The following is a 72,089-nucleotide window of genomic DNA, read 5'->3' as shown; positions in this document are numbered from 1 at the left end:
AATGACCAGTCAGCAGGCTTACCCGCCCCCCCCCCCCCCCCCCAATTCTCTCCCAGCCCTCTCTGTACTAATGGCCGTGGCAATTAAGGTGAGGAAATTAATTTGAATTTGACTTTCAATTAACCCCCTCTCTCTCTCTCCATAAATACAGTCCAAAGTGGCAGAGTGAGTGGGGAACTGTATTGATATTTGTTTAGCGCTGTTATAAAGGGAACGGATATAGATTAGAGTTGCATCATCAGTGCAGTGTGGAGTGGTGGTGTCACATTTGAATAAGGTTGACGCACAGTAGCACACACATGCAAGGACACACAGTTATCACAGAATATGAATTCTTACGGCTCAATGAGGAAGTAATTGTCACAGAGGTAATGTATTAGTCAGGTTTGAGTGTGATGCTTTGTGGTCTCTGTGTGTGTGTGTGTGTGTGTGTGTGTGTGTGTCAGTGTCAGACACAATGCTGCTTTGTAAAACTGGAGTGATTAGTTTCTAGTGTTGAGGCCAGAAACCAAAATGGCTAATTGTTATTATTTGTCCTCGATGCAATGAAACGGCAGTAGTACTTAAGGAGACTTGTCACTTGACTTTTGCTTTACGGTCACTAGTTTATCGATGTCACAGTCTCTCAGGCTCATAGTGGTGACTCATTGTTTGTTAATGCGTATTGATTGCTTTTATGCCATAATTTTCAAAATTATGGGATTTCATTTTTTTTGCTCCTGATGGATGTCAGTATGCCATATTTCCATCCTCCAAAAAAACCAAACAGGAGACGACGCGACTCGTGGGCTGTGTAGTCGCACTCGCTCCTTTCTTCTTCTGTCCTTCTCTCCCACCCCCCTCAACTGCCCTCATGCTTTTGTAGAAGCATTAGGCCAAATCTACCAGTTTTACAGCTCTGCATTAAAACTGCCCAGATCAAACGTCCTGCCAACCTTCACCACACACGCACACACACACATACACACACCACACACACACACACACACCACATACACATACACAACCTCATTACGGACCTCCCCCACCCCAGTATATTTTACAGGTCTCCTTAACATCACACAAGTGCCCAGCATGCTTTCACTGAGCACCCCCCTCTTCCAATATCCCACTCTTTCCATTTATACCTGCCCATTGCGCTCTCTCTCTCTGTCTCTCTCTTTCTCCCTCTCATTCATTTCTCTCCTTCCAAACTTTCTAGAAAGTGAGGGGGGCATGTGACCAAGCGAGTGGGTGAGCGAGTGTTTCAGGGGCAGACGGAGAAAGAGTGAGAGAAGGTTACAACTCCTGATTGATAGTGATGCGTTTGGAGGCGCATTATATTTTTATTGATTCTTAATGTTGTAAATTAACAAATTAGCCTGGCAGCTAACAGAAGGCCCCGGAGCCGCTGTCGCAGTTTACCTCGCTCACCGCGCCCACATTTGCATTAATTGCGTTGCCACGGCACTCACTTATATTAAAAGGCCCAGGCCCATAATTAATCCTCCCTGCACCCTTTTTTACATTCCAAGTCATTTTGGCACAATTTCTAGCAATAAACAGGCATAAATAACACACACACAAGCGCCCGCGCACACACACACGTCCGGTGTGGAAATGCGTTCCCGCTTTTCCCTTGCGTCCCCTACGCTGCTGTTTCCCGGCAGCACAGGTTATTGATAGGTTTCAGGGGGGGGGAGCAATGAATATATGTTCTCAAAATGACTCGGGTGTGTGAAAAATGCTAAGTGGATTATTTTGCATAAAAAATGGCGCCTGTTGTTTTTCCCTCCCTCCCTCCCTCCTTCACTCTGTTTTGAAGTAGCACGATTAACCTGTGTTTAGAAAATACCGGGTGATTTACCGTGGGTGTGTGTGTGTGTGGTGTGTGTGTTTTAAGATGCATGCATTATGGAAAACTGCCTGAATTTATAATCCATTTAGCTGATGTGCCTGGGGAAGGGTGGGTCGTTTAGTGCAATCATTTATAAAAGGCCCCTGTATATTTTAATGTGATCCAATCTGCTCTTTTGAAGACTATTCCAGTACATTAGCTTTGGGCTTTATGACTCACCTGCTCCCAGTCACTGCTTGATGATGCCTCGGGTCAAGGTGAGGATTGACATTTATAAGGTTTGAGCCAGCAACTGGCATTATTTGGAGAGGTGTGTGGGGGTGGGGGGGGGGGGGGGCACTTTTGATGGATTGCCCTCCAAGTCTTAGTGTGTAAGCACAGGTCTGGTGTTAACGTCTGTCAAGAGTTTTTTGTGTGTGTGTTGGAGAGGGAGAGTGGTGACGGGCTGCTTGCTGCCTTTTACTGTAGACTAACAGCTTTTTTCCCCCTGCACACCACTGCCTAGATGGCTGCTGAAGTCTTTTGTCTGACATGTTGCATTGTTGTACTCCTGAAATATGTATTTAAGTGAATGACAGGATCAGTGGTCGAAAACTAGTGATTTGACAACTAGTGACTAACTACAGAAAAGGCATGCACAAACCCGATCAAAACCAATTCAGCACAATGCTAACACATGTATTTTGGTAATGACTTTTGGTGGTGATTTGCTGTAAAATTTCATTGGCTGGTTTGGTCCCTGACTACATAACGCATTGCCCAGGAGGCAGGTTGGAAAGTGAGATGTTTTTTATTCTTCACATGGCCATATACCATGAAGATGTATGTTATCAGAACTACTTGCTTATGAAAATGCTTTTAAAAAGTGGTTCATTGTCACAGCCTGTCTCTTTAAATAACATAAAATGTCCTCTTTTTTCTCTCTTGAAATATAGGCCCTGTATGAGAACATGCTGGTCGAGCTGCCGTTTGCCAGTTTCTTTCTGTCCAAGCTGCTGGGCACGAGTGCGGACGTGGACATTCATCACCTGGCCTCACTGGACCCAGAGATGTACCGGAACCTTCTGTTCCTCAAGAGCTACGAGGAAGATGTGGAGGACCTGGGCCTGAACTTCACCATCGTCAACAATGACCTCGGAGAGGCTCAGGTGGGAATGGACAGAGACACTGATGAAGAACAAAATTTTTTTTTTCTTTTTCACCCCTTTACAAAAACCCTTTACATAATTCCTCTGACTTCTGATTTTCTGATTGATTTCAGAGGGTTCTTTTCCCTCTCTCTCTCTCTCTCTCTCTCTCTCTCTTTTTTTTTTGTCAACATTGTTTGTCGGCCTCCTCTACCTCTTTGTTCACCTCTCTCTGTTCGCTCTTTTCTGTTGCTGTTAATGATTGATCCTGGCGCTGTGTGTCTGCATTCTGAGCAGCAGGAGATAAAGCACGTCCCCCCTCTGTCCCTCGCCCCCGCTGGCTGCTGGGTGCAGTGTGGCGGCCAGAAAGAACACCTCTGTTGACCATCACACACACTCAGCAGCTGGGAGAACACACAGGAGCACCAATTATCAAGAAGCTGCCACTGATAAACCAGTAGACACCACCTCTCAACTCTCTCTCACACACACACACACACAGTCATTCTATCACACACACATACAGTCACTCTACAACCCCCCACCACACACACACACACACACACCCCATCCCCCCATATACACACACTCCACACATTCACACACAAATATCTTGACAGACGTCCATTACTTCTTTCTCCACCCAAGTCATACCTGCATGCCTTATTCGCTGAGAGAAGTGTGATCGGTAGGTTTGGGGGGTATTCATCAGAGGGGTCTTTGCCCCCTCCGTGGCACCCTGAGCTGGGTTAGCCAACTGCCCGCAGGCCCCTGTTTGCACAGGGCCTTGCAGCCTATTGGCTTTTCTGTAAATAGGCCACAAAATGGCCTCCCCCCAGTCGATAGCATTTGTGAAAGGGCAGCGCAGAGGCGATATGGGAAGCCATTTATGGGAGATTAGGCACATTCAGAAGCCCTGCCCCGCCAGTGCCCTCTGAAAGACAGACGTAGCCATGATAAATTTTCCACAAAGCCATCAGAATCACCCGCAGTCGCCGAGGAGCACGCCTTGTGCTCTGCTATTCTGCTGAAGGACGGGTCAGCGCTGTGTTTGACTCCGAACGCGCTTGCAAGATCGTAGTCTTCAAGATATTTTCCGACAAAATGTCTCTCTCTCTCTCTTGTGTTTTCAAGTGTGCAGTGATTAATGCTGCAAACCTTTTCCAGCAATTTTCTGACTGGAATCTGTTCATATAATCAGGGTTAAAAAGTCATGATGGCTGCAGGCCATTCCATTATAACAGACCCCTCCTATATTTACACACACACACACACACACACACACACATACACGTATGCCATAAGTATTGAGATGGAGATTGAATGGGAGCTTTGAGCTTGCTTTCTGCAGGTTTGCTGAGGTGTCTGACCCCTCCAGATCTGCCACACTAAAGCTAATTGGATGTGGCTCCCCTGGTCATTGTGTGCCAAACACTGAAAGGCCCAGCTGTCTCTGGTAAAGAGTTGACCGCAAGGCCGCGATGCACCCACCTCACTCCCCCAACCCCCAAAAAGACCAATTGTAAAGTAACGCTGCCACAGTCCATATGCTTGTGCGCAAAAGTGTGCATTCGAATGCTTTTAGCCCGTATAACATCATTTGAGTGCATTTTGCCGGACTTGCTTTTGTTTTTGTTGTAGACGTATTGTGTCATCTAGGTTGCAGGATGAAGCATCTTCTTGTGTGGAATTAAAGGATACAAATGGTTGGCAATCAAGGAATTTCTGAAACTGAATTTAGGATGACACGCCTGCAAGTCTTCAATAGGAAATAAAGTGCCCATTTTCATCCATAATGTTGTCAAGCCAATGGGCATTGTGTGGAAACATGGGTGTATTTCCCTAAAATGGCTTTTGCTCAACCCTACCCTTGACTGATGGGCTCTCACGAAGTGGACGTTTGTATGCTTGTTGTTTCCAGGTGGTTGAGCTGAAGCCGGGCGGCAAGGACATCCCAGTGACCACGGCAAACCGGATAGCCTACATCCATTTAGTGGCTGATTACCGCCTGAACAAACAGATTCGACCGCACTGCCTGGCCTTCCGGCAGGGCCTGGCCAATGTGGTCAACCTGGAGTGGCTTCGCATGTTTGACCAGCAGGAAATACAGGTGTGTGTCTGTTTGGGGGGTGCTGTCATTCACAAACTTACACAGTCAAACACACACACACACACACACACACACACACATCCAAAACCTTATCTAAGTAGACGCACAGACCAGCTTGGATTGGTACCCAGAGAAAGCATCAAACACAGAAAGTAACTGACAAACAGCTGTACAGCATCACCACTATATAAAGAGTTTGACAGACATAGACAAACACCGTAAAGAAATCACAGTATTGTTCACTTCTGCATAATGACTTGTCTCTCTTTGCCCTCTTAGGTGCTGATTTCTGGTGCACGTGTACCCATTTGCCTTGATGACCTAAAGAAATTCACTAACTATTCAGGTACACCCTTTTGATTCTAATATTACCTGTGTTACAGCCAGTTAACCTACCATAAAGCTGCAGGCCTGATTGGCTAGTTTAGGTGATTTGACTTACTAAAGGAGCCTCTCATCTTCAGGTGGCTACTCGGCGACCCACCCGGTGATCAAGATCTTCTGGGAGGTGGTGGAGAGTTTCACAGACGATGAGAAGAGGAAACTGCTCAAGTTTGTCACCAGCTGTTCACGCCCACCACTGCTTGGCTTCAAGGTCAGAGTTCACCCCGAGTTCATCCAGAGTTCTGCGGTTTGCACGTTATTTTTCCTCCTGAGGCCTCCTCCATTGTTGCGTCTCCTGTTATCCCGTTATCGATGTTGATTTTTGCGTACTGTGGGGGCCAGCAATTCCACCACTGTGTGTGTGTGTGTGTGCGCGCTGTGGTGGTTGCGGTGTTAGGGAGGGCTGGCCCTTAATGGGCATGTAATGAAAGCAGCTCTCCAGATAAAGTCTCCGAGCGATCATTTCCCCATCATGCAGCGATAAGGTGCAGCAGGATTAGCGCTTATCTTCCCCAGCTACCGGTGCTCCTCGGGGCCACAACCTGCCGCGTTATTACATGATTTGAGGCTTTGCCCGTCTCTGACTCAAGTTTCAGCGGCCAGTCGGCAAACACCGAGTCACCATGTCGAGGCCAGTGTGAACTCAAATTGACACCTGTGGGGAAAGAGACGTGCCATGTTGCATACTTCTCAAAAATGTCCTCCCCCTCCAACCCCCATTGGCTAAATTGGTAAATACTAACCTGTCTGAGAAGACACCTTACAAGTTTGACTTTTTTGAAAAGCTTAGTACTGTATATAAACTAGTTGTGTTTTTTTCCTGAAGCTTGTCCCAAAACACTGTAGAGTGAATGTCACATAGAGAATGTCCAGTCGAACCAGAGGTTTCAATTTCAACTAGCTTTGCGATTTTTATGGGTAGAGTTGAAAATGTTGGTTAATATTGTCTATGGGACATTGTAGATTATGAACTTTAGCTTTGATTTTGTTCTTATCTGGCACTGACGGGGCTCCTAACAGACAGAGCATAGAGGTGGCTTTTATTGGGATTCCATTACTGTGCTATCAACTGTCAATTTCTGTGATAGAGCACTCTCTCCTTCTTAATCTCTTGATTGAATAGGACACTAAAACCATGAGGAAGATGACAGAAAAAAAAATCTCCAATGAAATCCATTAGCCGTTTAATGCCTTACTTAGACTAACCAGGCTCTATAATTGTCGTTTGATTGGTTTTATTAGGGCTGTTTATGGCCGTCATTAGGTTAAAAACACCAAAGAGCTCTTCTCCTCTTGGGGCGAAATGTTTCCGAGAGACTCTTAAAAAGATACAGGTACGTGCCGCTCCCCTAAGTCAGCAAGTGTACCTGTTTTTAATGAATTTGACTTTGGGAGGGACAGACGCTGAGAGATGGAAGGAGACAGGGAAAGAAGAGGAGTGAGAGCGAGCGCAACGATGGGACGGAAGAGATGCCCTCTCACCCCTTCCGTCTCTGCAGCCAGCTCAGCCTTAATTAGGTGCCGTTAAACGTCCCAGAATTCATTAGGGGAGAAATAGCCCTGTCAAGAGAAGCCATTTAAAAAAGATGATGGAAACCTTTTTCTCAAAATTATCGCCTGCACCGTGACACTTCCCCAATAACCAACGATAGTTTAATACGGTAATTGTCAGAAAAATGGCCTTGTTAAAGCGAAGCGGCCTCCCCTCAACCATTGGCCCACTCCGGAGGCGCTAAACGGGGTTCGTTTTGGGGACTGCCCATCCCGCCAGCACAGCCGTCTCACAAGGGCTGCGGGGATTTGTCTGTCCAGCAAAGGGTGTAGGGCAGTGCAGCTAACGGGGTCAGTCCATCTGCAATCACAGGAGAGGTGAGGGGGTCGCAGGCTCTCAAGCAGGAAGAGATTAGGTGAACGCGCGACCAAATGAACACAGATTGGGGTGCAATTAAGGAGGACGGCCCCAGTCAAACCAGCTCTTGTCACCGCTCGCCGTCAGGCGTCAACAGCCTCACCAATCATGTACAGGCTGTAGATGTAGACACGTTGATTCAGAACAACTATCAGGTCCATTCAATAAATCAAATGTGCTAGCTTCATCCAGTAGTCATCTTGTTTCCTGTAGTAATTCTATATGTAAAAAAACATGCACACATGCTACAGCGTTTGTACCATATACGGCTCCGAGTGCCCACGGGGACCCAGGTTCCAGTCCGACCTGCGGTCATGTCCCGATCCCACCCCATCTCTCTCCTGCGGTCATTTCCCGATCCCACCCCATCTCTCTCCTGCGGTCATGTCCCGATCCCACCCCATCTCTCTCCTGCGGTCATGTCCCGATCCCACCCCATCTCTCTCTCCCACTCACTTCCTGTCTGTCTTCACTGTCCTGTCCAAATAAAGGCCAAAAGCCCAGAAAATAAACGTTAAAAAAAAGAAACTGTCAGTGAGTCCTATGTTTATGTTTTTGTCTGTAGGAGCTGTACCCGGCCTTTTGTATTCACAATGGCGGAGCTGACCTGGAGAGGCTACCCACCGCCAGCACCTGCATGAACCTTCTGAAGCTCCCAGAGTTCTGTGACCAACACCTGATGAGGAACAAGCTGCTCTATGCCATCGAGTCCTCCGCAGGCTTCGAGCTCAGCTGAGGAAAGGCCTTGGGTGGGTTGCCACAGCAACTCTACAGACCTGGACAGGAAGTGAAGTTGGTGTTGGTTTCAGTGGTGGTGATTGTTGTGAAAGTGGAGTTTGGTGACCACCACGACAATCACAAGAGGAGAAACGTGATCAAGACAGGCTGTGCTTGTCTGTTGAAAGGCTGCAGTGATTGGCTGAGGACATAAAACAAAATCACCAATCACAGCACAGATATCTTTGGGTGTTTTTTGGAATTCCTGACTGTTGAAGCACTCTAAAAGGCTCTAGGCGGACATTGCGTAACAGGGGAAAGGACATTTAGACATTTTATTTTAAGATGATGTAACATGTATTTTAAAGAAAACCTACAATATGTATTGAAAAAAAAAATGGAATGGCTACTATAGATATTAGTTGCTTTTGTGCAAAACCTACATCCTACAGTCAAGATTACACTTTTGGGAGTTTGCACGCTAAAAATAAAATGTAAGAAATGTACCTATCCAATGGCAAATTCACCAAAGATTTAGCTGATCTACCACAATCAGATGCTTTTCAGCCTTGTTAACAGAAATCCTCAACTTTGTGATGGTAAAAGAAGAACTCAAGCTTTAGTTACACTAACACAAGCAGACAGATACGCTATAGTAGACATGCTAACACATCGGCCTCAATGATATTTGTGACGGCAGTAACATCTCTCAAAGACCACTGAAGGAAAAGCCTTGACCAATTTTGTCGTGTTAGCGTTGGTCTCCGCTGAATGACAAAGATAACACAGGGGGCTAAACATGTTAGCGATGCTAACAGAAGAGGCTGGTCAAGATTTACCGCTCACTCAACCAAGCAGTTGGAGCACATTTCAAACATTAAATGGTCGGAGGTCATGGAGCAGTAGGTCTTTGGGGACGGTTTCAGATGCTGATGCTGCAGAGAGCAGGCACCGTGCTGCCCAGCCACGCGCCCTTTCCTACCAGGGGCTACTCAAGGCTTCTCTTTGATTAAGCCTGCATGACTGAAGCATTAACCAATAATAGCAGATATTTTGTGTGATTTCCATATTGGTAATTAATATGACCAGTATTACTTGGCATCATGACGTTTTCTGTCTTTTAAGGCATTCTTTACCATGTCAAGTAAGGTTGATGACTTTGGATCTTGCCCAACATATATAAGCACGTTTTGTGGTGACAGTGTGGCCAATGGTATTTGCCCATATGTACATGTCAACACATTTTCTGCGTGCTACTACTTTGCACAGTGTGTTTGTATAGATTGTATTTTCCCTCGGCCATGATCCCGTTGTGTTTGGGATAAAGGCTGAATCCTGAAGTCAGCTGCTTACTCTTAAAAGTGAACACAGTCCCATGTGCCCTCAATAACAGTTTGTCTTGAAGTAACAGTCCCTTCCGTACAGAGTGTGGAGATCTGTGTACCCATGCCATGGGAGGAAGAGTGTAAATGGATATGGATTAAAAAGTTGTTTTTAGTTCTTTTTTTGCAATTATGGATCAAGTGGTCTTTTGTGCTTTTGTGTGACAAGGGTGTCGAGTTTGCAACGTTAAATTTGTTGTGAGCGAAATATTCACTGGGAGTGTAATGGCCTCTGACATATAATTAAAAAAAACATCCAGTTAAGAAGCACTAAGCTGGGCTAGTTCCCACCAGCCCTCCCCTTCATCAGACACATTACCACTCAGACGCAAATTAAGATTGTGTGCTTTCATCATAAATCTGATGCCACCCGGAGCACAGGAAGGAAGAGGAAGAGGAGAACTGGAAGAAATGTTTCTTCTGTCATCTCTGGCCCATTTCCACCTAGCATTCTATCCTGTAAAGGCTAAGCAATGATTTCTCCTGTCCTATGGTAGAAATGCCTGCATTGATAGGGGGAGGCCCAAAGAGAGATAATTGGGTCTTAAATGGCCAAGTTTATCTGAGTGATTGAACATAAACATAAATATATCTCACAGCAGCTGAGATCAATGTTCTTAACAGAAGCATGGCTCACAATAGTCAGCAGTTCACAATACTACTGGAGATGGGTGGTGGTGAGGGACATCTAAAGGGCATCACAAATGATATACTGGTATGAAATTATTATCAAAAGTAGTGTGAAGAGTTACAACAGAGAATACAGTATTAACATTGCAATGCCTATGACTCAAGATAAAACCTTACAGTTTGCACACAGCACATCAACTTCTCCCGTCATCAAACTATGCACTGCCTTGTGCACATTTGTCTGCACGTGGAGTAGTAAATAGAACAGGATTAAGAAGACTTGGAGACTTGAGAAGAAATGGAGTCTTACCTATATAGTTGCAAATATTGTATCGCAATGCTAAATACACCTATCACTCTTAAAACGAATGTGTTGTCCCAATCTGGACACAGAGATGTGTTAAAAAAACAACACAGTTGTGTAATTTTCAACACATATTGTGTAACAAATAAAAAAAAGGATACAACACAAACTGTGAGAGACAGTGTTGATGTGTTAAAAACAACGCAAGTTGTGTTGTTTTCTACACATTTGTTTTAAGAGGGTATCCGCTGACCATTATATGTAATGAATTCGAACATTATGGTTCATTGACCAAGACTGCCATCTTGTGGCAGCAGACCCGCTACAACGCAGTGGGAGTTTACTGCAACCTCCAGGGTAGAATATATAATTTACTATCTAGTCCAATTAAAATGCAAACAGACCAAGATTATATGTGTTATATGCTGAAGATACAACATTGATTTCAATAATTGTCACATTGATTTTAATTTAATGCATAAGTTAATGTAGACATTTGTCAACAATGGCTCACTGAAGAACATTTGCATTGTAGACTCACTTATCTACCCACTATCAAACACAGTTTGCGTTGTTTCCAACACATTGCTTTTGATATTCGTTACTCAGTATGTGTTACACAACTTGCATTGAAAACAACACAACTTGTGTTGTTTTTAACACATCTCTGTGTCCAGATAGGGACAACACAGTTTGTGTTGTTTCCAACACATTGCTTTTGATATTTGTTACTCAGTATGTGTTGAAGATAACACAACTTGCATTGAAAACAACACAACTTGCATTGTTTTTAACACATCTCTGTGTCCAGATAGGGACAACACAGTTTGTGTTGTTTCCAACACATTCATTTTAAGAGTGTGGTGATGAGCTGGACAGGAGTGGGGAGCATCAGGGCCAAAGTGGAGTCTAAACGCAAGTTAACACAGTTTACCCATCTCTGAAATTTCAGAAATAGAGTATATCCACCTCCTATTAGAGTTTATCCACCTCTCAAAAGAGTTTATTTCCCAATTGTAACTTTCACTCACATTCAAAAATCACAATGTATTTTCCACATTCACAATATTTACACTCATCAGCACTGTAGGATTTTATATCAGGACTGTGGTATTTATATATACATTGGACAATAACCTCCACCATCATCAGACATGTTCTGTATGCCTTTTTAAAAAAAAAAAAATCCGATACCACATGGCGCAGTCCACCTTGATCACATCATAGTTTACCCACCTCTTATTTTACCACTACAACCCTGGGGAGCATAGATGCTTACTTATGGGGCCTTGACCCCCTTTAGGTTAAAACCTGACCTTAGTGTAACACATCAGAGAAACAAAGAACAGAGCCAAACAAATAAAGAGGAAGAAGGATAAAAGAATATAACAGGTTTGGTAAGAGAAGCGCTCTCAGGCTTTCAGGTTTCTGTGTACTTAATATGAATAAAGGTGTGCTCATGGTTATTGTTATTGGTTATGGTATTTAGCAGATGCTTTTGTTATGCAAGTTATGGTTATGTAAGGTGTTGCATAATTCAACTTTAAGAGAAAACAAATACCATGTCTCTTTTGCTCTTTATGTTTAATTATCTTCATATAACATTTAAACAGGGCTCTGGTCTATGCAGTTTTATGGGTTTGTCTTTATGTGAGGTTTCTTTTCATTCCATTTGCATAGCTCCATAAGCTATGTTGCGCCACTGTTGGGGTGGGTCGGGTTTTGACATGAAGTATGGAAAGGTGCAGGCATTCTTGAGGCAAAGTACATTTCCATTCACTGAAATGTGCAAGTCAGTGATGCTGACTAAGAAGACCTGCATATGCTGGTTCTCTTCGTTTGGGCAGATTTATTGTTCTACAGTTGTGTGCAGAATAATAGCAGTGTGTTTTTAAAAAAATAAAGCTAAAAAAATAAAGCTCAAAATCCTTAGTATAGCTATTAATTCCATAATATCAATGCATGGGGGCTGCAGACAGTTTGTCCAACGACCCACATGCACTGAATTCAAGCCACAGTACACTGAGGACAGTAAAGAATGGTGGTGAGCAATTCATGTTATGGGGATGTTTTTTCATACTGTGGTGTTGGACCTGGTGTTGGACCAGAGATCATGGATCAGTTTCAATACTGTACATCAAAATATTTGAAGAGGTCATGTTGTCTTCTGCTGAAGAGGAAATGCTTTGAAATGGGTGTTTCAACGAGACAATGACCCAAAAAACACCAGTAAGCGAGCAAAGTCTTGGTTCCAGACTAACAAGATTGATGTTATGATGTTATGGAGTGGCCAGCCAGATCCCCATCCTATAGAAAACTTGTGGGGTGACATCAAAAATGCTGTTTCAGAGGCAAAACCCAGAAATGCAGAGGAATTGTGGAATGTAATTCAATCGTCCTGGGCTGAAATACCTGTTCACAGGTGTCAGTAGTTGGTCGACTCCATGCAACACAGATGTGAAGCAATTCTCAGAAAAAATGGTAATGCAATTAGATATTAGTTGAGTGATTCAACTAAAGCAAAATCTTGACATTTTACAGTTTATACAGTAAATGTTTGAGTTTGTAAAGAAAAATGCAAACACTGCTATTCTTTTGAACAGCCTAACATTCCGTTTTTTTCACTTTCTGTAAAGGTATAACACAAACATGATCAATGTTGGTCATGTTTTGATTTGAAATTGAATGTGCAGTGTTCCCAATGCATTGATATTATGGAATTAACAGCTATTCTAAGGATTTTTAGCTTTATTCAATTTTTTAATCACACTGCTAGTATTTTGCACATAATGTATATTCTCTGTAAAAGGGAATAATTAAGGGGTAAAGCTAATTTAAAAAACAAAGAACAAAAGGAAAGGACCATGATCTGCCTGACATGAGTCACACATGAGTCCAAAGCAAAACTGTACAGTGCAAGGAGTGATTGGAAGGTGTGTAATGGAGTAGCTATATATTTTTTTAATGATTGCGTTCCATAGCGGTTCACCTTGAGGAGCATCACTCCACCTCAAAAAGCCTCACAATGGAGAGCTATTGTGCAACCTTGGCCAGTCCCTTACCAATGATAACTGCAGTAGGCCTGCTTCAAATGTCAAAACTATAGTTTTCAAATAATTATTTGAAGTTCATATTTTGGACATGAACAAACTGCATTGCACAACTAGTAGCTATACAGCACTTTGCTGCAGAAATGCAATATTTTTGTACTGCACTGTAGGCTCGCCTATTTTTTTGTCCCATAACTGCAATTTCTGCTTTAGTGCTACAGCAAGCACGCACGTCAACAATAGCCTAATCTAGTAAAAGACAACCTGGGATTGGGAATATTGAAATAAATCAATTCAGTGATAGCTAGCCTACGGTTCACTGCGAAATTATTGTCGTTTTTCTGCCTATACTCTAGATGGCGAAAAAAACAAACACGCCAGAGCACATCTATCCATGTGTGTGGCAGTGATTGTAGGCTACTCTGCTCTGTAGGCTACCGTGCACTGCACAGCATATTGTATACGTCCGAGGTCAACTAAAGGTACAATGTTGACATAGGCCTACTTACATTACATGGCTGATACTTCTGTTAAAATAAGATACAAAACTCATCGTGAGGGGAAGTGACGTTGAGTTACTAGCGACATAGGCTCTTTCTTTTACTGTCTATGCATAGGCTGCATACCATTCGGGACAACCTCTGAGTTTGCGCAACAGAATGTACATCGATGCGCATGGATGCGATAGGATTCAAGATTAGTAGTCAAAAGGACAGTCCGCGTTGACAGTTAACCACGGATGAAACAGTGGGTCGCATGATTTTTCTACACCGTGGGCGGCAAGAGTTTATGATCTTCGGATAGAAAGAGATACTTAGCAGCCTTTTTAGAATTCAGTAAGCGGGGTTTCTGGTGAAAAACAGAGCTTTTCTTCCCATCACTGGAATTCATAGAAGATTCGAAGAGGACTCTGAACAAAGGACCTTTCTGGAGTCCTTCGTTGTTGTAAGGTAATTATATCTAATTGTGAACTGATCTCAACAAGTCTTCAACTACTAGTGTGTAAGTGGGTTAACATTGTTATGATACATATCTGCAATCAACCCTTGTCAGCTTTCTCCTATCATCACCGATTCAGATGCTGGGGGTTTGAAAGAAAGTGTTATGTTCTGCATGCATTCCACGATTCTACTCATTTTTTCAGTGTAGCATTTTTCCTCCTCATCACACTGAAGTCCGATCAAAACAGGGGAGAACAAAGCATGCAGTTGACACGTTAGCAATAGCTTAAGATTGACATTTTCTACGTTGCTTCCTCTGTGTGCTACTTTTCAAGGTGATGAGACCGTATAGGCTACGCAGCCTAGGCTACGCTTACAAGAGGAAAACTTTGAGTCGTCTCATTTACGTCTTCTGTTTTCGTAATTATCACCGGTTGTTAAAACCCGGTTGACCAACAGAAAACCAGCCCCCATGGTGCGCGCACCTTTCTAGAAACTGCTGCAGGTAACCTTGGTCGCTTTCGATTTCAAATGTCAGTCTACTCCGGCTATCTTGACAGCTTTGTGACACAAAAACTCTATCAATCAGTGATGGAGCAGTTTAAGGCTCTGTGATAAGAGTTTGGTAAAGGTTAGCCTATCTGTCTTCTGTGTCTTGAACGTTAAAGTTTATTACAGGCCAGGGAAACAATGACTACTCTGTTAATCTAACTTAGGCTACCTGTCAACATTTTGGCCCGCCCTCTGGACCTGTCACTTTCTCGAACGTTCTTATCCACTCAACAGTGGAACATTTAGGCTACTTTAGTTTATCGATTTCTCCTCAAATAGCCTAATGACTAGCATCAGGCTGTAAAAGGGGGAATGTAGACTTAAGCTGGTGAAACATGGGGCAATTTTTTGATCAATGTTGCTGTGTAATGTTCCTCATTATTGTGGTTCTGGCATGTTCCCATTGATATGGGAAACAATTTCTTTTCTGGACAGCTTTAATCATCATTAGGCAAATCGTCATGATCATCCAATCAGAATAAATGGAACTGGCTATGTGGTTGCCCAGCAACATTGCTCAAAAAGTTGCCCCATGTATCATCACCTTTAGAGATCTGTAGTCTGTTGGCCTAGATGTTTAGACTACTATGGACAATAAGGCGACAACAGAGAACAGAACCTTAACTTATTCGAAACATACAGATTCGGAGGTAGTGTTTTCAATACATTCTCTGTATCTTCAATACAGTCTTTTGTGCCTAATGCCTTTTGTGGGCACAGTGCTCTAAAACTCCAAAAACGCATGTTGATGTGAAATTGGTAGCCTACATTATGCACATTTCAGGCAGAAACATTAAATGTTAAGTCTGATTTAGACCTTGCTTCACCAGTGTTCAGACTTCATAGTACTTTTTAAGCAAGCCACCTGCAGTGACGTTGGCCACATTCAGGAGACATCATGGATGTACAGTACGTGACAAAAAGAGGAGGTGCTGGAGGTGCTGATGACTGCCAGAGTGCCAAAGGTCAACCCTCTTTGGGCAAGGGCAGAAGCTTCCTTTGTGCCACTGTAGGTGTACAAATTCCAAGTGCCATAGACTTTTTTCAGATGTCAACCCGTTTTAATGAAAGTAAAAGTGGTTACATGGGGATTTTCTTGTGTGGGAGGTAAGCTGTTGAGATTTATAATTGTATAATAGATTCAGAATACAAAGACTGGAAATAGCCTGAAGTCCCGCAGTGAACACTGTCTGTCCTTGGAGTTTTTGAATTACCAAATCAAAGTCATTTTGGATCCCTTTAGGTCTTTGTGTGTGCAGGCTCACTGTTGGGCCACATTAAATTTCTGATTGTTAACGTTCGTCTTCTGATTGACCAACATAGTTAAGTTAAGTATTCTCTCTCAAACTAAATGGTCAAAGGAAGAAGCAACAAGGGCATACAGTTTTGAAGGGAAAAAGCATGCTTTAAACAAATAGGCCAACAAAGTACGGCCACATTGGTCTTCTTCAGGGCACAAAACAGGGATTTACCTCTGCTCTGCTGTTCAATTGAATAAGGATTGCAGTGTTCGGTGAATCTTAGTACTTAATATAAGTGGGTCATGGGTACCATATATTTAGGCTATTAGATACATGTGCAGATGCACAGACACAGCAGTGCAAGCTTTATATGTTTTACTCCATCACTTGCTTTACTTAATTAGCTGCCTAGCAACCAGCAGGAATACATTCTCTTCTCCGGAAGTCAAGTTGACCTTGAATACGGCTTATGCGGTATAGGCTATAACAGCTGCATGTATATCTCGGTGGTACTGTTTCGACACTGTTTTACATCCAATACAAGCTGTGCATGTATGCAACCATAAAGCACGCAATAGCAAAGGATTAAATTACTCATTTTTTCCCCTGTTCTTTGTAATAATAGCTTTCAGAAGGTTACATTGATTGTAATGTAATCTCCCTGATAATGTTGGTGCATTGCTTTCTGTGTTGTTGGTGGTGTGATGTATTCTGGGTAATTAACTCCTGGTCCAGTGGTGTGACACATTGTTATCAGCCTTTTAAAGAAAGCTGTAATAACATTAACTGTTTTTTGAGTTGGTCAGTCAGCACCCCCAGAGTCTCAAAGTCAACCTTGTCTCATGACATCTTTATGAACGTCTTTGTGTTTCTTGCCTCTTGGCCATAAGCAGTGGACTTTTGCAAATGAGCTGAACAAAGCTGTCTAGTTAAGTGAAATGCCCACTAACTCCCACAGGCATATTTGCAATGGGAAGTGTCATGAATTGTGCATTCAGGGACTTAAGACTCATTGAAGAAAACTGACCAGGCCCTCTTGAATTGTTACAGCGCTTTCAATCACATAGCGCTTCACTGTTTGTCCTCCAGTATGTTTTGCCAAAACTGTGTGCGTGTGTGTTAGTAGGTCCAGGGAAGCACTGACCTGGATAGTAATGCTTGTCTGTTATGGAATGAGGGACTCTCACAAAGCCAAGTCCCGAGCTAATCCTTATTAAACTGGGCTGGCTTTTAAATGGTGGTGGGATTCAGGGATGTCCATACTCTCAGTTTATGATGGAGTTTGACCTTTGCTCCAGCGATCTGTCTGATCTATCGACCCTCAGATGCGCTCCTCACTTGTTAATTCGCTCAGTGAACAGATGGAGGTTTTGAATAACATTTGTGTCCCACTCCCTCCTTCCCTCCATCCACCCACACAGAACTGTCACATTAGTACATCTTCAGTTACTGTATATGGTATTTATTAATATGACAGATTATTCTATTTGAAATTATAAATTGGGAAGACGCTATAATTCTAGCAAACAGCTGATCATGGAGAACTGATTGAATGAAAAGTTATGCGTCTAGTTTACTAGTCTGAAGCATCAAACAGCTGTGAAATGTTGACGATAATGCCATCACCCAAAAAATTGGCCAGGCCATTATATTACCCTGGAAATCCAGAGTTCTCGCGAGAGCACAAGAATTGTCTCTGCTAAGACACTCTGGCAAAGAGCAATGATGCACGTTACTTTTACCCCAACATTCCGGGAAACCAGCTAAACTAATGAAGACAGCGCTGCAACGTTGGAGGACAGTACACATTGGTCGTAGTGTTATCCGATTGCGTCGAAGTCCGAAATAATTTAGAGTAAACATGGTCTAGTGTTATCCAATTGCGTGCAGTGAGATTTTTAAATGCATGCTTGTTGCCGCCCCTCGAGTTGGGCCATTACATTGTTCTTTGCCAGACCCTTAATCTTTCTAGATTATCAGGGTCTGGATTTTCCAGGCTACCATTATATAGAAATTAATTTGATTTGTATTTAGGCTATTTTAAATATTTAATTTAATTTACGGTTTTATTATACCATTACCTGAAAAACAGGTCAAAGGTAAACATTTTAACACTGCAATGCTTTCTTAGACATTACTCTCACAATTAGGACAGACCAGGAAAGACATTATAAATGTTTGAATTTGAAATATGTAAATCAAACACACTGAAAACAGATGTTGCTTCTCTGTCATTTTGACACAATTTTCCCTTTTCATTAACATTAACAGAATATTTACCCTGCATTGTCTCTGCTGAGTCTGTACACAGCCAAATTCAATACCCCTAGACACATTCACACACACACAAAGTTAATCAATACTGTATACTCAATAAAGCGGCTTCATTTTAGAAATATTCTGTGTGGACCAATTTTGGACTGTCACTATTTTAGAGCAAAATTTACATATAGTCAATTTATAAACTTAATATCCATGCTGAGATGATCTATGTTGGCAAGAACAATTAAAATATGTTTATTACTTCAAACATGAGACTCAATTGACACATTGTGTCGCTGTGACTTACAGTAAAAATCATAGTCAGAGGCTGCCTTTCTGTGAAATATGTTTTCAATTTCATTTTCACATCATTTCTATTTCTTCAGTTCAGCAACCACATTGACCTCAAGTTAAACTGCGAAGTGTGAGTTTTTTTTTTTTAGTTTTTTTTGTTTTACCGCTTTAGAAGAATTTGAATCTTCTAGAGGAAACAAACCAGAGTGTGGCCTGGCCTCTCATTCATCCAAGCCAGTTCTGACCTGAGAAGCTCCTGTCACTCATACCCCTTTTGCACTGGTGCTGGTTCGGAGTTCACAGTGCCAGATGTTGAACCAGTTATTTGGTTTTCCACACAAATAAACCTGGCTCTGAGTCAGGAAAACAGGTTCTAGCTCAGCACCAACTTTGCGCTGGTCTAGAAATAAGAACTGGTTACGTCAAGTGCTGGGGGTGGGATTATCGTGATGTGCCTAAAAGAAAAACGTTGTGCCATCATTTTTAAAAATACAGATCAGCTGTGAAGATGGAAGCAAAACCAAAACAATAGTCTGTAGAGGAAACACTGTGCACTAGAGCACTGTGTCCTTGTTAAGGTAGGGCATCCCACGCATCATCCTTTGTAAACGGTGCAGTCAGGTGCTTCTCAGTAAGACAAGAAGCTTTAAATTGAAGAAAGCGAGCTGGAGCACACTGATCACTTGCAGTCTTTTATTTTGGTGCAAACAGACTAACATTTCGACATAACTGTGTCTTCCTGACTCTGAGGAAGACACAGTTATGTCGAAACGTTAGTCTGTTTGTGTCCTTGCTTTGTGGTCCTTTACAGACATGCAGAATAAATTGGATGGAGCTGTACAGACAAAACCAGTTTTTGAGAAGCTACAGCATTCGAGATGTCTATAGCTGATTACGACAAGAGTGTATAGGAGCCGATAAGCAAAATTTAATTTAAGATAACAGGAACCAAAAAAAGGAGCTATGTAGTCCTCCATTGGTGTTGATGGTTAGCTGCTTACTCACAACTCTGGCTCTAAGTCCATGGAAAAGCAAGCTGTTTTTTTCGAAACTGGGCATGTAGAACCAACACCAAACTGGCACAAGTGCTGACTCTAAACCAGCACCATAACTGCATTAGTGGAAAAGGGATACCAGAGATGAGGATGACCAGGAATACAGGTTGATGGACTCTCTGTGATTCTTAGAGTGCCTGCTTATCTGTTGTAAATAGTCCACCTCAATAGAACGTGTGATGAACCACCAGTGATTCGAGTCAAGGAGGAAACTGTGGTCGTTCCTATGCTTTTTCATCTCTCCTCTAGCGTCCCCCCCCCCTCTCCCACTGGCTGCTCCACGCTTCATATTCGTCACTCTTTCCCCTCGTATATCGTGAGCTGACAGTGAGCAGTTAGGACAGCTGTGCAAAAGGAGCAAACAAGCGCGAGACTGTCGGCAAGCCCCCCTCACCACTCCGCTCTCACATCTGCTGATTGCGCAGGCAGCCAGAGCTGTCACTTTTGTGAAAGAAAAACAAAGAGGAAGGGCAACGACTGAGATGGAGAGAGAGATAAAGACAGAGGACGACAATCGAAAGAAAAAATGATGAGTGACGAGAGATGCTGAGCTAATGAGAGCGAATGAGAGACTGAGATAAGAATTCTAATGCGATTGAAGGGTAGGTGAGAACAGTGAGGGTCAGGTATGTGTAGAATGCAAAATGAACCACTGCGTCTGTGACAGATGATGACACCCAGCCCCAGATACCACAGGGAAATCTCACCAGAAGACATGGTTTCCTCCAGTCCCTGTCCTCTCAGGTTAACCAGTGCTGGCGTTTCCAGAGTGGTGAGATACCATGGCATCTCATGATGCCTGCCAAGGGGTGGTATGAGGGCCATCCAAACATCCCTCTTAAAGGCCAGTGCCAATATAAATAGCAAACAAACATGATACGACCAGCCTCTGATTCGAACTAGTCACTCAGTGTGGTGTTATTTTTACCCTTTTTTTTTTTTTGTTTGGCTGTTTCATTGGTTACAGCACAGAAGAGTGTTATCGGTTTTTATGGTTAGGGACTGTCTGCTGGCCAGAAGCTTCATTCAGACAGGAAGAATAGACTAGCTGTGATGTAACAACACCAGTCAAAATAACAACAAGCGACATGAAATGTTGTGTAACAAAGTTAAACTAAAGAAGTGATGGGTGACAATGAATTGTCAGGGGACAAACATTTCTGGTGCATTACATGAAAGCCTTCGCTAATATATACAGTTATTGAGACCCAACTGAGGAAAATAAACTCACTTGGCACAAAGAAAATATGAAAACAATTTCTTCCGTTTATGCTTGTTACATCTAATGTACTGTATATTAAGGATAACATTACTAGATATCTGCTCTTATCTGGTATTTATTTGTCAACAGAGAGAGAACTCAAAAGAGAGTTTGTGTGCAAAAGATTTGCCTGGAGGATAAAGTCCTCATGATGAATAACAGTACTTGTATCTTTTCATTGATGAGTGAGACACTTTTTGTGGTTGATCATCAGATGATCTGTTTCTAAGGCATCAGTAGATCGACTGAGGAATAAGCTGAGGATTTGTGAGTCATCTGATGATGATTATGGCTATATGAGAGGACTCTTCATCTGCTCCTTTTAAGGCTCGATTTGGAAATATTACTCCATTACAGACCCAAGTCACAAGGCCAGAGCAGGAAATTAATCTCTCTCTCTCTCTTTCCCTCTCTCTCTCACACTCACTCTCTTGCTCTGTTATTGGCTTTGCCAACTTCTACACATTCTTTCACTCGTCAAGTTCTTTATTAGTTACTGAAGTTACTTGTCAAGTTCTTTATTAGAAGGCTCCCTCCCCATCCACTCTTTTCCTCCTCTTTATCATTCATCGTGCTCTTTCTCCATCCCTCTTTCTTTCTGTCCTTCTTTCTTCTCCTTTCCCTCAGGACACAAGTCCATCACCGTTTCCCAAAGTCAAGGAAGCATACTCAATGGCTGCCTTTTCAATGATGCCACGTCATCGAACTCCACCGAAGTACTGTTCCAATGTCAAGCATCCATGAAGTCTACCCTTCATTTTACCAAATTTTCGAGGATGCATGTGTGCCTCAGTGTGTTCAGAACATCCACAATCCTGTGTGCACATTTGAGGATATTAAACAAGTCCTAAACAACCGCCACACGTCCTGCCATGTTTTGGGGGATTGTGTTGTTACGGCCAGGAAATGAAAGACAGTAGCCTTAGCGCTAAGCTCAGGTGGCGTGTGGATCCTGCTCCCCAGCACAGCGGGAAGATTTACTGTCCCGGACGCTCTGAGCTGCAGGGCCTTTTCGCATCTCAGAGCGCAGTTAAACAGCTGCCAACGTGACTTGTATGGACACATCGCTGAGCCCAAAAGAAGCGATCAAATGACACTTACGCAGGAAAGATAAAGGCAGTTCAGTTTCAGTGCAAAGTACACCACCTCCATTCTTTGGGTGAGGTTAGAGTGTTCTGAGGAGCTCCTGCTGTCCTTTTCTTGCTGTCGTTTTCTCTCTCTCTGTCTTACTTTCTGAGAAGTGGTTGTTGTTGTTGAATGGTTGGATGAAAATAAAGGTGAGTTCAGAAGGTGACTGAGAGACAGAGGGGCTATGTGGCGACAGGAAGCTGATAGGGTTTGACTTTGCAGCTTCTCGCTGTGCTTCCTGTCCTCAAAGCATTTCTTCTGTGACCCTTCGATTGTGTGTGACCTACAGTTGGGGGTTTCCTTGAACTTGATACGGGTACTCAGACAAACAAATGTGTGCACGTTACAGATAAGGGCACAAGGGATCCTTTGTGTAGCTACTAACCCTGAAAGTTACTTAAGGCTATATGTGAATGTGGCCAAAGATCAATATTGATGATTTTGTGATGCACACTCATACACATATAAACATACAGTACATACACTCATATGCTAACACTGTATACACACCATGAACACACAGGGCAGAGTACGAGGGGTGGAGACCAAGAGAGATATGAGAGAAAAAGAGAAATATAGAGAGAGTGAGCATCATGTGATAAAAGTGGTAAAAGGTGGAAATGCAGAACAGCTGTTGTGGATATCCTGCTTAATCTCTTATTAACCTCCTTACATACCCTGAACCTAATCTTTTGCTTTTTGTTTTAATTAATTTACACCACACTGTGGTGTAATTACACCACACTGTTGCCACTCTATCACCTAGGTAATCTTTTAAAGGTGTCTACAAAGCTGGTAAACGGAAGTGGCCCCCTTCTCTCTCGCCATGCTTTTATGGTGCATAGATATGATAGGATCGATTGTAAATGGAACTGGGTTAGTCAAATCCAGGGCAGGACTTCAATTATGATACACAGAGTAAATCAGACACAGTCTGATTTAACAGTTCCTGGTTTGGGTAGGACTTAGCCAAAGTATTTGCTTGCAGCAAACGGTTATCAGTATCATTATTATCTATGATAAAATCTGTGGTGATAAAATAGTAAAGATTTCATTGGTGAGCCTGAGATCCTATTATTTGTGTCTGTGTGGTGTATGTGTATTTAAATTCAAAATTTGTCCCACACAGGTTGAGGACTCTACATAAAATGTCGCCCCTGCTTTTTGATGCTTGTTGATCGATAACTGCCGGGAGCCACAGCTTGTTGTTTCTAACCTTCTCAAATGTCCTCCTGGAAAAGGAGGGAAAGAACGCTGAGTCAGCATTGGCCCGCAGCACTCCAGTGAACCAACACCTTGTTTTACCTTGACACATTCCCTCACTCCCTGACTCACTCACTCACTCACCTCACACCTCACACCTCCTTACTCGCCTTCTCCCATTTGCAAGTGGAGTTCTGAGAGAGAGAGAGATAGAGGGAGAGAAACAGAAAGAGAGAGAGAGAGAGAGAGAGAGAGAGAGAGAGAGAGACAGACAGACTGGACTGTTTACTTTTGAAACCCAACACTTTCGCACACCCCATTATTATGTAACACTAGAGTAAGCAATGTGACCTCTCGCTTTTTCAAATTCTCTCTCTCATTTACTCGCTCTCTCTCTCTAACCTTCTCTCTATTTTTTGCTTCCTATTAACATTCTTTTATTTCTCTTTCAGTCTATTTCATCCCTACCTTCTCTCCCTCTCTCTTTTTCTCTTTCTCTCCCTCCATCTTTCTCTCTCGTCTCTCGCTCTCTTTCTCTCCATCTCTCTGAAGGGCTTCTATTTCTGTGCTGTAGATTACATTGTTGAGCGTTGCCATCCCGCGAGTGACAGAGAGAGAGAGAGAGAGAGAGAGAGAGAGTGCGAGAGAAGGAGAGGGAGAGGGAGAGCGTTTGAAGCCGTGCCACCATGAGACGCACCGCGGCCTCCGGCACGCCTTCGCTCGCCTGTTTTTACACCTCCCCCCGTGTTTTCCTCTCCTCTTTTCATCTCTCTCGTCCCACATCGGAATTTGCCACTTTGTGTTGTTAGATTAGATTAGGTACTTTTTTTTTTTTTTTTAAAGTTCTGGTTCAGGTTCTTCATCTGCTGGTCTGTCTGTGTGTGGTCAGGCTAAGCGGGTGCTAAGCGGCGAGGAGGGGACTGGGGTCACCAGTGCAGCGCCATGGTGGAGTTCTACCAGGTCCTGGGCGTCCCCAAGAACGCATCTCAGGACGAGATCAAGAAAGCGTAAGTGGCTGTCGCGTATGTGTGTGTGTGTGTGTGTGTGTGTGTGTGTGTGTGTGTGTGTGTGTGTGTGTTTATATGTGTATACATGCCTATGTGAGCCTTCTGTGTCCAGCAAGGCCGTCTATTTTTATGCCCTGTGGAGTGGAGGGGTCAGAGCCAGAGCTGCAGACCCAGTGAAGGATGTAATGGACTAATTATAACCCAGGATAAACAGACACTGCGGCCACAACCCAGGGAGAAAGACTTTCCACCATTCTCTTGCCAGTGTGTGTGTGTGTGTGTGTGTGTGTGTGTGTGTGTGTGTGTGTGTGTATGAGAGTGAGCTGAATGTATCAATATCCTGCTAGACTCTGTTTTTAAGACTGATCATGAACTGTTTCCTGTCCCACCCTATCTTTCTCTTCTATGCTTTCATTTTCTTTTTTGATCTGTGTGTGTGTGTGTGTGTGGTCCTTGTTCCCCACACACTTCTGTTTGGATCTGTGTGTGTGTGTCTGTTGTCCTTGTTCCCCACACACTTCTGTTTGGATCTGTGTGCGTGTGTCTGTGGTCCTTGTTCCCCACACACTTCTGAACATGTCTCCATCATGACACACCACATTCCCTCTTCACAGGAACTGTAGCTCTTTCCCTCTTTCCCTCTTTCTGAAAAGAGAAGTCTCGCTTCTTCTCTCATGATGTGACAACTCACGTAACCTGTCCATCTCTTTAACCTTCACCTTCATTCTATTTTACCTCTATTCTCTCTCTCTCTCTCTCTCTCTCTCTCTCTCTCTCTCTCTCTCTCTCTTGGCTGTAACACATGTCAATGTTTTTATTTTATAGTATTTGAACACATGATATTGTTTTAATAAAGGTGTGTTAAGCCTCTCTCTCTCTCTTTCTCTCTCTCGCCCCAACCCCCTCCCCCCCCCGGTCACCCCATCCCCTACGCTGTCAGCTGGGCAGTAGTAGTAGTAGTAGTAGTAGTGATTGTACTGCTCAGTTGAGTTTGTTTGCTGGAGCGGAGATGTGTGCCATTATACAGACATCTGAGCCTCAGGGGCAGTCGGCTTGAAAGGTCAAGATCATCTTCTGTTCCCGCTCAGTCTCTCCTCACCTCCTTCCTCACACAAACACACACACACACACACACACACACACACACACACAATCCAGCCACTCTACTCTCCGTCAAAGTGCTGTCAAGCAGTTGGTTTGTAGCTCAGTTACAGTTTATTGTATCAGATCTCCCACACCCTCTCACACATGTACAGCATAAACCCCAGCACAGCTCCCCAAAGTGTTCATCTAATACTGCTGCTCACATAATCTGTGTGAGTCACATTCATGCCATCTCTGGCATAAGGGCTGGAGATAAAGTCAGAGGACTGGTATTTTGTTAAGCTACAGACGTGCATGTACACGTGAAAAGGTGTGTGTGTGTGTGTGTGTGTGTGTGTGTGTGTGTCCACTTATTCATTTTGACAATGAGGCAGAAAAGAGAGCTTCTGTTATGACAGTACATTTCCATACAGCCTCTATTGACTTCTATGGACTCAGCTGATTTTTTTCAGGGGGTTGGGCATTATGAAAGAGCCCACAGAGGCATGTTCTTTAGAAACATTGAAGAGAGCAAATCCCCCCGTTCCAATGCCGCTTTTAGACTCCTCCTGTGGGGGATATCGGCAGGGCTCTTTCTGACCAGTGCTCGACCTGTAGTACTGCTGACACAGCCTGTCTGCACGCTGACCAACCCAACACACACACACATACCGCACACACACACACACATCTGCACACACACACATGCACACACCCTCTCGCTGGTGCTTTAAGCTGTCTCCTTATGCTGTAGCAAAAAGGTTCTCGCTGTATGAGACACTGCTGAGCTACACCTGCAGAGTAGTGAAGAGCTTTAAAATGTCTCTTACCTTTCTGTCCTTCAGGGATGATGTTTCACAACTCATATTTTATGAATTACTGAATTGTAATATTTCATGTAGGGCAAAAATCTGCATGGATGAAAGCCTTAGGAGACAGATCTCAAAACCTACCCAACCCACTCAAAATATCTTTGTTTTTGTTTTTTACTTTCTCGTTGGACTCTGTCTTTGCAAACTTTTCAAATGAGTTTCTCTTACATATGCGTGTGTCTCTGCCTGCTCTACACAGGTACAGAAAACAAGCCCTGAAATGGCATCCAGACAAGAACCCCGACAACAAAGACGAGGCGGAACGGAGGTTTAAAGAGCTCTCAGAGGCCTATGAAGTCCTGTCAGACGGTAACAGCTCCCTCTCTCTCTCTTCTGTCTCGCTCTCTCTCTCTCTCTCTCTCTCTCTCTCTCTCTCTTGTGTGCGTTCCCACCCCACTGCTCTCTCTCTCTCTCCCTTGAATTTCCCCTAGGGATCAATAAAGTATCTATCTATCTATCTATCGATCTATCGATCTATCTATCTATCTATCTATCTATCTATCGATCTATCGATCTATCGATCTATCGATCTATCTATCTATCTCTCTCTCTCTCTCTCTCTCTCTCTCTTGTGTGCATGGCCACCCCCACTCTGCTCTCTCTCTCTCTCCACTGTGGCTACTTGATGTAGCTCAAATCTTAAGATGCTGCACTCTGCCTACATCTCTGCCAAACATGCTGATCTGAAGGTTTAAATAGCAGATGACCTCAGTGGCAGTTTGTGTGTGGCTGCTGACCTGTCATTCAGAGCAGCAGTACCATTCAGTGTCATTCTGAGCAGTGTTCAAAGGGATTTCTTAAGAATAGGGTAGTAATTCATAGTAGGGCTTCACAATGGAAACCACAACCTCTTTAAACACATAAAACTATTCTTACAGAAGCATACGTCTGTGTTCATGACCCACCAGTAGAAAACCACTGTCTCAGAGCATATTTGTCAAGGTCACTTGCACTTTGTTTATGAGGCCTTGTTTGTGTCTTCATTATGTCGTGTTTATAGCCCATGGCTGTTGGCTGTGATTTCTGTGTCTGTGTGTGTTTGTGTGTGTGTGTGTGTGTGTGTGTGCGTGTGGTTGTAAAACTATCCCATCGGGCCCTTCAGCGTGATGGATGGGGCTTGTTTGGCCAGTGCTGGTGGCTTCCCCAGCTGCCTGTGACGGTTCCATCAGCTGCTGCTGGTGCTGCTGGTGCTGTAGCTGGGGTGATGGTGCAGCTGGGGGTGGTGCTGGGGTGATGGTGCAGCCGGGTGTGGTGCTGGGGTGATGGTGCTGCTGGTGCTGTAGCTGGGGTGATGGTGCAGCTGGGGGTGGTGCTGGTGCTGTAGCTGGGGTGATGGTGCAGCTGGGGGTGGTGCTGGGGTGATGGTGCAGCTGGGGGTGGTGCTGGGGTGATGGTGCAGCTGGGGGTGGTGCTGGGGTGATAGTGCGGCTGGTGCTGTAGCTGGGGTGATGGTGCGGCTGGGGGTGGTGCTGGGGTGATTGTGCAGCTGGGGGTGGTGCTGGGGTGATGGTGCTGATGGTGCTGTAGCTGGGGTGATGGTGCGGCTGGTGCTGTAGCTGGGGTGATGGTGCGGTTAGGGGTGGTGCTGGGGTGATGGTGCAGCTGGGGTTGGTGCTGGGGTGATGGTGCAGCTGGGGGTGGTGCTGGGGTGATGGTGCGGCTAGGGCTAGTGCTGGGGTGATGGTGCTGCTGGTGCTGTAGCTGGGGTGATGGTGCAGCTAGGGGTGGTGCTGGTGGCGGGCTGGGCTGGGCCACGTACTCCCCCAGCTCCTTCAGTTGTCAGAAAGAGCTTGGCCCCCCACTAAGGCCTGGCCATACAGAGAAGAGTACTGCTGCCCAAAATACTGCCACTCCTGTGAATACCCTGCAGTTTATAAATAAGTGTATAAATATTTGTCAGTTCCCCAAGCACTTTTGGTGCCAATTTTGTATTTATTTTTTGTCAAGGTCCTTTTCTTTTATTGATCTGCAGTTGTCTGTCTCACTGGTACTCTCTACAAACAAAAAACATTCTGCCATTGCCCATTGGGTAAAAGTCTTTTGTTGTGTCAGTCCCACACAAGCCCTAATGTCCCTTAATTGTGCCATTCTCAAACGAGCCCAACTGCTCCCCAGTCCTCAGAACCACTCTGCCTGTCCAGCCCTCCAACCCCATCCCAAACGGTGTGCCTTAGGGTCACTGTGGCCTTTGACAGATGGAGTTCAATGACAGAGTCAGTAATTACAGCGTGGGCATGGGGCTGCTGTGGCCTTTGTAGCAGTCAGAGAGGCATGCGGTTTACTCCATGTACTTACTCTGCAGCTTGTATGCCACCACTCTCTAATCTGTTGTTATGGCCCGGGGAATAGGCAACTCATTTCATTAGCAGTACATTTTTACAGAGAGAAGTGGGGGAGGGAGAAAGAAAGAAAGAGAGAAAGAGAGAAAGAGAAAGAGAGAAGGAAAAGAGAAACAGCGAGACAGAGAGAGCGTGAGAGAATCCTTTGTTGGTCTTGTTGATACTTTGCAGGAATGCATGTGAGTAGGCCTGAGGCCCAAGCAAATACGAGCGGCCTTCATGACCGATGATATTTGCCTCCCTTGTGTGTGCACCCAGCAACAGCCTCAATCAGCATGCCTTTTTTTTAACAGTCCGACAGCCCCGAGTCTGTAAATGTGTCTTTTGTTTTGTGTTTCATTTCAAAAAGAGAGAACAGTGTAAGTATGAGGCGCTCCATGTGCCTGCCAAAGCTGAAAACAATGCATGCGAGGTCGGTCAGGAGAGGTCAGTAGTCTGTGACAGACTAGCCAGTCCAAAACCCGAGGGCAGTACTGTTAGAGTTGCGGGAAGTCTCGGTCCATTTTCAGTTCTAAATCCTGTGCTCTGCTTTCTATGGTACAGACCCACATTTCAAGGGGCCCAGTGTGTTGCTATTATATCAGCCAAGACAATAATATGATTCTGAGCCACAGGAGTAGGACTTAATTTGGTGAGCACAATGGCTTTATTCAGTGTAGTAGTGCTAGGCATCGACGTGAGGTACTTGGAGAAGTACTGCAGGAATGGTAACTGCAGACAGTTACTGCGAGTCTTTCCTAAACAAACTCTCACCATGAAAAATAAATGGTTGCTTTCCCAGTGCCCCGGTAGTCTTGGAAGCCTAAGTGTGGCTGGTTATATATTTACAAACTGAATTTTAATTAACTTCTCACAAATAAGCTAATGGAGCAATAGCAGTGTTGATAAAGCGCAGCTTCTTCGGCTGGCAGAGAGAACATTAAAATGAATGATGGCGTGTTGGCTGAGGTTTATCAAAGCGCCCCTGTGCTGCCTGGGCCGCAGGCGAGGCAGGTGCTTGCGCGGTTGCGGTTCAGTGTGTTCTATGCCTAGTTGCTGCCCACATTGTTTTGGGCACGGTGTGCCTCAGGTTATGGCATGAATCAGGTCAGACACATTTGGGTCACAACCTGACCGTGTCCTGATTACAGAACAGTGAGGGGTTCGTGTTTTATGCCGGCGTCTGGTTAAACTCACCCTGTCCCGGTTGCTGTGTGGCTCTGCTGTGGTTTCCAAAGCAAACTAAAGGGCTCGCATAGGGCGCTGAGTTACTCTCGTGTCTTGAGTGAATCAAACAGATGCTTAGGAGTTGTCTGTGCTTTCTTGTGTCTCTAAAACAGTTCACATCCTTAGTGCATCTACACTGTGTTGGGTGAAGGTACCTCCTCTCTGCATTATAATGAACCCTACTAGGCTTAAATTAGGTTATTTTTTTTCTCTTAATCTAACGTGTAGTTATATAAATGATCAGCCGAGCGCATCGCTAGTAGCCGCAGCCGAGCGCATGATATATACATCAGCCATTGCAAGAACAGAGCAACTAAAATCGTAAAGGACTCCACCCATCCCAGTAACTGTCTGTTAAGTTTGTTGAAGTCAGGCAAGCGCTTCTGCAGTTTGAAGGCCAAAACTGAGAGACTAAGGAAAAGCTATTTCCCTCAGGCCATTAGACTCCTCAACATGGACATGCCAACTCTTATGAACACCATGGACTCCATCCCATTTTAATAACATTATTATTTTTTTTTTTTTATTATTATTATTATTCATGTCACTTTATTATTCTATTATTTTGAATCATTTATTATTAACTTCTGCTTTTAATCTTATCTGTTTACTTAGATTATTTCTACTTTACACAGTCATGAAGCTAACCAGACTTACATTTCACTGCTTGTTATATACTAATATAACTATGTATGTGATGAATACATCTCTCTGAATCTGAATCTGAATCTGATCCCAAAGGGACATCAACTTAAAATAATCAATGTGTTGAACATGTTTTTTTAAAGTGCTCTTTGAGTGAATAGTTGGGCTCATCAGTCAAATTGGGCCATCACCATAATCCCATAATTTACACCCTCAGTTCACTGTACTGTGTGAGTGCCTCCGCTGTAGCCCCAGGGCCATTGTCAGATTAAGGGGCATTTGCTTATGCCAGTGTCTGCTCTTTCCCACCAGAGAACAAGAGGAACCAGTATGATCGGTACGGCAAAGACGGCCTCACTCGAGGAGGAGGAGGAGGTGGAGGTGGAGGTAAGACTGTTACTTGAACATTCTTGCTGTATGTGAGTACATGCAGTTTATAGCCATGTGCTGAACCACTTCTCTCTGTATAGAGGAAGGAAGTGTCTCCTGCTTCTCTCTAATTGAGTGTACACAGGAAGTGACAAAGCTGTTCTTTTAGTCATACACACAGGAAATGTTTTGTTGATGAATGTGCCCCCTGGCTGATAATAACCCACGCTTGATCAGGAAGTGCATCTCTCAAAATCAGGGATGTAGTGGAGGCTAAACGGAAGTAAACACAGTTTATCCACCTCTGACATTTCAGAAATAGAGTTTATCCACCTCAAAAGAGTTTATACACAAATTGCAACTTTCAACATTCACAAATCACACTGTATTATCCACATTCACAATATGTACACTCACCAACACACTAGCAACAATACCACTGGTATTGTTACGTATAAACATTGGACATTAACCTCCACCATCACCAAACATGTTCTGAATGCCTTTTTTAAAAATCTGATAACGCGATAACGCATGGCACAGTCCACCACACCGTGATCACAGAATTCAAAATTTACCCTCCTCTTATTTTACCACTACATCCCTGCTCAAAATGGATAATTGACTCTCACTGCAACTGAGTTTCAAAAATACTGTCTTCCTTTAACATCTTTGAGCTTCATAAATCCCAGTGGAACAGCCTTCAGTTTTGTGATGGAGTGATTGAGGAACAGTTGATCTGTGTTTAGCTGCAGGCTAGGTCTTTCATTTATCGGATGGCGTGACAGTCCTCTCTCCTCGGGCTCCAGGTTGATGCTAACCTGGCTTCTCTCCTCTCCTCTCCTCTCTTCTACTCTTTTAGGAGGAAACTATGATGACCACTTCGGCGGATTCACATTCCGGAACCCTGACGACGTCTTCAGGGAATTTTTCGGCGGACGGGATCCTTTCGCTGACTTCTTTGGTAAACACTCTTGTAATGTATTATTTCTCTGGGTTTTGTAGCAGAACGGACAGACAGAGGGGCGCGGATAGAGAGAGTGGAGGTGGTAGGTGACCAGAATCAGGAAGAAACTGTGTGTGTGTGTGTGTGTGTGTGTGTGTTGTGGCCGCCCGGCCGTGCGGGGCAGAGTAGTGGGTCAACCAATCGGAACAAAGCAGTCAGACGCAGAGGTTGCAGTGAAACAAACTTAGGAATTTATTTATAGTGTGGGGAAAAGGGATGGGGAGCAAAGTTCAACTCAAATCTTCAGTGCTGGACTGAGGCAGTCAGAGGACTCGTGTCGGCTTCTGAGACAAAGGAGAGAGAGAGAGACACAAGACAACGTTAGTGGGGAGTTCAGTCCCTGCCACTGACCTTGTCACCCAGCCCTATTGGTTGTCTTGGTTGTTCACGGTTCTTCAGGCCCTCTTTCCTGTTCCAGCCGTTGTAGCTTCCAGTAGCACAATCGCTTCAGCCACGTTCCACTTCAGCTCCGTTCCACCTGAGGCTGGCCTTGACGTCTGGTCTCCACTCTTCTTTAGTCCAAGCCAGTCTGCCTGAGGTTTGTCCTGTTGAGCTTTAAAAAGGCAGCTAATTGCCTGACTAACCCTCTGCACCTGGCCAGAGACAGGCACAGACACCTGGGGGGCGGAGCTTCCTAACGCACTGCTCTCAGGTAGTACCGCCCATCTAAAACTATGCCTCTCATCTGCCTTTGCTGGCCTGCCTGTAGCCATGTGGGGCACTGATCCCCGACAGAGCCCTCACAGTGTGTGTGTGTGTGAGCGGAGGCGGTGGGTGACCATAATCAGAACGAAACCATGAGCTCATCTAGCTTATGATCAAACGGTTCTCTTTGTTGTTGACATTGTGGACAGTTAATGGTGTGTGTGTGTGTGTGTGTGTATGCATGTATGTGTGTGTGTGTGAGGTCTCCAAAGGCAGGCCCTCTGTTTTTATCTACACTGAGATGTGGTCATCTGCACACATTGTTGTAAAATAGGAGTCCAAGGTATGGCTTCATCATTAGGTAGTCTTTACTACTGCTCAATAAAATACAGTGAGATCACCACATTTAAAATAAAGACTCAGTAACAGGAAAAAATGAACCCCTCTTCATTCTTTCACTCCGCTTTGTGCCCCAGCCTGCTGGGCTTTGTCATAAGCAATTGCCTACCATTTGAAACGTTTTGCTCTGGGGCTGAGAAGACACTAATCGCCTCAGGTTTAGTCACAGAAGAGACCCCTGGAGAGACCAACAGAAGCTGGAGCTGGGAAAAAACATGGCTGCCGTTTACCCCCTCACTGGCCTGTGGTTTATCATAATGTATCCATGGGAACGTGCGATGGCCAGTTCACACAGCTTGATTGAAACAGCCTCTGAGTGCCACACACAGCCAGATAGGCCTTAATGCTGCCACTGCCTAATCCTGTTTAATTACAAGCGCTTGTGTGTGTGTGTGTGTGTGTGTGTGTGTGTGTGTGTGTGTGTGTGTGTGTGTGTGTGTGTGTGTGTGTGTGTGTGTGTGTGTGTGTGTGTGTGTCTGTGTGTGTGTCTGTGTGTGTGTCTTTGTCTGTGTGTCGGTATCATATTCATGGGCAGTCTTCTCGAACTTGTTTTGTATTCTTATAGTCTCTGGAAATTCCTGGTTTGTGGATTTGCATTTGTGTGTGTTTGTTTTGAGGGAGGGCTTTGCCCTTTGACCCTGTGCTGCTGTCACATGTGTTTCGGGAGCGCTGGCCAGCACATTTTCTCCAACTATAATATTGGGAATGTGTGAGGGTGTGTGTGTTTGTTTTAGGGGGGTGGGGTAATGCTGTGCTTATTGTGTTTGATATCAACAGTGTGTTTACGGAAAGAGAGAGGAATATATACCTGACAAAAAGCAGAGGAGAGCGCGTGAGAGAGAGCCCTCATGTGAGATCTGCCTTGAGTGCTGGTGCGTTCACGTGTGATGATGTGTGTTAGAGAAGAGGTTTGGCAGAGCAGGTTCTGTGTGTGTGGGTTTGAGACAGGAAGAGACGGTTTGTGTTTATGGGCATGAGGAAGGGAGCAGAGTGAGAGTCGAAACCACTGAAACAGAAGCTTCATCATGAGCATGTCTGTGTGTTTATACACTACTCAAAAAAATTAAGGTAACATTTCCAATTTTTCACAATTGCTAAAATACATTTTTTGAAACCTACCACCCTTTTCTCCTTTCTCAAATTACATTTACAGAACGTCTGACAGTTCTCGCAAAATCAAACAATCGCCACAACAGTTTCACCTTTGCTCAAAACCAAACAATGCCAGAGTACTCATCCACTGTGTGATGGAAGTTTTTTTCTGAGCAGTGTATATACAGTATGTCTACTAGTGTGTGTGTGTGTGTGTGATGGAGAGACTGGACGGTGTGTGAAGAGACTGTGACTGATGTTTTTTAAGTACGCATCTCTATGTGTATGTACGGCACATGTGTTTGGAGAATGTGTTTGTGGTCGCGCATTTCGGAAGCAGGCCAGGAGGGCGAATGGCAGCATGGCATCTATGTTGCACCCACTCAACTCTAAATAAGGCCTGGACCCCGAGCCAGCCGGCCGGCCGGCGGGCGGGCGGGCTGGACGGGCGGCTGGCCGATAGCAGGGGCTGCCTCACAGGCCAGGAATGCTAACTGAAATAGCTTCCGTATAAAACAAGAGGGGCCATCAAGGGGGAGGGGCAGGGGCTTTAACTGACTGACTGACTGTGTGTGTGTGTGTGTGTGTGTGTGTGTACTGAGATGGAAGTGTGAATAAGATGACTTATGGTTTGTGTTCATGGATGTGGTTTTTCCATGCTAGAAATATGATGTACTCATGGGTAAATATGTTTGTACTCATGGGTCTGTCAAAGTGGCCATTCAGCATTCAGCAGTGTGACTGGTTACATGTGTATATGGTCATATAAACTTTACTGACACTTTCAAGTGTGTGATGCCTGTAGGTTGGGTACTCCAAAGTGTTACCACTGGAACTGTGTCATACATGTTAAACCTTAAATCAGTTTAATACAAGTACAGTGTATATACTATGATGTATGATGTGCTTAACAATATCAACTTACATACAAATCTTTTCTAAGATCATATTGTTATACAACCAACAATTAATCAGCACCATTAGCCATCAAGCCTCTAGCCAGTTTGAATTTCTCTTTTGGCCACCTCTTAACTCAAGGAGTGCATTCAATTAAGAATGGCTGACACTTAATTTGGTTTCAATCACTCTCAGTGGCTATTTTCCCTGATTAAATTCCCGTCTCAATGCAGAAACCCCACAGACCTTTAGACTCTCTTGGCACCATCCACCCTTCTCAGTGCATGCCGTACCCATTGTTGTGTGTACCAGATTTAGCCACCCAGGCACCACAGGTAAGGGGAGAGGCCGGTAGTCGCTTCCCCTGGTTGTGAGTGAGTGGTGCTGGAATGCTAGTCTGGCTCAGGAGGGGTCCCTGGATGGGAACCCTACACCCAGCGAGGCAGGAGGGGGTGAGAGGGTGAGGAAGCTAGTGCCAGATCAGGGGAGGTGGACGTGGCCTGAATCACAATCCGCTCTCCTGGAAAGATGCGTCATGCGTCAGGAAATGTTGGAGGTCCTCAGTTTGTCCCAGTTTGTGTGTGTGTGTGTGTGTGTGTGTGTGTGTGTGTGTGTGTGTGTGTGTGTGTGTGTGTGTGTGTGTGAGAGTGTGTGTGTGTGTGTGTGGTTGTGGTTGTCGGGTGTTTGTGTTTGTTCGAACATTAGAGTGAAAGAGATGGAGACAGAGAAAAAGAGAGCGAGATATGTTGAGTTTTTTTTATACTTTCACTGTGTGTGTGTGTGTGTATGTGTTTGTGTGTCTTTGTGTGTCTGTATGTGTTAGGGTCATGGCTGCATGGCTTAGGGTCATAGGGTCATGGCTTCTCCCTGTCCTTTTTTGGTGTGCCTTTGTTATTAGTGTGTGTGTGGGGGGGGGGGGGGGGGTTCATGACCTTGTAGCCTCTCCCCCAGCGTGTGTGAGTTTGGACAGCTGTGCACTGTGCTGGGCTCTCTCTGCCCTGTACCCTCGCATGTGTTAAAAATGTGCTCTCACCTGAGTGTGCGTGCACACGGCTCCTCTCACCCGTGTGTGTGTGTGTGTGTGTATGCGTGCGTGCATGCATGCGTGCATGTGCATATCTGCAGGGACGTGCACAGGGGGGTTGCTCAGGTTGCCCGGGCAACTGCCCATATGCCCTTCTTGACTCATGTTGCCCTTCCAATGGGGAAAATAAATAAATAAATCGTACAATGGATGCAACATTTCACGTAGGCCTAGATAAAAAAATTTAAAAAAAAAAGCCTCATTCACTTCCATTCGGGCATCTAAAGTGAAAGTCAGTAGGGGAAGGGCAAACTCTGTTTACGTGGCTGCAGCGCTGCACGGGACCGGCATCCATAGACAGTGCCGGCACCAGAGCAGAGCCTGCATAAGCTAGCCTGGGTGTTCCCATGCTGCCTTGCGCGCGATTTGATTCACGCTGCTAAGGCAGCCTGGAGACCATGGAGCAAATTTTCGCCTGAGATAGGCGACCAATCACAGAACAAGGGGGAAAGCAAGACGACGATGAGCTATGCACAGACGCATTTGATAGACATCCGTACGACGGAGTATTAGGGCCACACATGAAGAAAAAAATATTTTTGCCATGGCGAGATTAAACTTGACATGTTGACTTTAAAGTCAGCATGTCGACAATAAACTCGACATTTCGAGAATAAAGTTGAAATGTAATGTCGACTTTAATCTCTACGTGTCGACTTTAAAGTCGACATGCTGACATTAAACTCGCAATAGGCCCTACCGTAAACATAGCATACACAGTTTAAGCTATGTAGCCTACACTAATACACAATATGTTACATGAAAAATGGGCTTCAAATAGGTGTTATTTCAGATAGATTGCTAGATTGCAGATATTCAGATAGATTGCGTCTTGTCTGTTAACTACTCATTGCCGTCATCGTGAAGTGCTGTCTCGCGGTTATGGAAATACCAAGCACTATGCCGTTTAGGCTAAATAGCTAGAAAAATATATGTATCCAATGATATAATGTTTCTATACAAAATGTTATTTCACTCTGTTTTAAGTGGGTAAGGCCACTGCACATCCAAATAACTGCCCTTCATGACCCACAGGCCGTCACTCTCCATAGGATAACATGGCAAAACTCATTTTCCTAAAACTGCTTTTCCATGTCTCACCTGCAATACGTAGCCTATAGGAGGCTAGAAACACAGGTATAGCCTAATATACTATTTTGATCCCGGGAGGGAATGTGTGCATGCACTTTATTTATGCACTAGGCTATGTGTGCATGTAGGCTACTAGCCTACATGGGATGGTCGGGAGGACAGCTTCATTCGTCCCTCCATAGACATTCAGCAATAGGCTGTTTTGCATCCATTACAAACAAGCAACGTGAAAGTCTAGGATTGGGGAGAGCGCCTGGTATGCAGTTGAACCTTTAGAGGAAAAACAACACTTTAATAATGGGCCTACAATAAATAAATAAACCGCTAATGACGTTTACGCTACTTTTGACCATCGCATTTATCGCCTGTAACTCCGTGATAGGACCTAACAGCAAAGTAGCCTATTTGGCTGAGCAACGTAGGTTAATATGTTCTATGTTTTGTCCACATGATATAGTCCTATGTCTAATCATTGTTGCACTCGAACACTCTGAATCATTGTTGCACTAGTTGCATTGTTTCATTCATCCTCCCTTTCAATCGTCTCGAGCGGTCGTTCTCTCTCCAAACTAACTTTATTCTCAAAATGTTGAGTTTAATGTCGACACGTCGAGATTAAAATCGACATGTCGAGTTTAATCTCGTCATGGCAAAAAAAAGTCCCTTCATGTGTGGCCCTAATACTCCGTCGTACATCCGTGGCACCCAATAAACGGATCTGGGCATTTTTTTCAAATACGAGAAAATTAACGTTTGGTTCCCAGACCACGTCTCATTGAGAAGTGGTGGCGCTAGCCAGGCTATGCATAAGCTGCCCTAGAAGGAGATTGTCGCGGTTGTCATATGTGACGACTCCACGTTGTCGGAAAAGGTGAGTTTGTGATGTATAACAAACGAACGATCATCGTCATCAAGTTTTATTAAATGAATTAAAATCTTCATAAATCCAGGCTGAGTTTGCCACGTTTAGCCTAAATAATCAGACAGCTTGCAGAGAAGAAGCGTTATCACATAGCCTATAGGCTACTATTTTTTTGGTAGGCATTAGGCAAACTAAACTACATGTCTGCTGATAGTTAGTTTCTCACATTTCGTTTTAGCAAGAAGAATGAATGATGGAAGTAATGCATCACATTAATTATTTTATTCAAAATAAATCCGTAAATCCTATCACTAGTATGTTGGGTATTGTTTGAAGCCAAGATTCCCACTGAAAAGAGTCAGATTTAGGGAGGCAGCAATCACTGCAGGGTTGGCTGCGAAAAAGCCAACCAGCAGGTGAGACAGAGACTTTGCGCTGTGATAAAGATGGCATGACACTGTGTAGACGAATTGATTAATTAATCAGACTCATTTTAGCCTACTAATGGCAATGTTTCATAATTACATTATATTTAAGGTGAGGAGCAGTCACAAGCCTCCAGACTATGTGAGGAAAATGTGGACCAGGAGGAGGCACAGGACAGGAAGGCCTAAGTGATGATCACCAAATATGAGATGAGATGACCATGCTAGAAAGTACAGGATTAAAGAGCTGCATGGTAAATAATTTTAATCTAAAAAAAACATAGGCTATTTTAGAGGACATTTTAAAGATCTTGCCTGGGCAGAACATAAATACCACTAAGGGCATTAAAATAATGATAAATTAAGGTGATTGAGTGCTGTATTTCAGTGTTTTCTCAGTCCTGCATATAGCCCGTGAGTTTTTTTTTTTTTTTTTTTTTTTTGGGGGGGGGGGGGTGCCCTTTTTTCAGATCAGAGCAACTGCCCCTCAAAATTCCTGTGCACGTCCCTGCATATCTGTATCTGTGTGTGTTAAAAAAAAAAAAAAAACTTATTTGAATCCACTCCAGCTTTGACCCACATAGCAGTAATAAAACGCCCTCCCCTGGGCTTTGCAGTGAGAAAAAGCCAGTTGACGTCTGAGAGGGGGAAAAGCGTCAGGAATGTTCTAGAAAAAAAAGAGTTATTAAGCTGCTAGGATGTGAGACTGATGTCCAAAGGCCCTTCTGTCTCCCCTCCCCCCATCTCCCCACAGCTGGGCGAGGAGCGTGAGGACTGCTTGTGTCGGGTTTGAAGCTGTGTAATAATTATGACGCGCGGATGAAAGCCTGTTTTCTGGCAGGGATAGCTCCGCAGAAATCTTGTAACTCCTTACCCTGATCTGATTCAGGGTTGTGTAAATGGCCACCAGGAAGCATCCAAAACAAAGTTTTAACTGTTCTCTTTCCCTCCCTCTCATTTCTCTCTGTTTCTCCCCCTCTGCCTGTCTCTCTCTCTCTCTCTCTCTCTGTTCTCGGTTCTTCTCTCTGGCAGCTGATGATCCGTTTGATGACTTTTTCGGCGGTGGGCGTCGTCACAGGGGGGTGAGCAGGAGCCGGACAGCAGGACCCTTCTTTGGCGGATTCGGGGGCTTCCCCGGCTTTGGGGCGGGCTTCTCCGGATTTGATTCCGGTATGTCTGTGGTCACGCAGATCTTTACAATTAAACTGCAGGACGGCTGTTACAGCGCCAGAGACCGAGAGAATAGGAGAAATGTGAAAGCAGATAGATTTATCTGCTGGTGGTACAGTATCTGTGTGTGTCTGTGTGTGCACGTGTGTGTTAATTTGTCTGCTTCCCTCCACAGGGTTCACCTCCTTTGGTCAGATGGGTGGTGGAGGTTTCGCCTCGTTCTCCTCATCATCAATTGGGGGAGGCGGTGGAGGGGGTAACTTCCGCTCGGTATCCACCTCCACTAAGTTCATCAACGGCAAGAAGATCACCACAAAACGGTACAACTGAACAGCCATGATGCAATGATCACATACCACTAAAGCCCCCTGATTCTAGTGTCTTCTTTACACATATACATAGGTGTATATTCAGGGATGAACTTGGATATTGTGTTAAGTGCTATTAGCACAGCACCACAAGGCCCGTTAGCATCCATGCTAAGAGCTAGGTTCCTAAGATACCAAGAGCAGGGTTCTTTCAAGACCATAACAAACCTTAGCTCTCGTCTAGACTAGAGTCTAGAGAATGTCTAGAAAATGAGTATATTCCTTCCCACTGTTGACTGTAAACACCATCTGAAACTATGGACTCCAAATGCAATCAGAGCATGGTATGTCTTAGACCACACTTGACCTTAGTATCTGATAATCACCGCAACCCTCCTCAAAACATGCATGTCCTATCTATATTAGTGTCAACAGCTGGCAAGGACATTGCTTTCAATCAGCAGCCACGTAATAGTCTATTCATGTGGGCTAGTACATGTTTTATGAGCGTGTTGAAGGAGACACTTTCCATCCCCGTGCTTAGCCAGAAGCGTTTCAGTTACTCTGGTGTTTCGGTGACTCATCCAAGTATTTTTAAGACTGAATTGCACAATCACATTGAGGAGGGTAGAGGTTTCAAGAGTTGGTTGAGCTCAAGTGTGAGGACCCCACTAGAAATGTCCCTGAGGTTGAGACTTTTCAGGGTCTTCAGTCAGTGATTAGGCTGTTGAGGACATTAGAGCACTAACTGTTTATGAGAACTCAGCAAACAAATCAATGTCTCGGTCCCTAAGTGCAGAAAATACACATTGTCTTTTCTGTTTCCAAACTCACACAAACATTAAGTATGCCCTCTTGAGAAATGGTTGCACTCTAACATTAGACTTAGTTCTTTGGCATCTGTGTATCTATCCCCTTCAAGGATCTATTTGGAACCTTCTGGTGACGAGTTCTTGGTCTTTTAGCTTAGCAGCAGAAATAATACTGACTATTTACAAAAGCAAATAGCAAAAGTAATTTTATCAGCACTATGTACTTTTCATTGAGGATAATAGGGCGGTGGTAGCATAGTGGTTAAAGAGCTGGGCTAGCTAGTTGTGGGTTCAATTCCCGGCTTCAACCGTTGCGCTCTTGAGCAAGGCACTTAACCCCAAGTTGCTCTGGTAACAATGGCCCTTGTAAAATAATTGTCATATGTAAGTCACTTTTGCTCTGCTAAATGAATAAATGTCATGTAAATGTAATAATAGAAAGGTTCATGTTGGGATGTCTCTTCTCCGTCAGGATCGTGGAGAACGGGCAGGAACGAGTGGAGGTGGAGGAAGATGGCCAGCTCAAGTCACTCACCGTCAACGGTAAGGAGCAGATGCTCAGGCTGGATAGCAAGTGAGAGGCATGGCGTGGAGGCAACGCCGACACCCCCCCACCCTCACCCAAACACCAATCCAACTCCACCTCTGTTGTACCTTCAGCCTGTCTTTACCTCTCGACCTCTCCTACACTTTTTCTCTCTCTCTCTCTCTCTCTCTCACTCTCTCTCTCTCTCTCACTCTCTCTCACTCTCTCTTTTTAACTCTATCTTGCTGATATGCATACAGTTAGCCAGTGCAGTTTCCCTTTGTGAACTGGACCTGAGTTTTTTCGCCGGAGATGCTTATGTGATCATCACCACGGAGACCAGCTGAATGGGTGAAAATGAAAAAGTAGCTTTTGTTGTTGTTGTTGTTGTTCTAGTCATTTCAATTATTATTTGTTATTACTATTACCATTGGGACTGGGACCATTGTCTATTTAGGACCACAGGACTGTTTTCTTAAACCCCCTTTTGGTTTTTTTTGTTTTGTTTTTGGAGTGTCCATTTCCCCTCACCACACACTTCTGCTGTGTTACAGCTCATTCCCTTCTCTCTATCAAAGAGCACATTGCCTTTTCCCACAAGAGTCTGAAGCACAAGCTATGCATCTTGAATGAGCCTTTTTGCTTTGCTTTCCACCTGGGATAGTTTAATCCTGTTTGATTTAGACGTCTTAACCCCTCGTTTTTGCCCCTAATATTTAAACCTGACCTCAACCTCCTAACTGGTGTTAGCAACTTTCCATTTGCTATTAGGTTGTTAATAAATTAATAGTGTTAATATGCATTATTGTTTTATTTTATTTAGCCTTTTTTCTGTTTTGTATGTTTTGAATGCAAGAGTGTTTTTCATTTCTGCATGATTGCCAGTGACATGGCTTTTCATGTTGTTTTTTCATTGTAAATACAGCATAACCTCAAACCAACAACTGAGAATATTAGAGACCTATTTAAATGTACTATAAACAAATGCATATGAGGGGGATTTATGTAACCTGACCCTAGCCAGATGAATTTCGCTCCGCCTAGCTCCACTCCACTTGCTTCAGAAGGCTGGGCCTAATCAAAAAATGCTTACATATGATTGAATAAGCCACTTGTCCGTCATCTATTGACGTGCTACTTCAACCACTCACATCGAAGCCAACCTGTGACGCTAATAACAGTCTCACAGTCGCTTCTACGCTATGTCACATCTATGAAACTCCCGCCCTGCGTCCTGATTGGCTGTACCATAAAATCGGTTGCAGAAATCACTCTCAATGGAAGAGGTCCCAGATGGATGTGAGTGAAGCTAGGCCGAGCTAAGCGGAATGACATTCATCTGGCTACGGTCAGGTTAGGATTTATGTACTTTGTAAAGAAAACCCAACTTACGAAAAGAGAAGAGGATTTTCACAATGGACCAATAAATCTCAGTTTACCCCTACTGGGGGTTGTTGCTCTCACGTTGTCTGTGTGGTGATTGTGTCAAACCTGGTTATGTCACTTTTGAAAATGCTTTTCTAATGTGTGTGTTAAATGTGTGCGTGTTTTCGTGTTTTGTGTGTGTGTTTGAGCCTGCTCACTGGTGTGCCTTAACACAGAACCCACACTATAACACCTGCTGTGAAATAAAATGGTTTGCTCACTGCTACATCACCTCCACAAACTCACTGGCCATCCAGGTCACTGCTTCACTAACTGTTGACCTTTTTTTGTGTTTTTGTTATTCCTTATGGTCACCTCTGTGACTATTGCATTAGGGTGGGATCCAACTGTTTTGACTGACATTGTATAAAAAGCGTGTTTACCGTCTAGAAGTCAGAGAACTTTAAGGGCTCTAATTTCAGTGATTCGAAGTCAAGCAGTGCAATGTGTCTCGTGTCTGAACTAAAGTAATCCTGTAGTATGTAGGAGCATTGCGCTGACCCACCAATGTTTGTGCTCACGGTATTAAATTAACAAATAGATTTGGCCAAGATGTGAAAGTGGCTTTGGTTAGACTTTAGACATTTTACCACTTTGCCCATCATCCAAATTAGGGCCTTAAATGTAGCTTCTGTGAAAGACAGCAAAAGACAGCCATGCTTTTTTTTTTTTATTTAACCCTTGTAAGGTGTTCATATTTTTGTTACTTAGCCAATGTTCCTGGGTCAGGTAGACCCACCACATTATTAGGCTTTATTAGGCATTATTAATATCAATACAACCATAACAAATTATGTAAAAATACATCACAGATGTTTACCAATGATAGACATAATTAGACATAATTTATGGTTCATATTTGCCATTTACCCCTGTGAAGTCACATTTATGATCATATGATCATTTTTGTTTTTTTGTGAGAAAATGAGGTAAAAAAAACAATAGAACGAATTTTGATCATTATTGATGCCTAATCAGAACAGGTGAAAGTGCTTGAAATGTAACAATTTTGTAACTTTGTGTGGGTATAGCAGGTGCAGAAAGACAACATTCCAGCACACAGACACCTACACTCAGGTACGCACACATACAGCAGGCCCAGTTAGGAGGAAGACACTGTTAAGGCACCTACAATTATTATGACCGCCACACAGCGAATCTCTGTAATCGCAGGTATCTTTGATTGAAGTGTTCAGAACTGCACTGAATTTGACCTGTAGGATTACTATGACACCCTCTGAATGTATGCTGAGTTTTGTGGAATTCCATTCATGGGGTTGATTCAGTGGAGGAAGCCCGGCAGCTGTAGTAGGTGCTTCTGTAGTTGGTGCAACAGTAGTTTCAGAGGGAGTCTTCACAGGCATTACAAATTTTGTATGTTGTTGATTTGCATGTTACTTTATCTAAAGAGAAACAGCTGAAAATTTGAAGGATGAGTACAGACCCCTTATCCTTGCCTGTGGCACATTTTGAGTAGAAACAAAGACTCAATTTAGATTGTGTTAAAACCTTGATCTCCATCTTGCACACATAAGCAGATTCTGTGGAAGCTGAATATGTAGAATGTGCTTCTGTAGTTGGAGCAACAGTAGTTTTAGGGAGTTTTTACCAGCATTACAGGATAGTAGCCTCCAAACAGGGGATGCATTCACTGTTGCTTCTGTGGAGGAAGCCTGGCAGCTGTGGTAGGTGCTACTGTAGATGGTGCTTTTGTAGTTGGTGCAACAGTAGTTTCAGAGGGAGTCTTCACAGGCATTACAGGGTAGTAGCCTCCAAAGGGGGGCATCCACTGTTGATTCTGTGGAGGAAGCCCGACAGCTGTGGTAGGTGCTTCTGTAGTTGGTGCTTTTGTAGTTAGTGCAACAGTCGTTTCAGAGGGAGTCTTCACAGGCATTACAGGGTAGTAGCCTCCAAAGGGGGGCATCCGCTGTTGATTCTGTGGAGAAAGCCCGGCAGCTGTGGTAGGTGCTTCTGTAGTTGGTGCAACAGTAGTTTCAGAGGGAGTCTTCACAGGCATTACAGGGTAGTAGCCTCCAAAGAAGGGGGGCATCCACTGTTGATTCTGTGGAGAAAGCCTGGCAGCTGTGGTAGGTGCTTCTGTAGTTGGTGCAACAGTAGTTTCAGAGGGAGTCTTCACAGGCATTACAGGGTAGTAGCCTCCAAAGAAGGGGGGCATCCACTGTTGATTCTGTGGAGAAAGCCCGGCAGCTGTGGTAGGTGCTTCTGTAGTTGGTGCAACAGTAGTTTCAGAGGGAGTCTTCACAGGCATTACAGGGTAGTAGCCTCCAAAGAAGGGGGGCATCCGCTGTTGATTCTGTGGAGGAAGCCTGGCAGCTGTGGTAGGTGCTTCTGTAGTTGGTGCTTCTGTAGTTTCAGAGGGAGTCTTCACAGGCATTACAGGGTAGTAGCCTCCAAAGAAGGGGGGCATCCACTGTTGATTCTGTGGATGAAGCCCGGCAGCTGTGGTAGGTGCTTCTGTAGTTGGTGCTTTTGTAGTTGGTGCAACAGTAGTTTCAGAGGGAGTCTTCACAGGCATTACAGGGTAGTAGCCTCCAAAGAAGGGGGGCATCCACTGTTGATTCTGTGGAGGAAGCCCGGCAGCTGTGGTAGGTGCTTCTGTAGTTGGTGCTTTTGTAGTTGGTGCAACAGTAGTTTCAGAGGGAGTCTTCACAGGCATTACAGGGTAGTAGCCTCCAAAGAAGGGGGGCATCCACTGTTGATTCTGTGGAAGAAGCCCGGCAGCTGTGGTAGGTGCTTCTGTAGTTGGTGCAACAGTAGTTTCAGAGGTGTCTGTATGCGTGTGGGTTTGTGGGTTTGTGTGTGTGTGTGTGTGTGTAGGTGTAACAAGTCTGATTGTATCTAATTTATCCTGAGCAAACAGCATTTCTTTGCTGTGTGCAAAGTCGTGTCTTCATGGTGTATTTCAGAGAACACTGGAAAACCCAACCAGTATATGTTTAGGCATGGCTAATTGAATATTTGATACTTTACAGTGTGGATATATTTGAAATTGTGGTGAGGCTTTACAAGGGACCAAATGGTATTCAAATTGTATGCAATTTTTATTATGTTCACCATTAGCTTCCACCCCTCTGGTGAGTTGATTGGACTTCACCCAGGAAAGTCTAACTGTTCAAGCTGAAATCGATTCATGAAATGTATGCCAACAAAAAAGCCTGCAGGCAACAGAATACTAAAACAGGATACGTCGAGATCACTGTTAAGTGAACTTGCCTTTTTAATTTGAGAGTGTGAACCTCCTTAACAGCTGGCCCATTGGTTTTACATCAATTAGGCTAAGTGGACAAGCTGTCTCAGTAAACTTTTTGTCAAGAAGCATAGGCTTAAATTGTATACGTTTTGATCAGACGTTCAGGCTGTGTCCCTTTGTGAATGGTTATAGGCGCCTTTTCTCAATAGTCAACTGGGCTTACTTCATGCCGAGGTGTATGTGTGCGTGTGCTTGTGCTTGTTTGTGTTTGTTCGTGCGTGCGTGTGTACTTGTGTGCCAGTATGTGTGTGTGTGTGTGTGGGCATTTGCGTGTGTCTATGAATATCTGTGTGTGTGTGTGTGTGTTTAGGCGTCTGTATGCGTGTGGGTTTGTGTGTGTGTGTAGGTGTAACAAGTCTGATTGTATCTAATTTATCCTGAGCAAACAGCATTTTTTTGCTGTGTGCAAAGTCGTGTCTTCATGGTGTATTTCAGAGAACACTGGAAAACCCAACCAGTATATGTTTAGGCATGGCTAATTGAATATTTGATACTTTACAGTGTGGATATATTTGAAATTGTGGTGAGGCTTGCAGCTGCCTGTTTTTTTAATCAAGGGCCAAGCACACAAAGGCAGAGTGAGCTATTTTAAATATGTTGTCAGACCTCTCCCCATGCAACTATATTAATGACATGGATCTGTTTAATAAATATACTGCTCAAAAAAATTAAGGGAACACTTCAATCATACACTGGATCGGTACTCTGACACTGTTTGGTTCTGAGCACAAGTAAAACTTTTGTTTTGAAAGAACTGTCAGACATTCTGTGAATGTAGTTTGAGAATGGAGAAAAGGGTGGAAGGTTTCAAAAAATGTGTTTTAACAATTGTGGAAAACTGTAAGTGTTGCCTTAATTCTTTTGAGCAGTGTATATTGATAATTTGAACTCTGAACCACTGACATCCAACCAATAATAACGCAGAGGTATATCCCCGAGAGTGCTCAGGGATTGGTGATCAGCGATAGTTGTTGGTGCATGTCACCCATGCCTACAAAAGGCCCAAGGACATCGAGCAGGCTTATTGCATTCTGTGGGGAGTATGCTTAAACTCCCTAGAACAGTGGTTCTCAAACTTTTCACATTGAGTACCACCTCAGAAAATAATTGGCTCTCCAAGTCCCACCATTATGACTGACATTAAAATTAAGTAGCGTAGACCAAATAAACTACATATTTTACACTGTACATACTGTTTACATAATTTTTCCCCCCAAGAAAAAAAGTTAAGGATTTTTTATTGTATATATTTTGATATAATTAAGTGATTAATGAATCTTTATGAAAGAAAAAAAACAACTCATGGAATGTCTCTGATTGACCAAAGAATCCAATTGTAGTATAATCTTAGAACACTTGACACCAAAGCTTTATTTATGTGCTTATGCGTTGCAGATGTGTCATCAGTGCAGGAACATCTGTTTTCTTTATCTGAAGAGAAACTGAGCTAAACAACATTTGAAGGATGAGTACAGACTCCCAAAAACCTTATCCTTGCCTGTGGCACATTTGAGTAGAAACAAAGACTCAATTTGGATTGTGTTAAAACCTTGATCTCCATTATCATGCACACATAAGCAATATGGCAGTAGAATTTTAAACTTTGTTTTGGCTAAACCATGACAAGTAGTCAGTAAAACCACTCGACAAGCGGCTTGAACAAATGATCTTGGACAACTAAATTCCAAATACACTTTTTAATATATGCATTAAATTACACACATATTGGAATAGAGAGTTGGAAAATAAAAGGTTGAGTAGGGAATGGTTTTGGAGTGCTGTTGAATTGATTCCACATTCTGTGGAAGCTGTAGAATGTGCAACAGTCGTTTTAGGAAGTTGTCACAGGCATTAAAGGGTAGTAGCCTCCAAAGGGGTGCACCCACTGTTGATTCTGTGGAGGAAGCCCGGCAGCTGTGGTAGGTGCTTTTGTAGTTGGTGCAACAGTAGTTTCAGAGGGAGTCTTCACAGGCATTACAGGGTAGTAGCCTCCAAAGAAGGGGTGCATCCACTGTTGATTCTGTGGAGGAAGCCCAGCAGCTGTGGTAGGTGCTTTTGTAGTTGGTGCAACAGTAGTTTCAGAGGGAGTCTTCACAGGCATTACAGGGTAGTAGACTCCAAAGAAGGGGGGCATCCACTGTTGATTCTGTGGAGGAAGCCCGGCAGCTGTGGTAGGTGCTTTTGTAGTTGGTGCTTTTTTTGTAGTTGGTGCAACAGTAGTTTCAGAGGGAGTCTTCACAGGCATTGCAGGGTAGTAGCCTCCAAAGAAGGGGTGCATCCACTGTTGATTCTGTGGAGGAAGCCCAGCAGCTGTGGTAGGTGCTTTTGTAGTTGGTGCAACAGTAGTTTCAGAGGGAGTCTTCACAGGCATTACAGGGTAGTAGACTCCAAAGAAGGGGGGCATCCACTGTTGATTCTGTGGAGGAAGCCCGGCAGCTGTGGTAGGTGCTTTTGTAGTTGGTGCTTTTTTTGTAGTTGGTGCAACAGTAGTTTCAGAGGGAGTCTTCACAGGCATTGCAGGGTAGTAGCCTCCAAAGAAGGGGGGCATCCACTGTTGATTCTGTGGAGGAAGCCCGGCAGCTGTGGTAGGTGCTTTTGTAGTTGGTGCTTTTGTAGTTGGTGCTTTTGTAGTTGGTGCAACAGTAGTTTCAGAGAGAGTCTTCACAGGGTAGTAGACTCCAAAGAAGGGGGGCATCCACTGTTGATTCTGTGGAGGAAGCCCGGCAGCTGTGGTAGGTGCTTTTGTAGTTGGTGCTTTTGTAGTTGGTGCAACAGTAGTTTCAGAGGGAGTCTTCACAGGGTAGTACCCTCCAAAGAAGGGGGGCATCCACTGTTGATTCTGTGGAGGAAGCCCGGCAGCTGTGGTAGGTGCTTCTGTAGTTGATGCTTTTGTAGTTGGTGCAACAGTAGTTTCAGAGGGAGTCTTCACAGGCATTACAGGGTAGTAGCCTCCAAAGAAGTGGTGCATCCACTGAGGATTGTGTGGATGAAGCCCGGCACCTGTGGTAGGTGGATAGAAAAGAAAAGAAAAGTTATTGATGCCAACACCGCAAGTGAAAGGGTTGCAAGGAATCAGCTGAATAAAATAAATTTGGTTGCATACGATGCCAAGCCTTTAAGTCTTCAGTGGTGCTTTGTCCACCCACCAGGCCAGGATGTGGATCGTCGGCTTGAAAGTTAACGGAGCCATCGTCTGCAGTGTTTTCTCCAACAGATCGTCCCTCATATTCCAGATTTCGACCCAGTGAAATATCCCCTGTGCCGAAAGTAATTGTCCCAGTGTGAATGTTCTCGGACCTTTCCTTACGATGCAGCTCGTCTCTTTGCACTATTTCGAGGCTTATACCACATGTTTGGCCAATGTAAAGCAATACAAGACACAAAAACAAACCAACACCCCGGTTTGGTTTAAGCCTCATTTTTATAAAAGTGGTAGCCTACAACCAGGGAGCTGGACTAACCTTGGTCTCACAACTCTTTCAGTAGTCTATAAATAGGCCTACTCAATTACCACCAATTGAAATGAGATCAGTGACCAAGCCTCTGATCAGGTTTTAATTGATGATGCAGCTGAACACTTAAATAATCAAGACCAACTATAGGGCTCTGGGCCTACTCTTTAATTTCATTAACAGCTGAACAGATACAGCTGGCCCATTGGTTTTAGGAAGGCTACATCAATTAGGCTAAGTGGACAAGCTGTCTCAGTAAACTTTTTGTCAAGAAGCATAGGCTTAAATTGTATACGTTTTGATCAGACGTTCAGGCTGTGTCCCTTTGTGAATGGTTATAGGCGCCTTTTCTCAATAGTCAACTGGGCTTACTTCATGCCGAGGTGTATGTGTGCGTGTGCTTGTTTGTGTTTGTTCGTGCGTGCGTGCGTGTGTACTTGTGTGCCAGTATGTGTGTGTGTGGGCATTTGCGTGTGTCTATGAATATTTGTGTGTGTGTGTGTGTGTGTGTGTGTGTGTGTGTTTAGGCGTCTGTATGCGTGTGGGTTTGTGTGTGTGTGTAGGTGTAACAAGTCTGATTGTATCTAATTTATCCTGAGCAAACAGCATTTTTTTGCTGTGTGCAAAGTCGTGTCTTCATGGTGTATTTCAGAGAACACTGGAAAACCCAACCAGTATATGTTTAGGCATGGCTAATTGAATATTTGATACTTTACAGTGTGGATATATTTGAAATTGTGGTGAGGCTTGCAGCTGCCTGTTTTTTTAATCAAGGGCCAAGCACACAAAGGCAGAGTGAGCTATTTTAAATATGTTGTCAGACCTCTCCCCATGCAACTATATTAATGACATGGATCTGTTTAATAAATATACTGCTCAAAAAAATTAAGGGAACACTTCAATCATACACTGGATCGGTACTCTTGACACTGTTTGGTTCTGAGCACAAGTAAAACTTTTGTTTTGCAAGAACTGTCAGACATTCTGTGAATATAGTTTGAGAATGGAGAAAAGGGTGGAAGGTTCCAAAAAATGTGTTTTAACAATTGTGGAAAACTGTAAGTGTTTTTTTGAGCAGTGTATATTGATAATTTGAACTCTGAACCACTGACATCCAACCAATAATAACGCAGAGGTATATCCCTGAGAGTGCTCAGGGATTGGTGATCAGCGATAGTTGTTGGTGCATGTCACCCATGCCTATAAAAGCGCCAAGGACATCCAGCAGGCTTATTGCATTCTGTGGGGAGTATGCTTAAACTCTCTAGAACAGTGGTTCTCAAACCTTTCACAATGAGTACCACCTCAGAAAACAACTGGCTCTCCAAGTACCACCATTATGACTGACATTAAAATTCAGTAGCGTAGACCAAATAAACTACATATTTGACATTGTACATACTGTTTTACATCATTTTTCCCCCAAGAAAGAAAAAAAATAGTTTAAATTTAACTTCATTGATCAGGGATTTTTTATTGTATATATTTTGATATAATTTGAAGTGATTATTGCATCTTTATGAAAGAAAAAAACCATCTCGGAGACTCCCGGAGTACCACTACAGAGAGTCCACGTACCACCAGTGGTAATCGTACTGTACCACAGTTTGAAAACCACTGCTCTAGAATATCCCTTAACCCCGAAATTGACCTAAGACACCCTACAGTCAGAGAGGGTTAAAGCAGAGCTACTGTAGTAATCAAGGATCTTTGCTACAGTGTCCAAAGTCCCAGAAGTGTCCTACATTTTCACATTTTCATTTAAACTATCTCAATTTGTTTATTATGACCGCCGCTAGCGCAGCGTCCATAAAGCTTTAGTCAGAGTTTTATTTCTTCTGGAGTTTTATTTATTGTTTTTTTTTCTTCAGTAATTTTGTGTCAACGATTCTCGGGACACTGAAAGACTGGGCTGCACAAAACTTGGTGGCACACACACACACACCCACCCACACACACACACACACACACACACACTATGCATGTAGCCCCACAAGGATCACCGGGAACCATTGATTTTCATTTTGATCCATTGCCCCCCCCCCCCCCCCCACACACACACATGCAGGCACACACACACACACACACACACACACACACACACACACACACAAGCAGGCAAGCAGACACACACACACAGTGGAGTAGTGGGCTCCCCTCCAGTAGCCAGTGTCCATCTCCCGGTCTAAAGTAGACACTGCTCTGGATGTAGTAGGTGTGCTGTTGCAGACGGCCATCTCCCACACGATAAGAGAACTGCGGACTGCTGCTGTAATTACCTTTAGGTGTAGGGTGGAGCCCTTAAGATAATATTTTACTTGGTCTCCTTAAATAGACAGTATGCAGCAATGTGCCACTTTTTGTAGCCTTTTTTTAAAAACACAACTAGCACTGCTGTTATCTTCAAATTAATTGTGATGGTATATGGTCATTTGAAGGACAGATAAACAAACCTTTCATTACAACTAGCCATGTAGACTGTGCAGTTCCATGGTCCTCAAAAGGGGAAAAAAATTACTTTCACAACATATTATCACCAACTATATAGCCAAAGAAATTGTTTTATTAGTGCAGTTGCAGAGGTGGAACTTGTACCTGGTTACTGTTAATCTGTGTGTGTGGGTGTGTGTGTGTGTGTGTAATTGTGTCTTTTTTTGTGTGCCAATTGTCTGCTTTTTTATAATGACCGCCGCTAGCGATGCTTTTTTTTTTTTTTCCCATCATCTACTTCCTGAATTTTTGGTCAACGATACCCAGGACACCGAAACACCTGGGCACATGAAATTTGGTGGGTATGTAGCCCCACTAGACTTTTACAGAAAAATTTTGTTTGGTCCCCGGGGGCCACTCCCCCACCGCGCTGGGCCCCCGAAACCCAAAAAATGCAGTTTTTCCTAAATAACTACCTGAACCGTGGCACTGAGGATGAATAATTACAGTGCATGCGAAGTCTTCTTCTTCTTCTTCTTCTTCTTCTTCTTCTTCTTCTTCTTATTCTTCCCACCAAATTTCTGCGTCTAATTCAGCTTTAACCGTTTAACGTAGAAACTTCGTTCAAACTTTGTAACGTAGGTCTTGAAAAGGACACGTGGGGAATGTATTTTTCACTTTTGTAAACTTTATACTTTTTGATATATTAATAAAAAACAAGCTTATTTTTCCCCATAGACTGTAACATGGGCTGATGACATCACAATGGGCTAATTAACTTGATTTGCACCTGTATCAACTTCCAGCTGCTCACTACTAGGACCCATCAAAGGGCCTGTTAAACTGATTGCACCTGTATCAACTGCTTTCTGCTTAACTAGGCCAACTCTCTGTGTCTCTCCATTCTATAAGGATATAAGGCACATTCCATCCAACTTTCTATCCATTCATCCTCTTCAAACCATTCACTCATCCACCCATTAAACTATCCATCAACATCCATTAAACAATCTGCCTAGCAACATCCATTCAACTTTCTGTCTATCAACATCCATTACACTATCTACATTCAACTTTTAAACTATATACTCTGTCTCAGGCTTTAAGCATACAATCTGGCTCTCTTAAGACTACTATTTCCTCTGCCCAACTGTTTCAAAATAAATGTCCTCACTACAATAATTCACTATTAAATAATGTAACTATTTAAACTACTCAACAATTTAACTGTTCAGCCATTTCAACTGTCAGTTGTTATCAACTATGACTCCTGCCAACTGTTTCCAAATAAAAGTTTGTTTGGCATTTTATGTTAATATACAGTATGTTTATATTTTCATGCACTGGTAATTTCCTCGAAATTACATTTTCTAGTTTTTTATGGTATGTTGGTCTCAAGGGCCCACATCAACCTGGCCCATAATAACTCATTTCTGATTTGCACCCCCCCCCCCCCCCCCGTACAAAAATGAAAATGCAATATCATTCGGCTTTAATCGCCCCTATCTTCAGTTAAGATGTTCAGAACGGCACCAAATTGTATGTGTATGATTGACCTGGCATTCTCTGGGGGTATGCCAAGTTTCGTAGAATTTCATCCATGGGGGGGTCTAAAAAAATGTAGGTTATGTGTATATCGGGGCAGCCGTGGCCAACTGGTTAGCACTCTGGACTTGTAACCGGAGGGTTGCCGGTTCGAGCCCCGACCAGTGGGCTGCGGCTGAAGTGCCCTTGAGCAAGGCACCTAACCCCTCACTGCTTCCCGAGCGCCGCCGTTGAAGCAGGCAGCTCACTGCGCCAGGATTAGTTTGTGCTTCACCTCACTGTGTGTTCACTGTGTGCTGTTTGTGTTTCACTAATTCACCGATTGGGTTAAATGCAGAGACCAAATTTCCCTCAAAAAAGTATATACTTATAGGCCTATACTTACTATACATTTAGTGACTGTACACTCATTGGCCTGTAGATGGCGGTGCACACATATACACATGCACACACACACAGGCACGCACATACTATTGGTATCGGCAATTAGAACGGCCGATACATAATTACAAATTCAGTAGGATTAAAGGAAAGCCAAAAATATTCATCATCATCATCATGGCTGCATTTCCAGTATTGGCGATACATAGTCGTTTGTCCACTAGATGGCGCATCATTGCAGTGAGACGTAATTTTGTTGGAAGTTAAAAGTGGGTTGGAAAAACAATGGAGGCTTCCTACAAGGACTGTAGTTTACCGCAGAGAACGTCTAATAAGGATAGGACGATTTCCACATGAAATGTAATTCCCATTTCTTCTTGAAGCCGAAATAAATCTGAGAATGTTTATCGGACATGCTTGGTTTGTACTGCAGGTAGGCTACTTATACAAGTTATATCCTAGGACGTAGGTAAAATAATGTTAGACTACCGTTAGCATTGGTTGAGTGATGGAGGCCAATTTGATTAGCTGCTATTGATGTATTTGTAGAAAACCATAAATGCGGTTATAGGCTACCAAGCAAATTGATAACAGCACTAATTGTATCTTTTGACTGTCACCTCATTTGCTTATGACCATAACCTAGGCTACTAACAGGAGCTAAGTGAGTTAGCCACAACACGTTCGCTACGTGATGGTTTTCTAATGGAAAATATATACGCTTCCTGAAAGATAACCTGTCTACGATGCATCCTAAACACCGGGCTGGGACATTTCTGCTCAAAGTCTCAAAAAGCATCTGAGTCAAAGTTCATTCCCAAACACCCATATTACTACTTCAACCCTTTATTTTAAAAGGTGATTCAAGTAAGGAAGAGCATGGCTCAAAGTAAAGTAACTAGGACTGAAACTACATAAATTCGTCAAAGTGAATCATTTGTGTCAATTCGCCATGTAGATTTATTAACGCACCCGTGATGATCTACATCTCCATTTACCAAATGTTTTAGAGCGCACGTTGAGAGATTTATCCATGGCTATGGATAAATCTATTGTCTATGGCTATACCGTGAGACTGAGACTCTTTTTGTTTGTTCGAAGTGCATATTTAGGGTGTGAGAGGGGAGTCGATGTGCTTTGATTCCAGCTTGTTAGTTGTAGTCTTTGCGATTAAAAACACGTGAATGTGTGTGAAGTATCCAAACAACGATAACGCTTTCATTATGGCTGCTTTAGCCACAGACCTTGAGCTACTGTACAGTGGATTGGGTTCCATTTAGAAGTGTCCACTTCAATTGCGCTTTACACAGCTGCGTGAAATATATTGATATGCAAAACTATTAACTTTTCGCCAAGAGGTGGCAGCTTAAGTCCGCTTGATACTGTAAGCCATTGGTTCCCAAATGAGATTTTATTTGGGTCGCCAGCATAGCCTAGTGACAATTTATGTTGTGTAATAGGCCTAGCATTGGGCCTACCTTAGGGTATATAGTTTGTTAACAGTCACGGTTTTGTCATAACTCCCTCTATGCATTTTTGCATTTAGAATAGCTCTGAAACCGGGGGGCGAACACGTCGCAGGGGGGGCGCCAGTGCGTGGATATCTCAATCGCAAAATTAAACAATATTTCTATTGGGCGCCTACCATGGACTAGGCTGGGTGAACTCAGCCTGATCTGCCAGCGATTTCTTTTTCGACTTCTTAAAAGATTGAGCTTGGTCTGGTGAAAGCCAGATTAACCATGGACCTCATAGTTGCAAAATGCAAGGGAACATGAATCAGCCTATTATTTGCACAAACAATAACGGACAGTAGCTCTTAAACTTGGCCTATTAAGATGTGTATGAACAGTCTAGCAAAGCATTTCATGAATGCCCTTTTGGACATGTCAGTTATTTGCACCACCGGGTAAAACTGCATTTTGTTTTAGACTACTGGTATTTGTGCATAGACAATAAAGCTGAATATCATATGAACTAGATGACTAAACTTATGCATATGTAGAAGAAGAAACATTCACAAAAATCCATGACATGACCTCTTTTCTTGATAGCTGTTGAAAACTGCATGGAACTGACAAGGATTGTCAGCCTATAGGTGTACCTTTCATCAGTCCAGTTGCAATGGATGGACTGTGATGAACTGCCCTACTTGTGATTGTTTAGAGATTTTAAAGGTTTTATAACAATGCTACAAATTTTTTGGCAAGTGCTACAAATCTATCTTCACCTTTGCACCGCCAGTAGGCTACTTTGTGTGCGGCCGCAAACAGACATTCCAAACAAGCAGACACAAAAGTTTCAAGAGTGGGGGATGGAGTAGAAGAGGGAGACATTCATTAATATGATTTATTTTTTGCAGCATGGATGTACAGGACTGTGCAGCGGTCATATTTTGTACCGCTATGCGGTACATCTAGTTTGAGAGAGAATGTGCTGATTTGGCATTTCTGCATGCGTGGTGAGTCTCCTGGGAGCTCTCTCTCGGCTCTTCGCTCAAGTCTTATCTGACCCTCTCACTCTACTCCTAAACACGGTGCGCTGCTGTGATTTGCAGCACTGCATACGCAACCACTCAGCCTCTGGGCCAGTTTGTTATAAACATCACAGCGAGATGAGCTAGATTTGTCTGTAAAGCATGTAGTTTGCCTCTTGGCTTTTCATGCAGATGGAGGGAAAGTTTGCTGGCATGTCTCAGCCCGTAGCAGATCATTTGAATACCAAAGACTTGATTGCATTGCGTAACTTTGAATGCAAAATCAGGTGGTGTGCAAATTTGGGAAAGTTTTAGGTCTTTGCCTGATAAGGGTAAATCCCTACACAGGCTGCTCTGAGCCCAAGGTTCTATCAGGCTTGTCCTTAAAACGTCCTGCCCAGAGATGTTATCTACCAAGGCCATTGGCTGTGACCAACAGTCATCATGGCATCGACTCTGAAGAGGGTGGAGGCTGTTATAGCTGGTGATGCATGACTTGTATCCAGAGGGGCTGAAGTTCTCTCTCTCTCTCTCTCTCTCTCTCTCTCTCTGTCTTTCTCTTTCTCTCTCTCTCTCTCTCTCTCTCTCTCTGTCTGTGTAAATAGAGGCAGGAGTTTTCATGGGAAGTATAACTTAAATACTGTACATGGCCTGTGTGGAATGTGCAAGAAGTCTGTTTGTTTACTCAACTTGCAGTACATTTTTGAGAATGTCAAGCTCAAGTATGTTTGAGGGCGAGTGAGAGGAAGAGAGAGAGGAAAAGGCCCTTGTGTGCTGCTGATTGCTGGGAGATATTGCCAGAAGCACAGGCCCCTTCTGATGCATAATTAAACAAAACTGTGTCCAGTTGCAGGGCACACCCTGCGTGTCCTTTTAATTCAAGCCCCAACAATGCTCCCCTGCTGCCTGATTAAATGCACCCCTAACCTGGCTGTCTCAGTGATGGCACCGCTATGCAAGCATTATTACAACATGCCTGGATTCGGAATGCTAGTGTGAACATATGGTTTTTAGGTAGGTGTTGGACTGACCTTATTGGCCACCATGTGTGACCTTGTGTTAAGTATTAATGGTCCATGAGGGAGATCACAATGCATGTGTGTGTGTGTGTGTGTGTGTGTGTGTGTGTGTGTGTGTGTGTGTGTGTGTGTGTGTGCGTGTGTGTGTGTGTGTGTGTGTGTGTGTGTGTGTTGAGAGTTCCAGCAGAACAGGATTAGCACATCTCATCAGCTCAAGCACACACAGACAGCTGCCCGACTGGTCTGTTCAGGCTGCTTAAAGGAACCGTATGTAAGAAATGAAATTCAATTAATCATAAAATGGCCCTGATTTGTCACTAGACATTAGGAAATCATGCTAATTTCAAATACTTATATCACTGACAACAGTAGTCCGGCCAGGATATCATCATTTAAAAAAGTGAAGTTGCAGCCCTCAACTGATGTTGATGTTTACATATTTGTGTTTTAGCCTGATCCGCCACCCTCCACCTATCTAGTAATCACAAAGCCAGTAGTGTTTCGGCATCTGGGTTGCCAGCTCTGCTCTAGTTACAACATCTGCGGTGTACACCGCTCTACAGTATTTTGAAAGTGATTGTAGTACCAGTTTTGGCCAAAATCCTACATACAGTTCCTTTAACTTTTTCACTTTCAAGTAGTTTTGACCTTTTTGTTTGAAGTCAGTAGATTAGTTTTCCTGTAAATGGAATGCAGGCAGGCAAATTGTGTTGACATTGGTGTTTGGTAAAAGCCATGTTAGTGATATTTTAATAATACAATACCTCCCTCTGCTGGCATGAAGTTCTAAATGCAGCCTCTGATCTGAACATTAAATAATATTTAGTTAATTTATTTGGTTGATGATTACTTGATATTCTAGAATATTCTTTATCAATTGCTGTAGCATCAAAAATTACACAATCGTTAATGTGTAGTGGCATATTCTATATGTGTAGTTACACCCACTGTAAGATTAATTTCCTTCTGTCTCTAAACATCATTGGATAGTTAAATTGTGATGACCTGGTGAATATTGTCTAGTTGTTTTATATTTATAAATAATATATAGATGTATAAGTGAAACTGAAAACATAACTGCCCTATACACTTTAGAATAATTCAGTGGGCGAGTGATTGTCAGCATCTTCCGCTAGATGGTACTGTTTCTCCGTAGTTTGATGCCAGGTCACCTCAGCACCTGTTCGCATTAGAAGTCTTGTCCAGTTTTGACAGCAGCATGAAGAGATAGAAACATTGACACCATAGTTTTGAAATATGTATAGACCCTTTCAACAATAAAAACAAAAACAATGCTTGAATGTTCTATTTGGTTCCCAATCTACTTCCTCTGCATTAAGATAACATATGGAATGTTAAAACGGAAGCCTTGTGGGGCCAACTATGATGCTGATAATGGAACTCTCTTGAAAGGGTCTATAGCTTTATTCAGTAGTGTCTGTAAGCATGTGTACCAAAGGACATCGTCATCTTTACTCTGTTTCTGTGATTTTGTTGGAGAGTTGCTAATTTAAAAAGATTTTAGCCTACGTCATTTAAAAAAAAAATAGCAAAATCTTGCATGTCCAACAGTCTGATAGTCTAATAAACCATAGGCCTATTTGGAGATACATTTTTACAAGCCGTAGTCCTTCATAAACTTTGGCTAGCTCCACTTCCAGAACATTATGCGAGAAGTGTGTGAGAATATGGAGGTTTCATTTGAAGTCTCATTTTTAAATCGCTCTCGCTCTCTCTGAATCCACCTACACGTTTTCCCTCCCCAAATCCCTCTCACTGAAGTACAGTAATTAAAGGAGCGATCTGTGCATTATTAATGCTGCGCTCTGTTTAAAGTCGACTCCAGCTCTCTGTTCTTCCTTGTCCCCCACATCAGCCACATCATCATAATTTAATTATATCTGAATGCATTACTGTGTTGTTTATTCTTTAACGGTAGGTTGTTCTAGAATGGTAAAGGTTTTGCCCGTCCTGCTCTTCTTTACACAAAAGCAACATTCACTGGTAAGAGCGTCGTTAGACATATCTGAATGTGAGGCGACTAAAGGCTGGCGGGCAGACTCTTGAATTGAGATTATCACTTGAGTGTTGGCAATTCTTTCATTCGTTCGGACTTGCAGCAGTCTGATATTCTTTTGTGCTTTTTTGGTGGGATGATGGACAAATTCTCGTCAAGAAATGTGCTGGAACAGTTTGTGTGGCATCATCATCATGCACAATTGAATACAGGATTTTCTCGAATGAGTAAATATAAGCCCCCGCCGCCACTCCTGCTTATAGTATCACCTGTAAGATCCCAGGAATTAATCACTAATAAAGGATCCCCTGCAGTAGCCTATATTTATCATCCATTTCCACACTTGTCACATTCTCCACAAAACAGCTCTCATTCAAACTGGAAGCCGGTGTGTCTTGTGCGCCTGGCTGTACTGCTCCTTGTCATGACGCTCATCTACGCTTGGTTACGATCTATGGTTCTGGAGCCCGAGGCCCCTGGCTGCTTTATGAAAGATGAAACTGATAGAGCAGCTGAGGATGGGAAAACATCCGGTTCTGCGCCAGCTCCTTCGAGCCACGGCTCCGGCCATCGCTATCTCAGCTCAGGCCACAGCACCGGATGGGGATGCGGCTACATGGAGAGATGGAGTTAGGAGGGCCGGCAGGGAGAGAGCGCAAAAGTAAAGCGGCTTACTGCCTATGCTGACGCAGCTTTTGGTGGTGATTCGCAATGTCGCTGAATAGCGGCATTTGTGAGAGAGGAGTGAATATTCCCCTCGTAACCTGACAGGGTCAGCTACGAGGTCATTGACTCTTGGTGTCGTTCATTTTTTGAGGATGCTGCCTTTGCGTTCTGTTGCTGGTTGGCTGTAGTCATATTTGAATATGAAACCGTCCAAGGGTGACTTATGCTCTTAAAGTGGCAAAATGCTGACAGTAGCCTATAATGTGTCTCAGCACCTATTTAAACACATTTTAGACAGTCCATTCGGTAACATTAGTAAAGTTAGTCGACATGGCACATACTATGCAACACCATGCAAGATGTTTTATTTATGGACATTTCAAGGCCCTACTAAAAGGCTAGCCTGAATAATGGTAAGACCTCTATTCTTCGTCCGTAGTCTATTTCAAATCTGTTGATTGTCACTTTATTAATTTGACATAGCCTTTTGTTTGATACGCTACATGTATCAAATTGAATAGGCCTATTGTACAACTGCAAACTAATGTGACTACAACCATGACTTTCAGGTGCGCGTAGCCTACAGCGCGTAGCCTAGCTTCGACTAGACCGGGATGACGTATTTTTGATGAGCATGCTTCAAGGCTTGATTTTTAAATCAAAGATGAGTAACCTCTCTGACTTCTAACACCAGCTCGTTTTTACTGAAAAATGAAACGGAGGACCAGCCCATGAGAGCTTCATCTGGTGACGGCCATCTTGCTGGAACTAATCTGAGGTCAGGATGCCAATCAGCAGGCTTGGCTCAGTCATGTCAGGTGCGTGTGTTTCCTCTGGCGATCAACCTCCGCCAATCTAAATATAGACAGAGCCTATTCAGTGTCCTCACTTTCAGCACGGCCCGAATAAACAAAATCACAGGGAGCACAAAGGCTGCAAATCCATGCATGAAGAATGAGTCTGGGACACGGTCCGTGTTTTGTACTTGAAATTAAAGCACCGCTTTGATCCAAAGCATAAAAGCAGCCCTCCTCTTTATGAGTATTAAAATATCTCATTATCATTATTGCTCTTTGATTTTTTTTTGCTTTTTGTTTAAAGTAATTAAATGATAATGGATTATGCGGCTGTGCAGGTTTGCTCTTCCCCCTTTCTTTCTCCCTCTCTCTCTTTAAGCCTTATCTCCCAGGTAACCATATAATAGAAACACATATTGATCAGGAAAAGCAGTGGCCGGGCTGCTCTTTGGAAAGCATCCTCTTCCCTATCCCTGAGGAGAATGACCGAAGGGTTTCAGAATGGCTTTCTGTTTTCATTCCGGCATTTTTTAAAATGTAAAATCTAATATGACCGCTAGCAGTGTCTTTCACGGGCGAACAACCACTGCTTGTTATTCAAGGCTGTCAGAGAAGGGCTTGCCTCCACTCGAATGTTTTGCAGAGGACGCTTAAGAATGAGCCACACTCATTTTCTGTTTCCAATTCTCTGACTGGGATTTAGACAGTGTGATGGGTTTGGATACCTTTACGAGAGGGGGTGTGCTCTCTCTCTCACACACACACACACACACACAGAGGAGAGACCAATGTGTGGGTGTCCATGTGCCTTCAGTAATGGACTGTGAATTTACAGGGTCACAGTGGCTGACCCCATGGTAATAAGACCTCCATTCATCCGTAGAGGTAAATTGAGTCTTGCCAGGTTGCCTTTGTCTCTGGTTGACGAGGCTCATTACGCCTCTCTCTCTCTCTCTCTCTCTCTCTCTCTCTCTCTCTCTCTCTCTCTCTCTCTCTCTCTCTCTCTCTCATATCAGCCAATCTTGTCCTCGCTCCCTCGTTCCATTTCTTCCTTCCCTACATCACCTTCTTCCCTCATACAATCAACAGTTCCGACCCCTGATTGTAGACTGTGACTTAGCGGAGGTGACATGCTTGAGGAAGAAGAGTGCAAATTGAGCTGGGGCTGTGCTGCGGATGACATCATTAGCAGAGAGGAAGGCTCTGTCATCAGGGTGTGGGGGAACGCGATCTGGCCTGAGAGGCTGTTACTGTCGGACACTCACAACGCATCTCTGACACTTTCATATGACCAGGTGTCACCCCCAGGGCTGGCTCTAGGCAGGGGCCACAGCCTTGTGTCTCGCCCACCCAAACAAAGTCAAGAGGTCTTTTTTTCTGTTTTTTTTTTCCCAGTGTGCAGTCACAAACCCAGCTTGGATGTAGAAGAGTTGGTGTTGAGTGTAATGGTAGTACCGAATTTTCTGTGTTTGTGTTTTGTGCCAATATTGATTCAATTTGACCACTTTGGTCATGTTGCCCTCCCAAAATTTCTACCAGGACACCCAAATGTAATAGGCTAAAACCGGCCCTGGTCAACCCCCCCCCCCCCTCCTTCACACAAACACCGCTACCCACACCTGACCAGAGGCCTTGAAATACCAAAGCAAGACATTTTCTCTTGCGTGCAGACATGGGTACCATCAATGCATTGGTGTATAGGGTGGCCGAGGTAGCTATAAGGCTTATATACCTGTCCAAAACACTGTAGGTCATTCTTGCCAACTTTGATGGGCTAGACCAGAGAAAGTGACCTCCTGGTCATGTCAGTCAAGTTGATACAAGTCAAGTCAAGTTTATTTATATAGTGCATTTCATACACAGAGGTCATTCAATGTGCTTGAAGCAGCCAGCTAAACAGAATAGTTTGTCAAGGGCTACTGAGAGAGCTAAATGAGAAATTACATGCGTATGACCTCTTGATATTGTAAGTAGATATGATGAACTTTTAAAGTCAGGCTTACTATCTAATCTGTAAATTTGTCAGTCAAAATTAAAAATCCCACATATTTTTCACAAATTTTCTTTCTATAGCCAGATTAATGGACTACATGTTAATATTAACCACAACATTGCAGTCATTTAGTACTTCCCCACTGGTTTCAACTGAGATACTGAGAAGTTGGCTTGGTGAGAATACTAAAATGTTCACGCCTATTCTGTAGGTCTAGCCATAAGACCAGTGGCCTATCATCTTTTGCTTGTTTGATCCCTGTAGATGAAACTGATGGCTTCCTGGCCTTGTTTTTGATGTATCTCAAATGACGTGATTTGTTAAACGCTTGACTTATAAATGTTCACAAGGGTAATAATAACTCTGGTGTTTGGGGGAGACATGATGGGGGAGGCTTGAGAAGAGAGAGAAAGAGACTGAGAGAAACTGGATGTGATGGGGGTGGCTTTCGAGAAGTAGTGTGTGGACCTCTTTGGTAATGAAAACAGGTTCGGCACGGCAGCATCTGTCTGCTTTCTTCTGCTCTGCCTTTTTAATTAGACCGCACAATGGCGATGAAATCTGCCCGTAATCTCCCGGCATAATCACCCCCCCCACTCACAGCCTCTCCGACGCTAATTCAATATAAATGTAAATTACCAAGAGAAAAGAATAAAGAAATCTCATTTTATTTACATGACTAATCACAATAAAAGCGTGCCACATGAAATATGAATGGAATATACGGCAGGTCTTATGAGAGAGAAAGCGAGAAAGACGCTTTGCCGGAGGGGATGTTTGAACTTTCTTTACATTTCTCCCCGGTGTTTTTGCACGGGTATACAAATGAGTCTAGCACTGCTGTTATTGTCCGTGTGACGCTTTGATAATGGGAGATGCTTCTCATTTTGGCCCCAATTGTGCATCTGATGTCAAGGACGTGGCAAGATAAATATAAGTGTTATGCATTAGAGAAAAAAAACAATTGTGCAAAGATGCTGAGAAACTTGTCAAAACGGCTTGTCACCAAACTGCTTAGAATTCACCATTCTTTTTAAAAAAAAGTTTATCCAAAGGCTATTTTGGTGATAATAAAAGTGACAAGATTATAATCGCACATTATGGCAGGTAACATTGATGTGTGTGTGTATGTGTGTGTGTGTATACGCACACACACACACACCCTGTGTAAATGGCATTTCTTCTCTCTCTCTCTTTCTTTCACTCACTCAAACACACACACACACACTGACGCATGCGTACAAGTCATTGGTCTCTGTATCCACACACAGATGTACCTGATGAAAATGCCCTGGAAGAGGAGCCTCAACGCTGCCGCCAGAACGCTCTCCCTGGCCCGCCCTCCCACGGCCGCTATCTGCGGAACAGCGCTCAGAACCCCCCGGAAGAGGAGGAGGAGAGAGGCCTTCAGAGCCTGGGACTCGCCAGAGGTGTGCCCCCCGACATGACCTTCACTCCACAGGAGAGCAGATCGCGGTGCAGGGGGTCGCAAGAGCAGACTAGGCCTCTGGGGTGCTCCTGCTGTGCACGCAGCTAATTCTGTATTACCCAGTAATTGCTTTGCATAGGTCATAAGTCAAAGGCAGCAGTATAAAACGGATGCAGTTATACAACATCCTACACCCCTATCAGACAGATCTTGAAAACCATTTATAGAGTGAGTATTTAGTGTGTAGGTGTCCACTCTGAATGCTACCTACATGGTCAAACGTAAATTGATCCTCTTTGTGACCTGTCTCTGTGTGAATCAATCTTTAAACGAATGTTTTGAAAACAACGCAAGTCAACACATCTCTGTGTTCAGATAGGGACAACACATTCGTGTTAAGAGTGTAGCAACTACTCGATGGACGTCTTCGAGAAGGGCAATGGGGAGGGGGGACTTAAAAACCAGTTCACCAGTCCACCGGTTCTCTATGTCAATATCATCACCAACCTGTTCTGAACACAATAAATGAAGCCAACAGGTAATTGGAGCAGTAATGCCTGTCAGTTAAACTGAGAAGCATGAAGCCAATGGACTATAAAGAGACTCAGTTTAGAGCTAATTTGGCCTTTTGAGTTTACTTCTAAATATTCAAGCAGAGACACCCCGTTTGGATGCTCCCTGGCAGCAGTTTAAAAGGCATTTCTCCCTTTGGACTTGTTGGACAGAAGACGCTGTAAAATGTGTCATGTCTTACATTTCACATTGGGCCTTCATTTGCTTAGTCTCTTTGATGTTCTTAATGAGGTTTTAGGTAGTTTTCCTGGAGATTTGAAGTGCTCTTGAGTCAACTTGGGTTTATGGTAGATTATTTGCTCTTTCCCGAAGCTAAGTCAAGCTAATATTTTAACTTTGTGAGCCTTTAATTGGATGCATTTAATGCGACATCTCAGCAAATGAATGGGAAATAATTCTGGGTGCAATATTTGTAGAAGTGGGCCCACAGATTCTTACTAATGGAAGACTGCAACTGGCAGGCAGCCAAGTTGAGCATATTATGACATTACAAATAGATTCAGTGAAATCCAGTTTTCAGGTTCAAATCACTCATCCGATTTTCCAAACAATTTCTTAATCAGGATTAATTGTTGTGTAATTTGTAATTATTTAGAGCGAATGAGAGATGCATGTAAGCACAAACCCAAGGTAAGTCAGCATGGTTTCTTTTGACTCATGTGTGCATGTTGCATATCTGAGGGTGTGCACCTCAGTTGTTGGTCAGGAGTCTGACATGGCTGTTCTCCTTTAGGATTCTTCGATTCCAAGAGGAAGAAAATGTGGCTGAAAGAGGGGGACACTAAAAAGAAACGTGCACCCAGACTGGTCCCTCGGATTGGGGCATGGTTTTAAAAGAAATCATGGTCACTTTCCCAACTTTTGGAAAGAAGAGGAGACACACACACACACACACACACACACACACACACACACACACGCACACGCACACACACAGGGCCTCAATATCTCACACTCTACTCTCTATTTACTCCTATTGTTCGTTGTACATCCCACCGAGGTGCAGGAATAGTCTCTCCTTTCTGTTTTTCCATTAGAGAGCCCATTCAGCAGTTTAAGCCTGAATATGTAGTTACCTTCTAAGGCCTCTCCTTATTCTCCCGAGCTCATGTTTTGTTTTCCTGATCCTGTAATGGCTTTCCATAATGAATGTAGCATCGTCACTAATTACCCAAAAGGAGACGTCAGTGGAGAGGGCACACTCTGCGCCTCTGCGCAACCTTTCACCCAGTTGTGTTAATGTGTGTTTGTTTGGATGCTTGTTTTGTGTGTGTGTGTGTGTTTGTTTGTGTGTGTGTGTGTGTGTGTGGTATTTTATATGGACAGACGAGGCACATACAAGGCCAAGGGTGATATCCAATTAATCCATATCGGAAACAATTACGTTTAGACAAACACAAGAACATGACGATGCTTCAAAGAGCACTAGATCCTCACAGTTCTGTTTTCATTCAGTAATTCAGTGTTAAAAACACTAAAGATATAACTTTTGAACCTTTGTTGGCTGATGTAAATAAATAGAATATGTTATTTTCTCTGTTAGCAATATTAGTCTGTGGTCATGGACTAGACAGCATTCTGGCATATGGTGAAGGTTGGTGGGCATCCTAGGTGGCTGTATGACCGGTGGCACGCAGGGTTAAGTGCTAAATGAAAGCAACAGTGACAGGCGACAGATCCTATGAGCACAGCCCTCAGAGAGGAAGTGGCCAATGAGGTCAAATATGAGGGAGAGTAGCAGGCCCTGACTAAAGCAAAGGAAGAGAGAGAACAGGAGAAGGAGAGAGAGGATTGCAGGATAGAGGGAGAGGGTGAGAAAAGGTAGAATGATGTACATTATTTATGCAGGGAAGGGAGAGAACAAGTTGTCACCATGTTCTCCTCAACCCCCTGTGTTAAACACTGTATCAATATTTCAGGCCGAAGGAGGGAAGCAGAAATCAATTCCGGACAATAGAAGCCCCTCTGTTTTAGCCAGCAGGCTTTGAGGAGGCTTTTGGGTGACCTAACTAGAGAGCAGCTTTGCCACTGTTTTAGCCCAGTCACAGAGATGTGTGGCAGTGAAATTGATAAAGGAGATGATATGCTTTGTGAAATAAATGGACTCTCATTAAGGTTGTGGTCATTTACTTAGTGTTTTTTTGTTTTGTTTTTGGTTAATGTATTATTAAATGTAACTGATATTGAATAGATGCCAGGAGCCTTGGGTGAGGAAGAAAGCAAACCCCTTTGACATTGAATGCTATTATATTGCCTAAATTGATGTGGCTCCATCTATCTGTATGGGACTTAAAGTTTGTAATGTAATTTGTCCTGATTCACGTCAGCATTCATCAGGAGTAATGGCCTACTGCGACTAGGAAAAGTATTTTCTGTGCAATACTGAAATGAAACCACTCACCAGCAGAAGGAGTCTGATCAAGTGGAGCTTTGTAGAGAGCATACAGTATGTCCACTGTTATGGTCAAGTGGTCGTTCATGTGAAATAATGAATCAAAGGACTGCATGCATTTCCTCATCGTCACCTCAACTGATGAAGAACCGTGGTCTTTGTTTTGAAAGCTACAGGATGATAGTGTTTCTCCATGAAGAAAATCAAGATGTCATTTTTTGTTTTGCCTTTTGAGCAGGTCATTGTGTTTGTTGTGCTGTATAGTGAATGGCGTATGCATGTAGTGTGGATATGTGAGGAGGTGGACATATTTTTTTGGAAAATACTCTTTTCTATAACGATACAATAAAGCTTTCAAGAAAAAGACAACAGATTGTGTCTGTTCACTAGAGGTGCTACATCACTTGAGTAAATCATTCGTTTTGAAAAATATTGACACTGAAAAGAGATTTGTTTTCTCTAGAATTAGTTAAAAAATGGATAAACACTTTTATTAAAAACGGTTCCATTTGTGATTTGCTTTCAGAATTTTCACTCATGCTTTAATTGGACTTTTTACTTTTTTCCATCCTAAGAAGAAAAAATGAAAAAAAAAAAAATTAAATTGTGGAAAAAGAAGGCACACTTACCCCTACACACCCTTGGATTACTCTGTCAACGGCTCAACCATGAAGGTGGCGACATTTTCCATTTATATCGGAGCGGCCTGGTTGGGGCTATATTGTATTATTCATATTGCGTGAAACATGCACATGACCCAGCGAGTCATTTGGCCCTTGTTCCCTGACGCAACTCTCTCTGGGCTTAATTAAACAGCATGGGAGTGATGGCTCCACTCTAGCCATCGCTTTCAATTTGCAAAGCATTTCAGCACTTATTCATTTCCCCTGCTTCAAACTGCAACAGAGATTGGGAAGTCTGGAGAGAGAAAGAGAGAAAGACTTTCTGAAAAAAAAAAAATCTCTTCACAAATGAGAGGCCTCAATACCACTGTCCTCTGGAATATGACTTTTCTTAAGACCCAGGGATACTTTGTTTATATCTGCGTTTGTGCACTGTGTTGTGGAAAAAGAGGGTCCCCTGGCATCCGTACAATCTCTTGCGAATTTGCTCAGGAGTGTCATGCATGCGGTTAAATGCGATAAAGTCTCCCTTCAAGCGCAGTTAAATAAACAGCATGTAAAGCACTCTGTGCCCTGAGGGATGTGGAGCGTCGAGGCTGAATCATTAGAACCAGCCTCCCTCCTCCCTCTGCTGGGAAGGCAGAGCGGCCGACGCTAGATGGAGGTATTCAGCATGGCAAGGAGAACACAGTAGCGAGGGAAGGGAGAGAGACTATTGGACAGGAGTGTAATGTCTGTCTCTGTGTGTGTGTGTGTGTATGTGTGTGTATGTGCATGTGTGTGTGTGTGTGTGTGTGTGTGTGTGTTTGCGTGTGTGTGTGTGTGTGTGTGTGTGTATGTGCATGTGTGTGTATGTGCATGTGTGTGTGTGTGTGTCTGTGCAGGTATTAAAACCTAGTGCAGGGTATGTTGGGTGAATAGAAATGTTTAATAAATCTCAAGTGCACTCAAAAAAATAACAAAAAAGCAAGAGTACAACACTGAAGTACAATGACTACACGCCAGCTGAAAGGGAATGAGAAAAAACATTGTCTATTAGATTGGGTGTCTCTTCCATTGGGCTCAGTTCTCAGGCTGTGAACACATTGGCTGTCTCACTGCGGGGTTGGTTCTGCAGTCTCGTTAAACCATGCCCTCCTTCTGAACAGAGAGAGGCAGAAATGTGTTGTGCTCTCTACTTGCACCCCACCAACGCTTCGATCTGTCCAAGGTAAACAGTCAGGGAACACAACCTTCCCTTGTAAGCTTTCACGCTCGACCCAGAGATTTCTCACAAGTCTGCCCCATGGAAGAAAACAAGCTCTTGGCGTTTGGAGCCAAAAGACTTCTAAACAACCCCGCAGACGAGTGCTGCAGGCTGTATTACACTGGTGCCCCCTTGACTGGAGAAAGATATCTTGTGCAAAGCCTGGCTGCCACTGAACCGATTTATCTGGCACTTTAACTCAACTCACTCAGATAACTCAGCTAATTTAACACCACAGATTTAATAAACCTCAAATTCAGGTGTGTTTCAGCCCTTACATGCTTGGTTGCTTACGTGCTGGTTAATATGCAGTAGGTATTTTAGGCATTTATATGGCAGATCTATGGGGAGGCAAATGTGGCTATATTATCTACAGTTGGTCTGAAGTGTCTTGTTTCGTGACATATTGACATCATTCTCCCAAATAAATTAGACTCATGTATTGTTGAATTGGTTTGTTCTAAACAGTATTACATGTCACTTTAAGAGAGCATGCCAAAATAGTGTCATACCTTTGCATAAATATGTATCATTCTATCCACCACTATCATTACTAGTGAAATATATATAACCACTCAGTTTGTTCCCCCGATCTGTATTTCTGTCAGTCTGTCCTTCAGGTCAGTCTTCCCCCTCTGTTCTTCTAGTCTCACATCTATTTATTTTTTATTCATATTTTTTCTGTCCTTGACTTGCCTTGGGCAGATATGCCTCCCCCACCTCCCCAACAAACACTCTTTAATCTCGGATACTGCTCAAAATTTCATCCTGTGGTCACAGAGGGGGAGATATTAGACCTTGGTTTTGTTTGATTAGTAATAATGATATATAAATAAATAAAATGGATGGAGTGTTGTTATCCTGACTAACTACACAGCAGGATTTTGCTATGACTGTTGCCACAATACTTACATGTGTGACTAAAGGTGATAAATATGCTTGATCAATTGAGTGGGTATGGACTATAATTAAAAAATAAAAATAGGTGTCACTTATAAAGTGATACAGTGTAACGTGTAGCATTTGTACATGTCTAATGAACAAGCAGAAGAACAAGCTAAAGAATAGCCTCTGTGTTTAATGGAATGTGCACATAATGTGCAAAGAAGATATACAGTCATTCCTTTACATGACCATATGTCATAAGCATTTTAATAAAGATAACACACAAAAGACAGACAGACACACTCTCTCTCACACACACACACACACACAGGATGACCAGGAAGTGACATGATTCATGAAAGGATTTAACTGAGCAATTAGTTTACTGTAGATCCAGCTCCCGAGGGACCCACAAGCCCACAGCCAGGTCCAGTGTGAAGACTCTCACACACACACACACACACACACACACACACACACACACACACACACACACTGATGGCTCTGGAGGCCAGTGGCATGAGGGGGCTCAGACCGACGGCGTTGCCCCTGGTCCGGGTGTCTTTAATTGTGCCTTGTGCTTATCTATCATGCCTCCTGTCCACATGCACTAATAAGTCACAGGGCTAATGAAGGCAGAAGAGTAACACAGCTAATGATGAAAATGAACACACAGACTAACTGATTAATGACCTCCACTTGATGACCTCCTATGCCGTATGTTTCACAGACTATAATTATTGTCCCTTCCACATGAAGCACCAGGTGCCACACATATGTAATGAACTTGTATAACAGAGTAGTTATGGTGAGGATGATGTTGGAGATGTTTGCTGTGTGTTATATGTAATGCAGAGTGTATTATCTTTAACAATCTAGATGCACGGCACATACTGTACACTATCATATCGGTAACACTGTACAAGAATGGTAGCCTAGAAGCCAGCCCGAATTTGCCCCGCTTACAAAATTTGAGGGCAGGAAATTTGGTCTGAAGTCACTCTATTGAGAAGTCTATATGCCCAGTTAAGATTTGTTCAGGCCAATCAAATCATTTGGGCGGGCTTTATATGATGATGGACAGATGAGCAACAGTGAAGCAGTCATCCACATCACCTGAGTGCGCTTGAGTTGACTTTGTTTACCACAAAATCAGAGATTAGATTCCGCTATCACATCTGTTATACAAGACATTGACAGCGCAATAACTTTAAAAGACTAACAGAAAACAGCTATTAAAGCATCTGATATCCTCACATTTTGTGGGCAGGGTAAATTCAGGCTGACTTACAGGCTAGGTTGAAACACGCTCCATAACCAAAACAAAATGGTGTGTAACCAGACTCAGATTCTGATAAGAATGTGTGTCTAGCTACAGCAGTCTACAGTAATGCTGCATATTTACATCTTTTTACAGCTTTTTTGAGGGATGGACAATGTTTACATACCTTTCCCAGCCACTCTTGGCTTGATGGTTCTTCAGCCTCTCCTCCAGATTCTTGTGGCTTTATGCCTTACATTCTTTCTAATGTATTTGAACAAAGCTAGCTCTACGTATATACTTAAGTTTAGGTAACCAGGAGGTCAAAAACCTCTCCACTGAAAACGTTGTGCCACAAGCTTTTTGTGTCAGTAAATACTATTTTCTTTGAAAATATGGTCAGTGGATTATAAACATTTCGAGATGCTGTAATATGTGTATTTCTTGCTCAATGTTTTGTGAACAGGCAAATAATTGTTCAGGCAAATAATTGTTCATCTCTTTAGAAGTTTATTGAGTTAATACTGCCAGCATGTGTTGAAATTTTACTTTTTTGATTACAGACCCCAGGGGTTACAGAGATACAAGGATGCAAAGCCAACTAGCCTTCATATATTTCAGACATGGATGTTTTTCTAACATGCTTTGGTTCTAGCAGTTGTTGGGGAGCAAAGATTTTGCCTGACTGAAAGGTAGCCATTACGAGGTGAAAGAACACGCTACAGTGTCCCGTTTATATGCTGTCGGAGTGTAATAACACTGGCCATTGCCCATATGATGGCTTTTTTATTCTGTCGGTTCTCACCGCCACTTCATCTGTTGTGAGCAATCTCCACACCCCTATAGCACCATATTTCAAGCTGATAGTCTCATGGATGTCCAGTATCAGCTGTCTAGGCTATGGCGATTATGTGAGTATCTGCCACAATTGCACAGTGTATGTCTGTGATTGCCCCTGTGGAGTCCCATGTTCAGACACCTA

General features: G+C 43.4%; 2 protein-coding genes and 1 long non-coding RNA gene across 5 annotated transcripts in view; all 3 read left to right on the top strand.

Annotated features, from left to right (window-relative positions):
• Positions 1–9,596, top strand: part of ube3c (ubiquitin protein ligase E3C) — a 40,699-nt gene extending 31,103 nt beyond the window's left edge. The window contains exons 20-24 of the mRNA XM_076290231.1: positions 2,773–2,985; positions 4,886–5,074; positions 5,354–5,420; positions 5,539–5,669; positions 7,933–9,596. Coding sequence (XP_076146346.1) covers positions 2,773–2,985; positions 4,886–5,074; positions 5,354–5,420; positions 5,539–5,669; positions 7,933–8,103 — 771 coding nt within the window. The 3' untranslated portion in view covers positions 8,104–9,596. The remainder of the gene's footprint in view (positions 1–2,772; positions 2,986–4,885; positions 5,075–5,353; positions 5,421–5,538; positions 5,670–7,932) is intronic.
• Positions 9,597–13,888: 4,292 nt separating this feature from the next.
• Positions 13,889–66,814, top strand: dnajb6b (DnaJ heat shock protein family (Hsp40) member B6b). Of its 3 annotated transcripts, none has more exons than XM_076290225.1 (10): positions 13,889–14,400; positions 24,277–24,394; positions 26,549–26,658; positions 30,852–30,926; positions 31,771–31,872; positions 39,443–39,580; positions 39,756–39,900; positions 41,173–41,243; positions 63,970–64,128; positions 65,434–66,814. In XM_076290225.1, the coding sequence occupies exons 2-10, from the start codon at positions 24,330–24,332 to the stop codon at positions 65,532–65,534; spliced, it is 966 nt and encodes a 321-aa protein (XP_076146340.1). In that variant the 5' UTR covers positions 13,889–14,400; positions 24,277–24,329; the 3' UTR covers positions 65,535–66,814. The 3 variants fall into 3 exon arrangements, with proteins under 3 accessions (XP_076146340.1, XP_076146342.1, XP_076146341.1); XM_076290226.1 differs by lacking the exon at positions 13,889–14,400 and adding an exon at positions 23,648–23,724; XM_076290227.1 differs by lacking the exons at positions 63,970–64,128; positions 65,434–66,814 and having other exon boundaries at positions 41,173–42,689.
• LOC143131613 (uncharacterized) lies at positions 45,004–48,532 on the top strand. The gene is made up of 3 exons (XR_012988138.1): positions 45,004–45,417; positions 47,846–48,112; positions 48,242–48,532. It is a non-coding gene; the product is annotated as an uncharacterized LOC143131613 (long non-coding RNA).
• Positions 66,815–72,089: the final 5,275 nt, after the last annotated feature.

The sequence above is a fragment of the Alosa pseudoharengus genome, unplaced genomic scaffold, assembly GCF_046254945.1.
Source record: "Alosa pseudoharengus isolate Yale_2024_CS ecotype anadromous, Long Island Sound unplaced genomic scaffold, YU_APseudo_1.1 YU_APseudo_1.1_scf_18, whole genome shotgun sequence".
NCBI lineage: Eukaryota > Metazoa > Chordata > Actinopteri > Clupeiformes > Clupeidae > Alosa > Alosa pseudoharengus.
This window is presented reverse-complemented; position numbering and strand designations above follow the sequence as displayed.

Bases quoted from the DNA above. Each gene is read 5' to 3' on its own strand.
- dnajb6b (XM_076290225.1), top strand. From the start codon at position 24,330: ATGGTGGAGTTCTACCAGGTCCTGGGCGTCCCCAAGAACGCATCTCAG. The intron at 26,659-30,851 runs GTAACAGCTCCC...CTTTCCCACCAG, and splicing joins CTATGAAGTCCTGTCAGACG to AGAACAAGAGGAACCAGTAT. The intron at 41,244-63,969 runs GTAAGGAGCAGA...ATCCACACACAG, and splicing joins CAAGTCACTCACCGTCAACG to ATGTACCTGATGAAAATGCC.